Source organism: Anabrus simplex, chromosome 5 (assembly GCF_040414725.1).
Source record: "Anabrus simplex isolate iqAnaSimp1 chromosome 5, ASM4041472v1, whole genome shotgun sequence".
In the NCBI taxonomy this organism is placed as follows: Eukaryota; Metazoa; Arthropoda; class Insecta; order Orthoptera; family Tettigoniidae; genus Anabrus; species Anabrus simplex.
The window spans coordinates 293606840-293678928 of NC_090269.1; the positions used below are offsets into that span (position 1 = coordinate 293606840).

At 38.2% G+C, this 72089-nt stretch overlaps 1 protein-coding gene across 1 annotated transcript; it reads right to left on the reverse strand.

Moving 5' to 3' along the window:
- Positions 1-21845: 21845 nt before the first annotated feature.
- On the reverse strand, positions 21846-49010 carry LOC136873996 (paramyosin). The gene is made up of 3 exons (XM_067147438.2): positions 48692-49010; positions 45107-45258; positions 21846-28963 (listed from the first exon to the last, which is right to left on the reverse strand). Exon 3 carries the CDS (start codon positions 28878-28880, stop codon positions 27150-27152), a length of 1731 nt encoding a protein of 576 aa, XP_067003539.1. The 5' UTR covers positions 28881-28963; positions 45107-45258; positions 48692-49010; the 3' UTR covers positions 21846-27149.
- Positions 49011-72089: the final 23079 nt, after the last annotated feature.

Sequence of the window (72089 nt, forward strand, 5' to 3'; positions counted from 1 at the left end):
GGTAATAAATGTAAACATTGGTATTTGGAATCTCCTTTAAACATAAAGAAACACACCTTCTTTTAATTTTTTGCGGGGTGGGGGTAAATAAACTTAACGGCGGTGGGGTGTAAAAGGCGGTGAGACCAATTGATTTTACTGTTCATAATGTACTTATAAGGAGCCTCCGTTGCTCAGGCGGCAGAGCGCCGGCCTCTCACAGCTGGGTTCCGTGTTTCAAATCCCGGTCACTCCATGTGACATTCGTGCTGGACAAAATGGCGGCGGGACAGGTTTTTCTCCGGATACTCCGGCTTTCCCTGTCATCATTAATTCCAGCAACACTGTCCAATATATGATTTCATTTGTCACTCATCGATCATTGCCCCAGAGGGGAGCTTCGGCAGCCGGCACAATTCATATTGTCGCCGCTAGATGGGGCTTTATTCATTCCATCCCTGATCCTGTCGAATGATAGGAAACAGGCTGTTGACTTTCGATGTACTTATTCTGATCATAAACCGATCATTTTTAATCTTTCCTGGGTTCTTTTTCAACAGCCATCTTTTCCTTCGGAGAACGTTCTTAGATTAGAGTAGATTCTCCTGGCATATAAAAATTTAAACACATTTGAAATAAACGATAGGAATGATATTGACCGTCAAATTGTTCACCTCTATAATAAGGTCACTAATACACGGAGGTATGTCATTCGTATCGCCAGAAATCCCGCACACTTGCCTACGCGCGACAATGGTGCTGGCCACATTGTCAACAATGACAATGGCAGCAGATGTAATTTACCGCCAAGTAACGGTCTTGCATATTGCTGTGGGGTCCAGAACATATAATAATAATAATAATAATAATAATAATAATAATAATAATAATAATGTTCTGGACCGTCGTCACGTGTGCGGACCACGCTGGAAACGGGTCCTGGACGGCTAATGACTAAGAATGCAGTCCGGCCGCGGGTTCAGTAGGCTACCGCCAAGGCACCCAAGACGACACCACGACAGATCCCCTGAAGGATTTGATTCATATTTAAAATGCTTATAGGAAAAGATGGCAAAGATTTAGGGACCCAACTAACTGGGTGGAATACCTGGACCTAGCCCGGGAAGTACGAAATCGTTTGCTGGAAAGAAAGATTGAAAAATGGGAGGAAACTTGCAGTAATCTATTAGAAAACGAGTCAGATCTCGAATTTTGGCGGATTCTCGCAGAAAACTGGTCAGATCGCGAATTTCGGCGGATTATATATCTAAAACAATAAGCATTCAATTATAAATTTCAGTATAATACCGTTGCGAAGCACGGGTATCTTGCTAGTCTATATATATAAAGTAGCTTGTCCTGACTGACTGACTGACTGACTGACTGACTGACTGATTCATCATCGCCGAGCCAAAACTACTGGACATAAAGAAATGAAATTTTGGAGATATATTCATATTAAGATGTAGGTGCTCGCTAAGAGAGGATTTTTGGATATTCCGTCGCTAAGGGGGTGAAAAAGGGGGTGAAATTTTAAAATGAGTGTGTCTATATCTCAAAACTTTAAAAGTTTACAGATGTGAAAATTGGTATTTAGAATCTTTTTTAAAAATAAGGAAACACGTATTTTTTTGTTTTGAGACAATCCCAATAGGAGGGGCACAAAAGGGTGAAAAAGGGGTTGAATGCCTTTAATCGGGATACCGGTACTTATATCTCAGAAACTGAAGATATTACAGACATGAAAATTGGTACTTTTGATCTCTTTTAAAAATAAAGAAACACGTATTTTTTTGTTTGGGGGAAATCCAATTAATGGGAGGGTAAAAAGGGGGTGAATTTTTAAAATGTGTGCATCTATATCTCAAAACTCTTAAAGTTTACAGATGTAAAAATTGGTACCTAGAATCTTCATTAAAAACAAAGAAACACGTATTTTTTTGTTTTCGGAAAATCCCAATAGGAGGGGTGAAAAGGGGTGAAAACGTGGTTGAATGACTTTCATGAGGATACTTATATCTCAGAAACTGAAGATATTACAGACCTGAAAATTGGTGTTTAGGATCTCCTTTAAAAATAAAGAAATACATTTTTTGTTTTTGGAAAATCCAATTAATGGGGGGGCTGAAAAGGGGGTGAATTTTTAAAATGAGTCTATCTATATCTCAAAACTTTTAAAGTTTAAAGATGTAAAAATTGGCATTTAGAATCTCCTTTAAAAATAAAGAAACACGTATTTTTTTGTTTTCGTTAAATCCCAATTGGAAGGGTGGAAAAGGGTGAAAAAGCGGTTGAATGCCTTTAATGAGGCTACTTATATTTCAGAACCTGAAGATATTACAGACCTGAAAATTGGTATTTGGGATTTACTTTAAAAATAAAGAAACAGGTATTTTTTTGATTTTGGAAAATCCAAATAATGGAGGGTGAAAAGGGGGGTGAATTTTTAAAATGAGTGTGTCTACATCTTAAAACTTTAAAAGTTTACAGATGTAAAAAATGGTATTTAGAATCTTCTTTAAAAATACAAGAACACGTATTTTTTGCTTTCTTTAAATCCCAATAGGAGGGGTGTAAATGGGTGAATAATGGGATGAATGCCTTTAATGAGGATACATATATCTCAGAAACTGAAAATATTACGGAACTGAAAATTTGTATATGGGAGCTCCTTTAAAAATAAGGAAACACGTATTTTTTTGTTTTTGGAAAATCCAATTAATGGGGGTTAAACAGGAGTGACAAACTGGGGTGAATTTTTTGAAAGACTATATCTACAGAATATCTGAGAAACGTAAAATGTTATAGATGTAAAAAGTGGGTATTTGGAATCTCCTGTAAATGTAAAGAAAGATAGGTGATTTGTTTTCGGAAACTCCACGTAAGGGGAAATAAAAAGGGGTGAAATTTTAAAAAGCGAATTTCTACAGTATATCTCAAAAACTTAACATGTTACAGAAGTGAAAAATGGTATTTTTATCTCTATTAAAAATAAAGAAACGTGTATTTTCAGCTTTCGGAAATACCACTTGGGTGGAAGGGGGGGGGGGTAAAAGTGACTGAAAATGGTGTTGAATTCTTTTAATTAGGCTACTGATATCTCAAAAATGAAGATATTACAGACGTGAAATCTGCTTTGGAATCTGCTTTAAAAGTAAAGAAACACGTATTCTCGGAAAATCCAATGAAGGGGGGGGGGTGAAAGAATTGAAAAATTAATTGAATTAATTGTATGAGAATACATACATCTAATAGAAACTAAAGTTGTTACGGACATGAAAATTGGTATTTGAATCTCCTTAAACAAAGAAAAACGCGTTTGGGGGGCGGGAGTGAAAAGGAGTTGAATTCCTTTCATGAAGACACATAAATCAAAAACTGAAGAAGTTAGAGTCGTGATAATTACTATTTAGAAGATCCTTTACTATTAAGGAAACAAGTATATTTTGCCGGAAAATTCACTTACGGGATGGGGGGGAGGGGAGTGTGAAAGGAAGTGAAAATAAAGTGAATTATTTTTATGGGGATACTTATATCTCAAAACTGAATGTAACAGATGTGAACATTGGTGTTTGGAATATCTTTTAAACATAAAGAAACACGTCTTCTATTTTTTTTTTGGGGGGGGGGGTATAAATAAACTTAACGGCGGTGGGGTGTAAAAGGAGGTGAGATCAATTGATTTTACTGTTCATAATGTACTTACGGAGCCTCCGTTGCTCAGGCGGGAGCGCTCCGGCCTTCCGCAGCTGGGTTCCGTGGTTCAAATCCCGGTCACTCCATGTGACATTCGTGCTGGACAAAACGGAGGCGGGACAGGTTTTTCTCCGGATACTTCGATTTTCTCTCTCATCATTCATTCCAGCAACACTGTCCAATATTTCATTTCATTTGTCATTCAACGATCATTGCCCCAGAGGTGTGCTTCGGCAGCCGGCACAATTCCTATTGTCGCTGCTAGATGGGGCTTTATTCATTCCATTCCTGACCCTGTCGAATGACTGGAAACAGGCTATATAGTTTCGATGTACTTATTCTGATCATAAACCGATCATTTTTAATCTTTCCTGGGCTGGTTTTCAACAGCCATCTTTTCCTTCGGAGAACGTTCTTAGATTACAGTAGATCCTCCTGGCATGTAAATAAAAATTTAAACACATTTGAAATAAACGATAGGATTGAAATGGACCGTCAAATTGTTCACAACTATAATAAGGTCAACAATGCACGGAAGTATGTCATTGGTATCGCCAGAAATCCCGCACACTTGCCTACGCGCGACGATGGTGCTGGTCACATTGTAACAATGACACTGGCAGCAGATGTAATTTACCGCCAAGTAGCGATCTTGCAGCTTGCTGTGGGGTTCAGAACATCTTTTAATAATAATAATAATAATAATAATAATAATAATAATAATAATAATAATAATAATAATAATAATAATGATGATGTTCTGGACCGTTGTCAAATGTGCGGACCCCCCTGGAAAATGGTCCTGGACGGGTAATGACTAAGAATGCAGTCCGGCCGCGGGTTCAGTACCGCCAAGGCACCTAAGACGACACCACGCCGGATCTCCTGAAGGATTTGATCCATATTAAAAACGCTTATAGGAAAAGATGGCAAAGATTTAGGGACCCAACTGACGGGGTGGAATATCTGGACCTAGCCCGGGAAGTACGAAATCGATTGCTGGAAAGAAAGATTGAAAAATGTGAGGAAACATACCGTAATCTATTAGAAAACGAGTCAGATCGCGAATTTTGGCGGATTCTCGCAGAAAACGAGTCAGATCGCGAATTTCGGCGGATTATATATCTAAAACAATTAGCATTCAATTATAAATTTCAGTATAATACCGTAGCGAAGCACGGGTATCTTGCTAGTAATCTATATATATAAAGTAGCTTGTCCTGACTGACTGACTGACTGACTGACTGATTCATCATCGCCGAGCCAAAACTACTGGACATAAAGAAATGAAATTTGGGGGATATATTCATATTATAATGTAGGTGCTCGCTAAGAGAGGATTTTTGGATATTTCGTCCCTAAGGGGGTGAAAAGGGGGGTGAAATTTTAAAATGAGTGTGTCTATATCTCAAAACTTTAAAAGTTTACAGATGTGAAAATTGGTATTTAGAATCTTCTTTAAAAATAAGGAAACACGTATTTTTTTGTTTTCAGACAATCCCAATAGGAGGGGTGAAAAAGGGTGAAAAAGGGGTTGAATGCCTTTAATCAGGATACCGCTACTTATATCTCAGAAACTGAAGATATCACAGACCTCAATTTTGGTACTTTTGATCGCTGTCAAAAATTAAGAAACACATATTTTTTTGTTTTTGTAAAATCCAATTAATACGAGGGTGATAGGGGGGTGAATTTTTAAAATGAGTGCATCTATATCTCAAAAGTTTTAAAGTTTAGAGATGTAAAAATTGGTATTTAGAATCTTCATTAAAAATAAAGGAACACGTATTTTTTTGTTTTCGGAAAATCCCAATAAGAGGGTTAAAAAGGGGTGAAAAATGGGTTGAATGCCTTTAAGGAGATTACTTATATCTCAGAAACTGAAGATATTACAGACCTCAAAATTGGTACTTTTGATCGCTTTCAAAAATAAAGTATCACATATTATTTTGTTTTTGGAAAATCCAATTAATGCGAGGGTGAAAAGGGGGGTGAATTTTTAGAATGAGTGCCTCTATATCTCAAAAGTTTTAAATTTTATAGATGTAAAAATCGGTATTTAGAATCTTCATTATAAATCAAGGAATACATAGTTTTTGTTTTCGGAAAATCCCAATAGGAGGGGTGAAAAGGGGGTGAAAATTGGGTTGAATGCCTTTAAAGAGAATACATATATCTTAGAAACTGAATATATTACAGACCTGAAAATTGGTATTTGGGATCTACTTTAAAAATAAAGAAACAGGTATTTTTCATTTTGGAAAAATCCAAATAATGGGGGGTGAAATTTTTAAAATGAGTGTATCTATATCTCAAAACTTTTAAAGTTTATAGATGTAAAATTTGGTATTTAGAATCTCCTTTAAAAATAAAGAAACACATATTTTTTGTTTTCGGATAATCCAAATAGGAAGGGTGGAAAAGGGTGAAAAAGAGGTTGAATGCCTTTAATGAGGCTACTTATATTTCAGAACCAGAAGATATTACAGACCTGAAAATTGGTATTTGGGATCCACTTTAAAAGTAAAGAAACAGGTATTTTTTCGTTTTTGGAAAATCCAAATAATGGGGGGTGAAAAGGGGGGTGAATTTTTAAAATGAGTGTGTCTACATCTTAAAACTTTAAACGTTTACGGATGTAAAAATTGGTGTTTAGAATCTCCCTTAAAAATAAAGGAACACGTATTTCTTTGTTTTCTCTAAATCCCAATAGGAGGGGTGTAAAAGGGTAAATAATTGGTTGAATGCCTTTAATGAGGATACATATATCTCAGAAACTGAAGATATTACAGAACTGAAAATTTGTAAATGGGATCTCCTTTAAAAATAAAGAAACACGTATATTTTTGGTTTTGGAAAATTCAATTAATGGCGGTTAAACAGGAGTGGCAAATTGGGGTGAATTTTTTGAAAGACTATATCTACAGAATATCTGAGAAGCGTAAAATGTTACAGACGTAAAAAGTGGGTATTTGGAATCTCCTGTAAGTGAAAAGAAACATAGGTGATTTGTCTTTGGAAACTCCACTTAAGGGGAACTAAAAAGGGGTGAATTTTTAAAATGAGAATTTCTACAGTATAACTTAAAAAACTTAACATGTTACAGAAGTGAAAAATGGTAATTTTTTAATTCTATTAAAAATAAAGAAACGTGTTTTTAGTTTTCGGAAATACCACTTGGGAAGTGGGGGGGGGGTAAAAGTGACTGAAAATGGTGTTGAATTCTTTTAATTAGGCTACTGATATCTCAAAAATGAAGATGTTACGCACGTGAAATTTGATTTTTGGAATCTGCTTTAAACGTAAACAAACACGTATTCTCGGAAAATCCAATGAAGGGCGTTTGGGGGGTTAAAGGATTGAAAAAATTAATTGACTTAATTGTATGAGAATACATACATCTAATAAAAACTAAAGTTGTTACAGACGTGAAAATTGGTATTTTGATCTCTTTTAAAAACAAAGAAAAGCGCGTTTTGGGGGGGGGGGGGGAAAATAACCTTGGGGGGGAGTGAAAAGGAGCTGAATTCCTTTCATGAGGACACATAAATCAAAAACTAAAGAGGTTAGAGTGGTGATAATTGGTATTTAGAAGATCCTTTACTATTAAAGGAACAAGTATTTTTTGTCTTAATATCAATTTGTGAGGGGGGGGAGTGTGAAAGGAAGTTAAAATAAGTGAATTATTTTTAAGGGGATACTTATATCTCAAAACTGAAGGTAATAAATGTAAACATTGGTATTTGGAATCTCCTTTAAACATAAAGAAACACACCTTCTTTTAATTTTTTGCGGGGTGGGGGTAAATAAACTTAACGGCGGTGGGGTGTAAAAGGCGGTGAGACCAATTGATTTTACTGTTCATAATGTACTTATAAGGAGCCTCCGTTGCTCAGGCGGCAGAGCGCCGGCCTCTCACAGCTGGGTTCCGTGTTTCAAATCCCGGTCACTCCATGTGACATTCGTGCTGGACAAAATGGCGGCGGGACAGGTTTTTCTCCGGATACTCCGGCTTTCCCTGTCATCATTAATTCCAGCAACACTGTCCAATATATGATTTCATTTGTCACTCATCGATCATTGCCCCAGAGGGGAGCTTCGGCAGCCGGCACAATTCATATTGTCGCCGCTAGATGGGGCTTTATTCATTCCATCCCTGATCCTGTCGAATGATAGGAAACAGGCTGTTGACTTTCGATGTACTTATTCTGATCATAAACCGATCATTTTTAATCTTTCCTGGGTTCTTTTTCAACAGCCATCTTTTCCTTCGGAGAACGTTCTTAGATTAGAGTAGATTCTCCTGGCATATAAAAATTTAAACACATTTGAAATAAACGATAGGAATGATATTGACCGTCAAATTGTTCACCTCTATAATAAGGTCACTAATACACGGAGGTATGTCATTCGTATCGCCAGAAATCCCGCACACTTGCCTACGCGCGACAATGTTGCTGGCCACATTGTCAACAATGACAATGGCAGCAGATGTAATTTACCGCCAAGTAACGGTCTTGCATATTGCTGTGGGGTCCAGAACATATAATAATAATAATAATAATAATAATAATAATAATAATAATAATAATAATGTTCTGGACCGTCGTCACATGTGCGGACCACGCTGGAAACGGGTCCTGGACGGCTAATGACTAAGAATGCAGTCCGGCCGCGGGTTCAGTAGGCTACCGCCAAGGCACCCAAGACGACACCACGACAGATCCCCTGAAGGATTTGATTCATATTTAAAATGCTTATAGGAAAAGATGGCAAAGATTTAGGGACCCAACTAACTGGGTGGAATACCTGGACCTAGCCCGGGAAGTACGAAATCGTTTGCTGGAAAGAAAGATTGAAAAATGGGAGGAAACTTGCAGTAATCTATTAGAAAACGAGTCAGATCTCGAATTTTGGCGGATTCTCGCAGAAAACTGGTCAGATCGCGAATTTCGGCGGATTATATATCTAAAACAATAAGCATTCAATTATAAATTTCAGTATAATACCGTTGCGAAGCACGGGTATCTTGCTAGTAGAGAAATAAAGAGACTAAGAAGGAGGTGCAGACTGGAAAGAAATAGAGTTAGAAATGGCTGTGGATGTAAGGAGAAATTGAAGGAACTTACTAGAAAATTGAATCTAAAAAAGAAGGCAGCTAAGGATAACATGATGGCAAGCATAATTGGCAGTCATACAAATTTTAGTGAAAAATGGAAGTGTATGTATAGGTATTTTAAGGCAGAAACAGGTTCCAAGAAGGACATTCCGGAAATAATTAACGAACAAGGGGAGTGTGTATGTGAGGATCTTCAAAAGGCAGAAGTATTCAGTCAGCAGTATGTAAAGATTGTTGGTTATAAGGATGATGTCGAGATAGAGGAGGAGACTAAGGCCAAAGAAGTAATAAAATTTACATATGATAACAATGACATTTACAATAAGATACAAAAGTTGAAAACTAGAAAAGCAGCTGGAATTGATAAGATTTCTGGGGATATACTAAAGACAACGGGTTGGGATATAGTACCATATCTGAAGTACTTATTTGATTATTGTTTGGTCAGAGGAGCTATACCAGATGAATGGAGAGTTGCTATAGTAGCCCCTGTGTATAAAGGAAAGGGTGATAGACATAAAGCTGAAAATTACAGGCCAGTAAGTTTGACATGCATTGTATGTAAGCTTTGCGAAGGCATTCTTTCTGATTATATTAGACATGTTTGTGAAATTAATAACTGGTTCGATAGAAGGCAATTCGGTTTTAGGAAAGGTTATTCCACTCAGCTTGTAGGATTCCAGCAAGATATAGCAGATATCTTGGATTCTGGAGGTCAAATGGACTGTATCGCGATTGACCTGTCTAAAGCATTTGATAGGGTGGATCATGGGAGACTACTGGCAAAAATGAGCGCAATTGGACTAGACAAAAGAGTGACTGAATGGGTTGCTATATTTCTAGAAAATAGATCTCAGAGAATTAGAGTAGGTGAAGCTTTATCTGACCCTGTAATAATTAAGAGGGGAATTCCTCAAGGCAGTATTATCGGACCTTTATGTTTTCTTATATATATAAATGATATGAGTAAAGGAGTGGAATCGGAGGTAAGGCGTTTTGCGGATGATGTTATTCTCTATAGAGTGATAAATAAGTTACAAGATTGAGAGCAACTGCAACGTGACCTGATATAAGGAAAGATCTTAATTGGGGTAATCACATAAATGGGATTGTAAATAAAGGGTACCGATCTCTGCACATGGTTATGAGGATGTTTAGGGGTTGTAGTAAGGATGTAAAGGAGAGTGCATATAAGTCTCTGGTAAGACCCCAATTAGAGTATGGTACCAGTGTATGGGACCCTCACCAGGATTACCTGATTCAAGAACCGGAAAAAATCCAAAGAAAAGCAGCTCGATTTGTTCTGGGTGATTTCCGACAAAAGAGTAGCGTTACAAAATGTTGCAATGTTTGGGTTGGGAAGAATTGAGAGAAAGAAGAAGAGCTGCTCGCCTAAGTGGTATGTTCCGAGCTGTCAGCAGAGAGATGGCGTGGAATGACATTAGTTAACGAATAAGTTTGAATGGCGTTTATAAAAGTAGGAAAGATCACAATATGAAGATGAAGTTTGAATTCAAGAGGACAAAGTGGGGCAAATATTCATTTATAGGAAGGGGAGTTAGGGATTGGAATAACTTACCAAGGGAGATGTTCAATAAATTTCCAGTTTCTTTGAAATCATTTAGGAAAAGGCTAGGAAAGCAACAGATAGGGAATCTGCCAGCTGGGCGACTGCCCTAAATGCAGTTCAGTATTGATTGATTGATTCATCTTAGGTCTGACACTAGACTCTTTAGAGTGGGATGTGTCAGACCCTACCCACTGACGCTGGGGTGTATGCAGGTGAACTTATCAGAAGCCTATTTAAGAGGCACAGTCTGATAACTGCATACAGGAGATAAAACTCCACAATGAAATTTCCATTCGGAATTGCTAGGCGGGCTGGGGTCTGACACATCCCACTTTGATGAGTCTATTGGCAGACCTAAGACAAAACGCTGGTTAATAGAGCAAACGCCTGAAAAGCCATACATCTTATTTTGATCTAAGTGGTATGTTACGAGCTGTCAGCGGAGAGATGGCATGGAATGACATTAGTAGACGAATAAGTTTGAGTGGTGTTTATTAAAGTAGGAAAGATCATAATATGAAGATAAAGTTGGAATTCAAAAGGACAAACTGGGGCAAATATTCATTCATAGGAAGGGGAGTTAGGGATTGGAATAACTTACCAAGGGAGATGTTCCATAACTTTCCAATTTCTTTGAAATCATTTAGGAAAAGGCTAGGAAAACAACAGATAGGGAATCTGCCACCTGGGCGACTGCCCTAAATGCAGATCAGTATTGATCGATTGATTGATTAATTGTACCTGATGTTTCATTGTTATGAAAAATTTTTAAGTTTGAAGTTCTAAAGGAAATATAACCTTTGTTAAAGTTTTAAATCAATCCTTGATATCGTAGTTAGACCCATTCAAGCCTGCACCTTCTTTAACTTCTTTCTGCTCCACGGGTATCCCCGTAACAATTATAATAGATGTGCTAACAGTCACAAAATGAAATGGAAGGTTGCTGGAGGACTGGAGGAAAGCTCTGGAGGATAGTGGTATGAGGGGTAGCAAAAGTAAAACAGAGTTTATGATCAGTGTGAGCCATGAACCTTGTAAGGAGTGAGCATAACAATGGTGAATAAAGAGAGAGAGAGATATATTAGGTGAAGAGGAATTGAGCATAAAAGTTAGGGAAGAAATACTGAGGTGGTTTGGCTGTGTTAAGAAGATGGAAGATTATATAGAAAGGAGGGTAATGAAGATGGCTGTGCCTGGCTAGAGGAGAAAGGGAAGACTGAAAAGAGGAGAGTTGGATTGTATAAGGGAAGATATAAAAGCGCTGATCCTACAGGAAAATCCTGGTCAAAGATAGGAACAATTGGAGGAAGTTAATTTACACCAGCGAGCCCTCTTTGTGTGGGAATAATAGGGCTGAGGAAGAATTAAGGATGTGAAGCAGAGGGCATATAAATTACTGGTATGACCTCAATTAGAGTCCAGTACATGGGTCTCTCAACAGAATTACTTAATCACACATTATAAATTTCATATCTAATCCACATTTATAAAAATTCACACTATTTCAAGATTAGGACAGGGTCCACCTATTCAATACAAGTACAAAGCCATGGCAGAATTTTACATTTTGATGATGCTGACGATGATGCTTGTTGTTTTAAGGGGCTTAACATCGAAGGTCATCGGCCCCTACTTTTACACTTTAATATTCATCGGTACTAGTTTCAATCTGCCAAGAGATCATCTTCAGCCATTAATAAAGAAAAAATAGATAATTTGACAAGATTCAAATCAGTAAAAAAACAATACTCAAGGAATAACATAATGTAAAAAGAAATGCTGCACTATATTCAAAGTTATGATAATAAAACTGTTGAGATACTCTTACAAAGATTGTGTGTCGATTTATATCTGAATAAAAACGAAACCATGGGTTTATAAAGTCCATTAAGTCTATAGAAATATCCATATGAAAATTACTTATAATGGGATCCTTATGATATAACTAACCACTGGGATGACTAAAAATACATTCACAAGTATGTAGATAAACACAAGTAGAAAAGTTGAACAGTAATGATGTAATCTACATTAGATAACATCAATCAACTACAATCATTTAACTTGACTTATTTAAAGCATAAGCTCATTCCTTATTATAACAACTTTTGAACTTGTGTTTATCTACAAACTTGCGAATGTATTTCTAGTCATCCCAGTAGTTACATCATACGGTTATTTTCATATAGATATTCCTCAGGACTTAATGGACTTTAAAACCCATGGTTTAGTTTTAATTCACATACAAATCAACTCACAATCTTTGCAATATTATCTCAACATTTTTTCATAAGTTTTAATATTGTGAAACCATTTTTATATTATGTTATTCATTGAGTGTTGTTTTTACTGATTTTAATCTTATCAAATTATCTGTTTTACTTTGTTAATGGCCAAAGATGATCTCTTGGCAGGTTGAAACTAGTACCGATAACTATTAAAATTAAAATTCTACCATGGGCTTTGTACTTGTATTGAACAGGTGGACCCTATCTTAATCTTGAAGCAGTGAGAATAAGTTTATTCAAGAATTGGAAAAGATCCAAAGGAAAGCAACATGATTTGTTCTGGGGTATTTCTGACAAAAGAGTAATGTTACATGAAATAAATTTCATGGTTGAAAGCGTGTACTGACGGTGATTAATTTACCACGTAGAGTAGTGTTATGAAAATGTTCCAAACTTTGCACTGGGAAGACTTGGTAATAAGGAGACTTAACTGCTCAACTAAGCGATATGTTTCAAGCTGTTAGTGAAATGATTGTGTGAAGTGACATTAGAAGACAAATAAGCTTGAATGGAGTTTTTAAAAGAAAGAAAGATCATAATATGAAAATGAAGTTAGAATTCAAGTGGACAAATTGGGGCAAATATTCATTTATAAGGGAATAAAGGATAGGAGGTTAATTTCCAATCCTATTCACACCCCTAATCACGAAGTTGATGTAGTGGCAATAAGCGTACCTAAAATTAAAGTTGTAGTAAACAAAGACTTAGCAGGAGTGGTGAAGATTAAAAAGGAGGACAATCCTATTTACAGGGTATGAACCCATTAGCTTATATTTAGCTTACCTTTTTGTTGAATAGGAACTGGAATAATTCACTATGAGAAATGTTTGATAAATTCCAACTTGTTTGAAATCATTCAAGAAAAGACTATGCATATTTTTTTGCATTTGGCTTTACGTCGCACCAACACAGATAGGTCTTATGGTGACAATGGGATAGGAAAGGTCTAGGAGTGGGAAGGAAGTGGCTGTGGCCTTTGTACCGGGAGGTACACCTCAATGCGACGCATTCAAACTAAGCGCCTTAATTAACTCCTCTATCGAACAAAAGTGGAAACTACTACAACAGGAACTTAGAACTTCAATCAGAAGATGTCACCACTGACAAATTAAGTAATTGTTTTGTTGTGAAGTTTCCTAAACTGAGTGAATTTCTGCTTGTTTGTTTGCCATTCATCAAGAAGTTTGGACATTCTTCCACAGATTACACTACCAAAAAACTATGAACATGCACCCTGGTGCAAGGTGTAAGAACTTATAACTTAAAGAAGTTTTGTATTCCTAGGGTTTCCATAACTGATCTATGTTCATTTATTTTTGGGTTGGCAATACTTCCTTTTCTTTCCGCCAGTTTTGAATCTAGCCAATCAGGAATTTTTGTAATTAATTTTCAACCAATCCCGCATTTTTTGTTCACTTTGCATTAGCCAATAAAATTTAAGAGGGTGTGTCCTGATTAGTCTTGAATGATCTCGAACCTTCCCTGAGGGTATATAAACTGCGGCTTTTCATGTTTCCTGGCCAATTGATCGTCATCTATCTGAGTGTGTGTGTTTAAGCAAGAGGCTTCGTCGGCAGCCAGAACATATATAAGGTAATGGCCACATAATTCCATCTTTCTTGCTGTAGCCACAAATTATTCCGATAGGGTCTGATGACCTTCGATGTTAGGCCCCTTTAAACAACAAGCACCATGATCAAATTATTCCGAGGGGAAGGTCCGAATCTTTACTACGTAACCTTTTCTAAAATGTAACTTTTCTTTTGGCTAATGTAAAAACTTCATAACATTTTAAACTGTAAATCAGGGACAGAGGGTGAGTTACCCTCTCGAGCTCCCCTTCATCTTGGTTTGAGGCGACTACGTTTTGTAACTGTTTTTCCTTCTGTAACGTGTTAAGGCAATTTCCATGCGAGCCACCTCAGTAGTTTGGGAATAGTCCATTTCATCGGCTGAGAGCCCTGTAGGGTTTTATATTTCATTATCTGGAGTGCAGGATACGCCTCCATTCAGTTTGTGTTTTGGGCTGTTTACTTAACCTGTTCTTTTCTGCAAAGGCCCTATAGGTTGGGTACGAGATGCCCCTGTTTCAATTTGTAAGTTGGGCCATGGAAGGGCAGAGTGTAAGATTTTTGATGTTGCCTCGAGTAGGCTGGAAGAAACGGAGAGCCTGTTAGCTCTTTTCAAATTTTGTAATTGTGAAGGGTGCCTCTGGAAAGCTTGACATTTGTAATTGAGGGAGCAAGTGCTCTTGATTTCGGGGATTTCTGCCATTGACTTAATGGTTCCCAATTTTTAACTTAAATTGTGTAAACTGGATCCGGTATCTCTGGAATTGTAAAATTAGGGGCTTGAAGCCCAGAATCTGTTAATATAAATAATCTTGGATTTTCCCAGTCTTGTTTAAGGATTGCTATTTTTACCTGTAATGTTGTTATGAAGAAGATTGTTAAGTTTGTTTTCGGAAAAGAAATATAACCTTTTAAAGTTTTAACTCAATTTATGATATTGTAGATAGACCCATTCACCCCAGCACCTTCTTTAATCTCTTTTCTGCTCCACGGGTACCCCCGGAACAGCCTTAATTAAGGTACAGCCCCAGCATTTGCCTGGTGTGAAAATGGGAAACCACGGAAAACCAAATTCAGGGCTCTCGTCAGTGGGGTTCAAACATACTATCGAATGAAAGCTCACAGCTGCGCGGCCCTAACAAACAGGAATCTGTCCTGAGCGACAGCCCTAAATGCAGATTAATAGTGACTGATTGATGTTTGATTAAACAAGTCTTGCTCATTTTGACTTTACTCTTTTCATTTTACAATGTTTAAAAAGTTTTATTTACTCTCTTATTGACATGATTGCAAGTTACTATTATAACAGAATGTTCACCTCTCCCCCTACAGTCTAAATAATTGCCAAACACTCAAATTTCAGCTGTTGGAGAACTCAGTTTTCCATACTTCAAAAGGATATGCAAAGTAAACATTTTTTTTTTTGCTACTGGCTTTACGTCGCACCGACAGATATGTCTTATGGCGACGATGGGACAGGAAAGAGCTAGGACTAGGAAGGAAGCGGCCGTAGCCTTACTTAAGGTACAGCCCCAGTATTTGCCTGGTGTGAAAATGGGAAACCACGGAAAACCATCTTCAGGGCTGCTGACAGTGAGATTCGAACCTACTATCTCCTGAATACTGGATACTGGCCACATTTAAGCGACTGCAGATAACGAGCTCAGTGCAGAGTAAACAAACTACAGCTCTTGCAACTGTGCTAAGCACAGTGGTGATATAAAAGAAATCTAAGCTTTGCAGAATCCTAGGGTAGTATTGCTAACAAAAACAATGAAAGGTACACTATCTTCATAGAAAGTTATTAACCCATTAATGTCCACTGGGTCAAAAACGACCCAGTAACTTTAAAATTATATTAGTAACTGTATATCCATTGTTGACGTTTGTGACCCGGTCTGCTGCACACTCTATAATGAACTTCGCACATTGTCACTCTTGGTACACTGTAAGCAATTTTCATTCTTGAGCTAGATGTGCAAGTGTGTTGGTGAGTCAAAAAGTCTTCTCCAGCCAGCATGTTGAGCTTCAGAAAAACGTAAGTACAGCTGAACTTGTTTCAGTCTTATATAATTGAATAATATATTTTGCATTTATATACTACTGAGATTATTTAGCACATATAAAATCTATTGCACATCTCATGGTTTAATGGCTATAACTGGCCGAATTATGGATGGGTCAAAAACGACCCAGTGGGCAGGATGTAAAAGTAACATTTTTGTTGAAGTTGGAGAGTTATGAATATCATGCACTCTTATCATGCCATATCATCATTACACAATTGCAGCATTTATGTAAGATTAGAACAAATATTTTAGAAATATGAATTCTATGATCACTGCTGTATTTAGGAATTCATAGTAAAAACTATCAGTCATCTGAATCTCTCATCTGTTACATGCGGTATTTACTGACCTAATTCCAATTCATTTCTTTTCCTGTTTATAGTGGCCTATCGACTCATGAAATAATAGCATTGCTAGAAGAGGAATGTATTCCAGGTGATATCGATATCTACATCTTGCCTCCAGATGATGAGGGAGTCTACACAGATGGTGACTCCGGAGAAGATGAATGCAACGACCCAGATCGTTTGAGTCGTGGGTTGTTGGAAGCCTCTGCAGAAATTGTTATCAGTGGTGTGAATGAAACTGTTGAAAATATTCTTCCATGCTTTGCAGCTCCTTCAGCAGACGAAGAGACTGTCTTTACAGGTACACGAGGATCCAAAGGGGGACCAATGCATCAGCATCCAAAAAAGGCAAGAACAAATAGGATATGGAAATTAGGGGATTCTATAACTGCTCTCCATAAAAACTTTCTACCATGCTGTGTACCACCGCTTACTGTGAGTGGAAAAAGTCACCCAGTTGATTTTTTAAATCTATACTTACATGACAAACTTATCTTGATATAGTGAAGCACACGGTTACGTATGCAGTTTCTAAGATTAATCCAACTTTTGCAGTGTCTCTTGCGGATATGCATACATTCATTAGTATATTGTTATTAAGTGGTTACGCAGTACTGCCCAGACGACGAATGTATTTGGGAGACACAGAATGATGTACATAATGATTTAGTGTCAAATGCAATGTGACCTAACAGTTTTGAAGAAATTTTCCGATATCTTCATGTAGCAGACAACAGTAACCTTCCTGCAGGAGACAAGATGGGTAAAGTCCGACCAATGCTAAATTCTTTGAATGAGTCCTTTTTAAAAAACTTTCTCATCCAGAAAGATCTCTCAGCTGATGAATGCATGATACCCTATTTTGGAAGGCACGGCTGCAAGCAGTTTATACGAGGCAAGCCAGTGCGCTTTGGATACAAAGCATGGGTTTTAGCAAATCCTAATGGATATGGTGTTCAAATGGATATTTATCAGGGTCGAAAGACTGGAGACGCGACAACACATACCACTTAGGTGAGTCTGTTGTTTTTGGATTTTGTGATGTTCTACAAGCCAATTACCCTAACGCAACATTCTCCTTATATTTTGATAACTTCTTCACTTCCGTTAGGCTCCTTACCGAGCTTGGCAAGAGGGGATTGCATGGAACCGGGACCGTTAGAGAAAACAGAACTGAGAAATGTCCTTTGACAGACGCCAAGACATTAGGAAAAGAAGCAAGAGGCACATATGATTCTCGTGTGGATGAAGACAATGCAATAATTGCAGTGAGTGGAAAGACAATAACGTTGTGACTATGCTCTCTAATGAACATGGGGTACTACCACGTCAGCGAGCAAAGAGATATTCCTACACTGAAAGGAAGAAGATCGAAGTGAGTCAACCCTTTTTGTTTTCTAAATGTAACAAGGGAATGGGCGGTGTTGACCAGCTGGGTAACAATTTTTCAAATTACAGGATTTCCATGAGAGGAAAATAATGGTACATTCCAATTATTTTGTGGTTGCTGGATGTGTCAATGAACAACGCCTGGCTTCTGAGTAAAAGGGTAGGGTTGTCCCTGGATGCTCTAGGATTTCGAAGAGCTGTAGTCCGAGTTAACAATGAATGGTAAACCATGCCTGAGTCCCGGACCTCAACAACATTTGCAGTGTAGAAGGAGAGTTGAAGATCCAATCCGGACCAATGCAGCTCAACATATTATTCTCACTGATCAGCCGTGTAGAAGATGTGCCCAGTGCTCCAACAAAACAGTGAAAGCCTGTAAGAAGTGCTCTGTTCCACTGCATGACAAGTGTTTTTCAGCTTTCCATCATATGTAATTCCTGTGTATTGTGAAACCTCAAAACGTTTAAACAGTGAATGTGAAACCATTTTTAAAACTAATTCAGAACAAGTGAACTCTGAGTAACATGTGTTATTTGTAACTTTATTAGATAAGAACATACTTATTTTGTTCAAGATTATTCCTGCATTTAAAATAATTAACCATAAAATCTTGATCACAACTACATATGAGGTCATGCCCACTGGGTCGTTTTCGACCCATGCTATTTTCACCATACAGAATACGCAATAACGTAAAATTTGTACTACTGTCGGATTTTTTATTATGGACACTCGAGTTTAGGCTTTAATTACAAACGAACTAATTAATAGGCCTATTGCAATGCGAATTATACCAATATTTTCCTTGTTTAATTCTACATTAGAGTATATAAGCCACATTGTTTTCGACGTTCATTAAACATTTTTTTTTTATGGTTGGCATAAATATTGCGCGTATTTTTGGCTTCTTCTCTAGGAAGCGCTCACTTAGGAGTATATACAAGGAAAACTACTTGTCTGATGGTAATGAAATTTTAATGTGTTATAACTACATGTATTTGTAGTGTAATACTCAAGTTACAATTTTTTTCAACCACCCCGAAAAACGTTATTATTTTTCTAAAGCAACTCTTTCTCAGCTCAGGATAAATGTACAGCAGCAAACTTTGGCTTGATTTGAAGCACTCAGTCATGGTTATCAGGAACTACAACAACAACTGTAACCGTACAGTGTGGTACCGAATTTATGAAGAGTAATATTGTAAGGAGGTTTTGTGTACGCCGGACCGTGCGATTAACAGCAGGCCGGGTGGTGAAAACGGGTGCAGTGTTGCCGCGTTCAGTAGTAATCACGCGCGTAACGAACACAGCTTTTCGTTTACTTTCAACCTTTAATTTTATTTCCTCTTATGAATTCCACTTCCCATCACCTTTCCTCATAAGGGCTCTGGACCTTCAAATGCAGGTTTAAAAATGGTTGACTTCCTAATTTAGAAATATCACATTGTACAATTTTTTACATGAGTTATTTGCATTATTATTTACATATATTTACAATATTTAATTATATCAATTTTCTTCGTCTGACAAATCACTGTTTTCCGATGAATCGGTGCTGCTGTCATTCATGTTGATTATGACTGGCTCGAAATAAGGGACATTTTCAGACAGTCCATCTTTTTCCCAGTTAGTGGTCTTCAATTTTCTTAGCGTGTTTAACAAATTGTTTCCAGAGTTCAGGGGTCACGGTACGTAAGGCTTCTCGGCATAAAGCGTAAATTGCTTCCATACCTCTACCATTTTCTAATGTGTTAGCCATATTTGTTTTTGCTATTTTCCCTTTTGCGTAAGCCCAAATGAGCTCAGTTGGATTAAGCTCGCAATGGGTCACTGGTAACCAAACGAGCTATACATCTGGTCGAAGTCGTTTAGTTAGTTGTTCCAGCTTCTTTACCGGTGTTTAAAAATAAGGCTTGGCAAGGACAATCAGCTCTGGTTTAGTTAATTTGTTATAATCGTCAACTCCAGGTGGTAGTGAAATATTCTTTTATTTTATCCAAGATATAATTTCAGGTTTCAGCCATGACATGTTCGGGTATTTAGATGAAGGACCGACCATCATATGATATGGAGCTCCGTGAACCATTCTTCAAAATGAGTCGAGTTAATCTCAATATGGTAATCACCACGTCCTTTCTTGCCAATAAAACAAAGTTCTGCACTGTCAAGAAATTCTTCTTCACTTCCGATGTGTAAAATTATGTTGCGTTTCCCAGCTCCAGGCGGTATTTTGAACCTTCCACGCCATCCATAAATTTGCTGAATGTACCCTCTGTACAGATTATAGTTGTCAAAGTTGTTTTCTAAAGCTTTAACCACGTTTTCTTGGCACCCATATTTCATAGTATGGTTCTGTCCGCACCGGGTTTTGTCTGTAAAGTCCGGCTCCATGGCTAAATGGTTAGCGTGCTGGCCTTTGGTCACAGGGGTCCCAGGTTCGATTCCCGGCAGGGTTGGGAATTTTAACCATCATTGGTTAATTTCTCTGGCATGGTGGCTAGGTGTATGTGTCGTCTTTATCATCATTTCACCCTCATCGTGACGCGCAGGTCGCCTAAGGGAGTCAAATAGAAAGACCTGCACCTGGCGAGCCGAACATGTCTTCGGACACTCCCGGGACTAAAATCCATACGCCATTTCATTTCATTTCGTCTGTAAAGAAGATCTTGTAGCCCTGTGCTCTTAAGTCTCTAATTCGTCTACGGTAGGTATGTCGGGATGCAGCAACTGTGGAATTTATAAGAGGAAATAAAATTAAAGGTTGAAAGTAAATGAAAAGCTGTGTTCATTGCGCGCGTGATTACTACTGAACGTGGCAACACTGCGCCCGATTTCACCACCCAGCCTGCTGTTAATCGCACGGTCCGGCGTACACAAAACCTCCTTTCAATATTACTCTTCATAAATTCGGTACCACACTGTACGGTTACAGTTGTTGTAGTTTCTGATAAGCATGAGTGAGTGCTTCAAAACAAGCCAAAGTTTGTTGTTGTACGTTTATCCTGGGCTGAGAAAGAGTTGCTTTAGAAAAATGATAAGAACACATTTTTCGGGGTGGTTGAAAAAAATTGTAACTTGAGTATTACACTAAAAATACATGTAGTTATAACACATTAAAATTTCATTACCATCAGGCAAGTAGTTTTCCTTGTATATACTCCTAAGTGAGCGCTTCCTAGAGAAGAAGCCAAAAACCCGTGCAATATTTATTACAACCACAAATAAAAAATGTTTAATGAACGTCGAAAACAATGTGTCTTATATACGCTAATGTAGAATTAAACAAGGAAAATATTGGTATAACTCGCATTGCAATAGGCATATTAGTTCGTATGCAATTAAAGCCTAAACTCGAGTGTCCATAATAAAAAATCCGACAGTAATTGTTATGTTTGAGTCTCATATACAAAATATAAGCATAAATGATCAAAATTAGCGAAAAAAAAAGTTATGGGCATAAATGGGTTAATCTTATAATGCATACATTCATGAAATACTTTTGTCAAAAATTTCTATATTCACTAATGGCAGCTTCTGAACTTTTACACTATCACTTTTTTTTAATTACTGATTGTGCTATCAGAACAAGAAATTAAGCAGGTTAAAAATCCTTCATCAATCTGTTATTATCATTACCATTTGAAATCATTATTCATTCATTCAAATATTTATCTCTGACCCAGAATCGTCCAGTACCCATTTGGAAACTAAAATTACCTGAATACAACTGAACTGAGTATCAGTATATAAAACAAGGACATAAAAGGTTACACCTCAAAGGAAAAAAATCAAAAGAAATACACACAAAAGCAAATCGTAATTCTCAATTGTATTTTTAATGACAGGAACCTAGAAACACAGTGACAGTCTAATTTTTCAATTGTACTTGCAAACTTCTGAAGACAAACATTTTTCTTTAGAGAATTCCATGTATAGACTTATTGTTTATGCCTCATTTAAAAACTAGTCCCTTCTTACTAGAAATTTTCAAGTAGTGAAGTATTTAAAACAGTGAAGTCAATAACTATATTTCATTGAAATAACAAAACACAAGCAAGGATACAAAATATCATACATAGACAGAAACATGTATTTGAGTATATGATGACAGATCGGCACTAGAGGAAGGTGCAATAGATTTGAGACAAGGACAATATCTGCATCTTCATACAAATAAATGGGCTCTCTCCTCATCAACCCCAATTCTTCTACATCCATTTCTTCTCAGGCCCTGACGACTTTCGTTTCTGCTTCCCAGCTTTATCAGGAAGGCAAACTTGACAGATCTTCAGTCTTGATGGAAAGTGTGAGATAAGATGAAATCCAAATAAATAAATAAGGGAAAAGACAAATGATAAACATGAATACAGGTAGTAAAAGACTAAGAAAACAGAATAAACACAAAAGGAGAATAGAAGTCTAGCAGGTCAAAAATGCTGAAACTGATATGAGATGGAGACCTTCCAAGAGAGAGAATTAAAGAGAGATCTACTACTTTACTTACAAGCCCAAGGATAAAGGAAAATTCTTTTGACACAACTGAAAATCAAATACTCAATAACGTGACTCACATCCCATCTTTGATAATACTCTCAGTATTACCACGTTTTACTAGAAACTGTAAAAACTGTCTACAGTTCAACAGCCCCATTAAATGATACTTTTAAAGCAGTTTAACAAAAAAAATATTATAGCACTTTTAGTTGTCCTTAATGAAGTATAAACCCACTTGAGATTCCTAATAAAGATTTTAATTATTTTTCTTGATAACTGCACTCCAATGATTTACGTTAACCTAGTCATTCCTCATATTTTTAGACTGTGGAGCAGGAATGTTAAAGGTTAAAAAATGTCTCAACCTTTCTCCATTCTTGCAAAATTTCTTCTAGTCTTGTTTATCTTCACTACTGTAAATGATATTTAAGTTTTTCAGTCTTGCAAGCACAAGATACAAATTTATCCAAGTGTTTCTGTAGTTCTTCAGATATGTACCACTGCTTTATGAATTTGTATCTTGTAGTCAACAGAGTGAAAAACCAAAACCTTTACTACTGTCACACAAATACACCAAATGCTGCATTAGCTGCATAATTAGATTGTTAAAGGTAATTTAACTTGTATTGCCTAAATGTACTTAAACGGGACACACTTAACTTTCAATGCTTTGAACTGCATGTTAACAAATTTAGAAAATAGATTGTTTGTCACAAAAACAGGGGTCTAATTTTTCCATGCAAAATGCAGCAGTTGCCTGCTAGCACCATGAGATGGTGGCATGTTGTATCTGCACTGACAAGTATAGCTGTAGTACCATTGTGTCTCTTGAAGAGTGTTTGGTTGTGGGTTACAATGTGAACTGTGTACATTGACACCATGAGCAGAATGAATCCCATTAGTTCACTACTAGCATCTGCAAATGTCACTAGAAGCATCTCTAAAATGGTTGGCCTGGGCAATTTCAAAGCTTTGATTATTTTTATCGACAATCTTAAGGCTGGATATGGCATTTCATTCAGGAATATTACTACATTCACCACATTAAAAGACACAAAAGATGATAATAGGCATAAAAGTTTGTGGAGGAACTGAACAGATTTACAACAGAGGAAGTGTGGACAAAGGACATGTTTGGAACAGTAAACATAGTCATTATCATTATGAAATTTCTCCAATCTCAAAACTATTTCACAGAGATAAAATACAGCTTGTGTTTTGCAGTCAATCTATATCTCTATACTAAGCTATAGGACTGATGGAGCTTTATCAATGAGTAGCAGATTAGCTAACAAGCTGTATATCTATTTTAAAACACAAGGCACTTTAAGTATAAATGATTCAAAGAAACCTGAAGCAACATGTCCACAAAAAATTAATAATAATATTTGTTTTATGTCCCGCTATTCTTTTTAGGTTTACGGAAACGCTGAGGTGCCGGAATTTTGTCCTGCAAGGGTTCTTTTACGTGCCAGTATATCTACTGATGTGAGGCCAACGTATTTGAGCAGCTTCAATTACCAACAGACTGAGCCAGGATCAAACCTGCCAAGTTGGGCTCAGAAGGCCAGTGCTCTACCATCCAAGCTACTCAGCCACAAAACATTCACGTGGTGGAAAGCAAAACGGAAAAATGACAAAACAGCATAGTTAAAGTTTTCTAACTTCAGTCCTTGGCGAACATGTAAGTAAAAAGAGCCTATTGCTGTGTGGTTCCTGCTCAGATCACATACATTGTACCCTTTTACATGTAAGTTTTCCAAACAAGGATGTTAGATACTGCCACTGAAAACAACAAAATATTGCCAACCTCCTGATATGTTCTTCTTTCGGCAATATAGGCTTTATATGGCAAGGATCGCAAATTTTATAAGACTACAATGTGAAAAGTTAGACAATCAGAATTTCATCATAAGAATTTACTGCACCACAGTGCAAACCTACGTTGCAATATGCTTGGCAAAAGGCAGGTTAAAACAATGACATACCCATATCATAGTTTGAAAATTTAATAAGTGTGGCTTTTGATATTGGACAGCTTGAATGCAAAAGTAATGTTGAATGTAAAAATGTGGCTTTTGTGAGATGTGCATATTATTCTTTCCCACTTTGCTTCAACCACTTCACTGAAATCTTATATTTGTACTTTGAAGACTAATACCAGCACTATCAGGTCAGTAGAACAAATACATTTTATGTATCATTATTACTTCAAGTAGGTGGTTTGTGATACTGTTTATGGAAAATGCAGCAATATATTCATGGCATTGAATAATGTGTATTTTTTCCTCGTACAGTCAAACCTGCCCTAATGGACACCTTCAGCAGACACCTCCCTATACGGACATCTTACCACTAAAACCAATTTTATTTTACATAAGATACAGGTTAAATAAGCCTCATTTAAGTGAACACCTCAAATTCCGAACATCGCCATTAGTCTCATCTACTTATCTTAAGCGGACACTTTACACGTTCTGCGACATTTTCTTTACACAAGGCTGTTATTCTTTTCTTAAAATGTTCTGCAGACACGCGGGATTTCCTTTTGAATGTTTGTACTATTTCGTGTCCAAGGAAAACAGAAACGTACATAGGACTGCTGAAGTAGCCGTGGCGTTACTTCTGTACATGACTCTTTCCAAACCTTTTGTTAGGGTCATCTTGTGTTCTAATTAGTGTACTTTCTGATAATTCTAGTTGCTGGGAATGCTGCCAGTGATTGTTTACTCACAAGTTACCAAGGGATTTTCCAGCATTATCATGCATCATTCTATTCATAAGCTAGATTGTCGCAGATAAGGTCGAAGTCAGGTAGTTCAGTTAAACTTCACAAGGAAGAGACTTCCATGAGCTGATTGTTGAGGCAGAAATAATCTACCATAGCATTTCAATCGCCCAGTAAACACGAGTAGGAGGGACGAGCGTGTTTAGATCCTGAGACAAGAAAAACGTACTGCAAAAGGATTTTCAGGGAGAAAAGCTCCCTGAAAATTAAAGTGTGGGAAAACACAATTGTGAAGAATAAAAATGTGAATTTGAGTGGGAGGAAAATAGGAATTGAGGAATGAAAATAAAGTGGGAGTCAGTTTTTGCAGAAGTGAACACTGCAGTATATGAGTGGTCAAATCCGTTTGAGCTAAGAAACTGTGAGTGGGCCAATGTTACAAAAAAACCTGAAAGTTGAGGTTAATTCAGTAAAGAATTTGTGTGTCATGCCAGGTCATTATTCCCTTTGTCCGACTCGTTGGTTGAATGGTCAGCGTACTGGCCTTCGGTTCAGAGGGTCCCAGGTTCGATTCCCATCTGGGTCGGGGATTTTAACCTTCATTGGTTAATTCCAAAGCTCGAGGGCTGGGTGTTTGTGCTGTCCTCTGCATCTCTGCAACTCACACACAACACATAACACTATCCTTCACTACAATAACACGCAGTTACCTACACATGGCAGATGTCGCCTACCCTCATCGGAGGGTCTGCCTTACAAGGGCTGCACTCGGCTAGAAATAGCCACACAAAATTAAAAATTAAATTATTCCCTTTGTGAGAAAGATAAATGTGCTAAATTTGTACACCGCACAGAATGATTACTTCCTGAAGCTGTAATGAATGCAAGTGCTGTAAAATCACTTGATCGGGCGAGTTGGCCGTGTGCGTAGAGGCGCGCGGCTGTGAGCTTGCATCCGGGAGATAGTAGGTTCGAATCCCACTATCGGCAGCCCTGAAGATGGTTTTCCGTGGTTTCCCATTTTCACACCAGGCAAATGCTGGGGCTGTACCTTAAATAAGGCCACGGCCGCTTCCTTCTAACTCCTAGGCCTTTCCTATCCCATCGTCGCTATAAGACCTATCTGTGTCAGTGCGACGTAAAGCCCCTAAAAAATCACTTGAAATATCTCCTAGGCAAATACCTAGTTAGAAATTGTTTAGAATAATCAAAATAAAGATGTATGCTTATATTTAAGGTGGATGTTCTTTGCAATTAAAGTGTTGATTAATTTTTACAACTTTGTTTCAGTGGATTCCTCTCGTAATGGACATTTTTTCACGGAACCGATGGTGTCCATAGAAGAGAGAGACAGTATTATATTGATATTATGTTTCCTATTTTTCCATTACACAATATGAGTTGGCATTAAATATGCTTTGTCTTTTAGGCAACTTCTAAATTGTGGCAGTGTTACTATGTAATCAAAATATATGGATAGTTTTGTATGGGAACGATTTAGACCATTGTTGTTGCAATGAACGATCTATATTCTAAGCATGTTTTTGTATGTTCCAGAGTGTTCGAGATCAAGGGTGCCCCTTGTTATTTCTGCTATACAGCCTAAATGCTGAAAGGCATATTGTTCAATAAAGAAATGTCTGCTGAAGATTCTCACCAATTCAAATAGGCGATATCATTGAGCGTGAAGGTTTTATAATAATTCTGACTTACAAAACTCAATATCTGAACAACACGATATGCAGTGAGGAAATGATTTTCCTAATTTTTATCAATTACAAGTTGGTTACATTTATCACAGGAATACTAAACAAAACCCACACACTTCACAGAAAAAGAAATCCATCTTACATACACTGTTTTTTGTAAAAATTACATATGGACACCAAACAACAACAATTAATCACTGCTTACAGACATAGAATCACTAAAAGCACTGGCCTGCTTTGGCTGTCCTTCTAAAGTAGAATTCTTGTCCTTTTCTGCTTTTAGTTGAACTTTCAGGTCTCTTACTTTCGATACAAGCTGTAACATTTCTTCATTATGTTTACAATGCCTCATATCTTCATACTTGTTCATATCTTCAATGAGTTTTCTTGTTTCTTCTTTCTCGTCCAATAATTGAATTTTCAAATTTTCACAAACTTCTTGATTAACTTCCAACAATTTGCTTAGATTATCTACCTGTAAATTACTTTGATCATGCATTTGAGTTAATACACGAGACATTTCTTCATTCTGACTGCATGTCTCAACAAGTTGCTGCGAATCTAACAAAAGTTTTCTTAGTTCCATGTTAGTTTTTGATTCATTTGCTATCTGCACTTTAAGCCTGGTACACTCAATTTCTTTGCTCTCAAGAAGCTCTCGTAAACTCTGCATTTCAGCATTTTGTTCTTTTACTTTGATTTCCAATTTACAAATTTTAGATTCTAAATCCTCTATAACTCTGTCTTTTGATGATTCTGACCTCTTTGAGAGCTCAACTAGTTCTTGATTAGCTTTAAATAACTGTTCATTTTTCAGCAAGAGATTCCTCACAATTTTTTCCTGCAAAATTCTTTCAGTGTTAAATGTTTTTCGGAATGCATCTTCTTGCTGAATTAATGTAGTCTGAAGTGCTTCCACCTGCAACTGAATCCTGTGTTGTTCAGCCTGACTCTGACTAGTCAAACCTTGAATGGCATTACTGAGAGCATGAAGTTCAGTCTGATATGCACTTATGTCCATCTCAAGTTTCATCTTTTCCCTTTTCAGCTGTTCATTGAAATTTGTTCTATCTTTTAGACGAGTTTCAAGAAGTTGTTTTTCACCTTGTAAAGCAGTGATGATAACTCTTTGCTCCATGAGTGTTTTTTGAAGTTCAGTTTCAACACAAGCCAGCTGATGGGCAAATGTCCTCTTCTCTAAAGACAATTGTTCAACTTCATCTGACAAACACTGAACGTGTAACTGAAGAGATGTTTTCTCTTTTGATATAGTAAGAGTTTTACTCAGTTCTGTCTGTAGCTCATCATTTTTCTTCTCTACTGCATTCTGAGCTGCTTTCTTGATTTGTTCTACTTTTGTGTTTAGATGCTCTGCAGCTCCTTTCATGTATGCAGCAGATTCTTGCTTAGCCAAATTAATTTCATGTTCCCGCATATAAAATTGATGGGCATGTTGGTTAGCAGCAAATATCACACCAGCCAATTGTGATTCCAAGTCTTTTATTTGCATCCAAAGTTGCTGTTCAAGGAATTTCCACTTATCTTCTGACTCCCTAATATGCAGTTTATAAGTTTCGGCTTTCATAGCATACTTCTCTTCAACGGATTTCGTATCAAATCTGGCTTTTGAAAGGAGGTTTTCATATACCTGCTTGATATTTTCACAGTCTCTGCATAAAGTTTCAATCTGGCTTATAAGTTTCACATTTTCAGTTTCTAATTTAGAGTATTCATTCTTCAGAGATTCAATGTTTACCTCATACTGAGCACTGCGTTGCTTCTCAACATCAAGGAGAGACTCCAATTCTATGTTCCTGCCATGTGCTGTGGATGTGTTGCTAACTTGATCATGGAAGATGTTATTTTTCTCACCAGCATATTTGCTCCAGATGTTATACACCCTATCTTCCACAGGTTCCATTGTGCTATGTTTTTATGTTTTCAGCTTTTAGGTAGCCCAAACAATCATGATCTTCCTTGCCAAGTAGGTGCTCTTTCATAAACCTGTAACAGAACCATATGTATGAGTAAGTACTAGCTTTAGAAATCTGAGTGTTAACATTTTTGTATTTCTGATGCAATAATAAAAGGGCTACTTCAAGGTTTTGATTAATTAACTAGAGAGGATGAAGGGTGAAAGTCCAGTGTCCAGTCAACACTCCAAGCCATACGACATTGGCATGTAAAAAATCTCAGCGACACATTTGGTATTTACTCAAGAAAATTAATTAAAACCCAGCCAAAGATCGCCTAACAGAGTTGTGGTTCCTCTGCTACTGGCAGAGTAAACTGAATGTCAAAACTTTATTTATTGTTAATAGTTTTACACCCCACTAACTAAATTTTTATGGTCTTTACAGACACTGAAGTGCTGGAATTTTGTCCCACAGGAGTTCTTTTAGAGCCCATAAATCTACCGACAACAGGCTGACGTAGCGACCTACTGCGTGAGCTATTTAGCCCAGCTGGGTATCTAAATGGCATCAAATTATGAAGGTCCAAGAAGGTACAGTACTCATACTTCCTCCTGGGGAACCAGTAAGTGTCATTGGCGACGTTAGTCTAGAGAGGGCTCTTGGCCGAGAAGTTCTCCCAAACCAGGGCTCGGGAAAACATCTCCAAGCCATCCTACCAATGCCTGGCAAAAGAAGGAGAAGGGGAAGCTCCGCTAACTGTCAGATAACATCTGTTTATACCAACCATGCTACTAGGAATGGACTTCCTCAAACAAGTTTCACTCTCTCCAACTTTCTTCAACACGACTGTGGATCACAGCATCCCCAAAGAGTGAGAGGCCCAGATATTATCTTGGTCACTCCCTTTCTAGGAATTCTAGTTCTCCCAGGAAGAAGCTTCACCATTCTAAATCAGCAAGCTCACTATCTGCAGGATGTTCAACATCTATGTCTCCCTTGGCTGAGGAGAACATAGAGGCCAAGCTAATCATCTGCGTAAATTGGTGACTACTACGACAATAATACCTGGCAGCAAGTTGGATGACAGAAGAACAAGCAATTGTCTACTTTTGCTGTGCTTTTGACCCACACAATGGCACTATCGCAGTGGAACTGCAATAGTTATCAGTGTTGCCTAGCAGAGTTGCATCAGCCGATATACTATAGTCTGTCCACAGGAATCTTGTTTGAGACTTGGACATGATGCCTCTAAGAGAGGATAACATCTTTATTCCAAGGACCGACCAGCTGTGGATGGCTACGAGGCTGAGGATGTTTGTACTCTAGTCTGTCCTGACATCTTCAGTGAAGAAGTGTCGCTATGTACTCAGCTGGAGGCAGCAGCATTTTGCACTCCGTTGTCAATAATAATGGTATGCAAAGTCTACATTCCAGTGGATTACCATGTTCACATACATGAGCTACACGATCCAGTTGCTCAGTTGCCTCCTTTCCTCTTTTTGGGACATGTGAATGCCAGTAACACCTGTGGGGCTCTCCACCTTCCTGCACTAGGGGGAAGGATTATTGAGCGATTGATCAACTGGTTCGACGTCTGTGTGTTCAACACAGAGGAACCTATTCGCTTCAGTAGCACACAGGGACATTCTCACATTTGGATGTTACCTTGTGTAGCCACGCACTAGTTCCTCTGATATGGTGGGAAGTACACAATGATCTTTGTGACAGTGACCATTTCCCTATAGTTCTCATGCTCTTGAATAAAAAAAACAGAGCAAACTGCCAAAGCATTGGCAGCTTCATCGGGTGAATTGGTCAGTTTCCAAAATGCACACTGATTGCTGACGAAGTGCCAGAATCTGTTGATGATCATGTTTATTCCATTGCTACTGGAATAGTGGCAGCTGCAGAGGAAACAATTCCTTGTCTCCTCTGGTGTCACTTGCTGGAAATAGGTCCCAGGGTGGCCCGATGATATTGCAACAGCCATATGTGACTGCCAGCGGGTTTTTAAACATTACTATTGGCAACCTATCATGGTCAACCGTATTACCTTTAAGTGCCCGTGTGCTAAAGCCCTTTTTTTAATATTTGAGAGAATAAGAAAGCTATTTGGGAAAAGTATGTGCCTTCAATGACGGCACATACCGAGTCATTTCAAGTGTGGACTAAACCTCGCCATATTGTCCGAGTATGTAACTCATCGACAGTACCTGGAATCTTCATTAATGGAGATATAGTTACAATTCCTCCCATTGATGCAGATCTCATCGCATCATATTTTGCAGATATGTATGACTCTCGGAGGTCTGCCAAAAAAGTGCAAGACAAACGCTCACCATCTCCCTTTTGCCACTAGTGCTTCATACACATTTTGTGGAGTGGTAATTATTACGGAGTGCACTCACAGTGTGCTTCTGGGCTAGAAAAAATTCATAATCAAATGCTTGAACATATGAGTGACCTATGTCTCAGTGATATCCTCACTTTACTCAATAGAACATGGAGTGAGGGAGAGTTTTCATCTCATAATAATGTAATTTGCTTTACATCCAATTAACTACTTTTACAAATTTTTTTTTTTTGAGACGCTGAGGTGCAGAATTTAGTTTCACAGGAGTTCTTTTATGTGCTGGTAAATCTACCAACACAAGGCTGACGTATTCGAGCACCTTCAAATACCACCGGACTCAGCCAGGATTGAACCTGGCAAGTTGGGGTCAGAAGGCCAGCGCCTCAACTGTCTGAGCCACTCAGCCCAGCAGGATGATGAACCGACGACCTATGTGAGCCATGGAGGAGAGAGGTGCCCTGACTTATCACTAGTGTGGTTTTTGCTCACATCGGTCTGCCATTCATTGATCATCTGGTTAAACTGGAGGCCTTTCTTTGGAAGGAACACTTGATCACTGCGTTCTTCGACCTCGAAAAGGCTTACGATTCTACCTAGGGTATGATATCTCCACCCTACACCAGTGGATATTCTCGGGGAATTTGCCCACGTTTACTGAGAACTTCATGTGCCTCTGCGTATTTCTAGTCTGAGTACAGAGTGCATATTCTCAATGTTATGTTCAAGAAAATGTACACTCTTTGTAATCACCTTCAGCAGCAAAGTTACCACTGCTGGGCCTGCAGTTGTTCCCTCATGGTATGTAGCAGATTTAGCTCAGGAAGAACAGTGGTTGCTGAGAGACAGCTGCAAGCAAGCCATTAACCAAGTTGATAGATGAGTCCTACAACAAGGTTTTCAAATACAGCAACAGATACTTCAACTGCTCACTTCTATAGATGTCGGGCTGTGTATCCTCACCTGGAGTTCCACTTTTGAATCAGCATGCTACCCGCTGGACACCTGCAGGTTGGTAAGAGACTGACAAGGCAACCAAAGGTTATCTGCATGAAGAGACTTAACATGCGTAAATTTCTCAGCAGCACTTCATGGGGATCTGACCCTGTGGTCCTGCTGCATTTTTCCACAGTTACGATCCTTTCCTGTATCAAGGAATGGAATGAATTAGCTGGAAATTTATTACGTCCAATAACGGACCAACTATATTGGTATTATAAATGTACACATTCGGAACAAATATTTCAGGTTCCCTATGGGAATCAACATCTGTATCATCTGATGGCCAGGCAGGCATCAATTTTTGAAAATGAGACAAAGACTTTTAGAAAGTTTAGAAGTTTATCTTGCTCAAAAAACCACTTTGAATCAAATTTCAATGAAATAATTACAGATGAGAACCCATTGTATAAACCATCATCTAATCATTTAAGCATACCTGCCAACTTTCCAAATGACATATTAGTAAAATCCCTGTATGTCAACATACGCGGGAACCCAATGCACCAAAATGCGGTAAAACACGACAAAATTCAAACATTTTCTTCACTTCAATTACGAGTTCAACAGCATTAATACAAAACACTACATGGAACCGACGACATTATAAGGAACAAAATATTTCACCTCAGATAAACACAAATATCTTTAAAATGCATGAATGAAATCTACTTACACAATGTAATTTGTTTTTGCAGACTAATTAAAACTCTGAAGTAAAGAGTATGTTGCTGCACATAATTATATGCACCCAAGTTATTTACATTATTTACATCATCACATGTACATCTTCATTCTGATCTAACACAATGAGTTCCAAGTGACCCCATTTGGGTTTGTGAGGGTAGTCAAGCTTTTGAACTTTACGTCCCCATACGGGGTCATACATTCATTCGAATTCGAGAACTATGCAAACCCATTTGGGTCCGCAGTAAGTGTGTGTTTCAAAACTGTATAAATCTTCTTTCTGCCATCTGTTGGCCATCTATTTCAGTACGTGCATAGTCCACCTTTCATTCGTCAATTCCTGTTATGGCGCAAACCTTTATGTGTACGTCAGGAGTGCTTTGTAGGGTGACAAAGTCATTGTCTATCTTGCTCATGGATTGTTCATGAAAGTGTGTAGTGCTGTGAGTTTCCTTTTCCTTTTAAGCCATTATGAGTAAACTGCGCAGTGAAAGACTTAGTAAAGATAGTCTGGACGATTTATTGAACAAGTTGGACAATGATGATGTAGACGAAGTAGCCTATGTAGTTACAGTGATTTTGAACCCAGTACAGAGCTAATAGCAATCTTGCATATTCATCTACATTGATGAATTACAATCTTCAGCATATACTTCCAGACTGTACTCTGGGTTTCCAAGCCACCTGCTGCAACACTTTTAACTGACTTCAATGATATAATCACTGTTTTCCACGTTGCACAATCATCACTGCTAGGCTATGTGTACAGACTGTTACCCGAATTAAAAGTTATAAAACCATAATGATATACATATTCAATCCTCCCTAACTAAAATTTCTCCGTATAATATTATGCTCATAAGTTATGAATTTCATTATGGTCCATATTGACAACTGATCACTATCAAAGGGTAGAGAAGGGTCCACCTATTCAATACCATTAGTTTGTATATTGTCTTATAAAACTGGGACTAGTTTCAACACCATATATATTGGGTCATCTTCAGCCACGCTCCAATTGGAAGACATAAGCACACATATAACCAATAATAATTTAAACACTCTGGTATGTTACAATTTAGTCTTAATTTAAAACATTGATGAAGCCTGAGCAACATATCCAAACTTGAAACTAAATGACACAACAAAACTGCTGTGGTTGATGCCGCACTATTTCATCGCTTCTACAGCAGCCGAATGTCCTTGAGTTGATCTGGGAGTTGGTATCCTTACCTGTGTAGATGAGCAACTTGATTTATAATTTGTTTGTTTAATTCTAATACGGGTAATGACTTATGTACTATAAGGGGAACATTCGTAATTTGAATAAGTATTCCTTTTCATATGTAGTGATCTAATGTTTTATTTTGTTTTGAAGTGAATGTCTGAAAAGAAAATAATTTGAAGTAAATTATTCAGAAAAGAAGGGAAGCTAGAAGATCGAGGTAGTATATATATATATATATACAGCTATACGAGACTCACACCTATGTTCTTCGTAAGTTGCGTGCACCTGGTATGGATACCAACACCAAACTGATTGTTGAGAGGGAGCAGAAGTATAGCTTATGATGGCAGGGGTTGGAGGAGGGATGTGTGGGGGTCGGATAGGTAGGTTTGTACTGATTGGTTGACTTAACGTGTCCTTTTTCCATATATACTTTGTGTATACAGGAATGATTATATCGAACAGAATATTAGATTTTCTTAATTTCATTAATATTATGGGTAGGGTTAAAGTACTGTTCTAAATAAATGTAACAGTTCTCCAATATGTTGAGCATGGTGCCCTTCTTATCCACTTTTAATATGCTTAGACCTTGGTCAGTTGATGTAAATGTATGTTTTAAGTCTGTCATGTGTTGTGCCATGGCAGAGAAACATTTTGACATGTTCCATGTATCTTATTAAAAAATTACGTCCTGTTTGTCCTATATATGTACTTTCACAGTTATTGCACAGCAGTTTTTAGATGCCTGACTGAGAAAACTTGTTAGTTTGATTGATAGTATGTGTATTAAAGAAATTGGAAAAACTGTTATTTGTTTTAAAAGCTATTTGTTGGTTAGTTTCTTGAAAATATAATTTGGTAAATGTTTATACAGTATTATCAAACGTGAAAAGGAATATGTTTTTTGTCTACTGTCTACTGATTCTCTGTTTAAAGTAGAAATTTGAAGTCTTTTGTTTGTATAGATGATTTTATTGATAAATTGTGCATTATACCCATTTGATTTAGCTATTGATCGTATAACATTTAGTTCATTTTGAAGGTCTCTTTTAGATAAGAGGATGGTGAATGCTCTATTTACCATACTATTGTATGTTGCCTTTTTTTATGGGATTGGGAATGGAGAGTCATTTTGGATTGTACTAACTGTTTGAGTTGGTTTTCTAACGATACAATAAGATAGAAGGTGGGGATGTCTAGTAATATTTAAATATAAATAATTTAGATTCTGTTGGGATTCAGTAACAGAATCAGAACCAGCAATTTCCAAACTTTCTAGGGATCAACAAGAATGAGGTTAGGTTCGAAGTTAGGAAGAAATGAAATAATAATATTGAACTACATAATACCAATTCTCAAACAAATCAGGCCAACATCATTAATTCAGTTTTGAAAGTTAAAAAGAAAATTAAAAAACAATTATAAAGAAAACCGGCAAAGGTTAAATAAAGAGGAATTCTTTAATAAACCAACTTTTTTTTCCCTGCCAAACTTTCACCATTATCAAGAAAGATCCTATAACTAAAATTCAAAAGAACTTAAAACATATAGACATGATGTAGGCTTTTGGGCTTATGCCGTATCAAGAAAATAAGGTCAAATTCTTTACGTTTCGCAGAGAACTGCGCTCTGCGTCATCAGAAGAAAATCTCGACTGTCCACGAGAAAGGCTTCTTAAACAATTACTTTTTGAAATTTAGACGTTATAATAGAAGTGGAAATGGTACATTCATTCGTCACCAGATGGCTTCCCGGACGTGGCACAGCACTAGCCTTGAAGCAGAAGCTGACCGAACCATCAGAATCAGTCTAAGAGGGTCACATAACATGTGTGCATAACATATGACATTGACAGGCGTACGACACTGACACAAGCCTGGAATGAAACATCTGGCGATGAGGAATGTACGAATTTGGAAAACACTGAGACAAAACAACAACAGTGAAGGGATCCTTAATCCTTAATGGCTGGCACCCAGGTATTAATTGATAGCCAGTGTCGCTGTATGAATTGCTAGGATTTCTACATATTTCCAAAGCTTCCTGTATAATCCTGGACCTGTAGTGTCTAGCATGCGTAAGAGCTTGAGCATCTGGGAACAGACATCATGAAATGAAAACTTAAAACAATTGCTTAAAGATCTATCTTTCCTCTTAAATGGCTAAGAAGCCACTGAACTAATCAATATGAACCCGGGACTCCCCACAGCTAGAGCACAACTCAAGATCCACAAAGATGACGTCCCCATGAGGCCTATCATTAATTATAGACCGAGCCCTTTGTATAAAACCTCACAGCACATACAACAGATTTTTTTTAAAATTACAGGTTTCTAGCCAATGAATCCATTAAAAACACAATACAATTAGTCTAAAAAAATTTCAAGTTCAACCTAACCACACAATCCACTCTTTTTTATATTAAAAAAATTGCATCCAAGTATCCCTATAAAAGAAACCATAGATATAATATACAATAATTTAACCCATTTATTCCCGCTGTTCCGAAAGAGGGACATTTCTTAAAAGCTGATGTGTAGGTGTATTGCATAATTATGAGAGAATATTTTACTTCACATCATTTGAGTTAGCAAGACTGTGTTGCATACAGCGATGATCAAATTTAGTCGATAACATACTGCTCATGTAACGGACCTTAAAAATATTGTGTATGTTTAATATGGCTGATGATGACCCAAAGTAGGGTTGAAACTAGTCCCATGTAATGTAAATAAAATTGTAAATACAACTTATTATTGAATAGGTGGAAAACTCTCCTGTGTATAATTTATATGTTATCTCAGTTCAATATGGACCAACAACATGAAGTTCATAACCCTTGATAAAATGTACTTGCTCAATTTGTGTGATCTGTGTGATTTAGGCTGATGATGACATTTGTATATGTCAAAACCAATACCACTATTAAATACATGTTGTAGATAACACCTTATACAACTTGTAATTTGTATTGAAAAGGTTGAACCTTACTAAAACTTATCTCTGTAATCTCAGTTCAGTACGAAAAAACAATGAAGTTTTATGCTTCTATCATGCTCAGAAGAAGCAAATGTCGAAAATACCTTTCATGTTCAAGTAGATTAACAGTGTACATCCGGCCAATGACTCTCTCACCACCTCATTTTCTTTCAGTTCATCCTGTTTTTCTATTAAAAACTAATCATGAATTCAGGCAAGTGCACTGCTAATCGAATGATGGCGTATGACAGATTGTTCACTGGCTTGGCAAATATTCTCCAAGCAGCTTGTGGTGCACCAACATGCCTGGAATCAATTCACCTCATCATGTTCTGCTATTTCTACATTAGCACAGTTGTGGTCTTTGTAAATATAATCAAATACGTGCTTTACACTCCGAACAATAGCACAAACTCCAGCATTTATGTAACAGTTTCATTTAAGCACCAAGAATGGGCTGTACAGGATTACCCAGCGGTAGTGAACCTCATTATTATGAATTACAACAGTTTTGCCACCATCACGTCTGTGGTAATGTCGGTAGCCATCAAGATTAAAAAACTGTTTTGGCCACAAAATGTTTAGGGAAATCTTTTGTACACCATCTTTCATGCATGGAGATATAGAATATAAAATGCCACATGGACTGTGGACCATATGTTTCCACACAAAATGATGTAGTGGATTTTCTCTTTCTGCTGAGACTATACTGTCAATGTCTTCTTTATTTCTTGATTTGTGTCCATTTGCAAAGATAAAAAGCATGGGTGTACTTCCAAAATTCTATAGCATGGATATTTGCACTGATTTTACCAAATAAAAAACCAAATCAGGTCGATTTTCTACTTTGTGATATTTACCAAGGTTTTCCTTAATTTTTCTCTACTGTGGATTGAACGTCATTGTAATAAAGAGGTCAGGCTTACCGAACTTTTGAACAATAACCTTTACATTTTGGTAGTGCTGTTGCATATTGCGAGGACTACCAATGAAAGATGACTGTAAAATTATTGGCCTTCCTGCAGGCAAACAAAGTTCTTTTGCATTTGATTTCAAATGGTCCATCAAGCCTTGATTACTCTCAACATGTAACTGTATCTGGTATTCTCGAATCCAATGTAAATGATTTGACTCCATTTTAACATTTGAATCGACCAAATCCTGCTGAGTTAATTTTCCTGCATTTAAAATATGGTTGAATGGCTAACTGAATGAAATATTGCAAATAAGTTACTCTTTTCCTTTCTTTACCATCATACAGAGGTATGTTTGGATGCGATCCAGAATATCTGCATGGGAAAATCAGTGGATAAGTCATTGGCTCTAGCATTGGATGAAGACCACTTATTATCTGCATCTTTGGTGTTGTCTGGAGTTGTGAGGAGTCTGGTCATAAATGAATGAGAATAATTTTTTCAAATGGAAAATTGAATATTTTGAAAAATAACAGCAACCTCGTTAGCCTGTGATTCACTGTGTCACCAGACATCACTTTTATCATAACTTTTGATAGCCATAGTTACCATTGGCATTGGAAGTCCGGGTTTTCTACCGTTTTCAATCACTTTCTGTTTTACTTTGTACAGCATCTGGTAAGTTTTAGCAAGAATGTTATTTTCAAATATAAATTTACTAAGCTTTGTCGTAACAACCTCGGTGAACCCAGGGTTCGAAGCCAATCTTTACTGAGTTGTATCTTCAGGAGCTAGAATGTAAAGTTGGGCATACTTTCTGGAATCTCTCTCTGCTGGATTAAACGTGCTAGCCCTGTGATGTATATATGAACATATATTGTAAAGGTGGTGGTGGTTGTTTTAAGAAAAATACAACTGGGCAACCATCTCTACCGTGTATTGTAAAGCAATATGGGGCATTAACTTTGGTATTTTCATTTTGGTCCTAAGTGAAGCAAAGGAAAGAGAGCTGTTGTATGATCAGAAATTTTCCATGAACGTTTTAGAATCAGCGTCAACACCTGTTACCAGGTCTTTCAGAATAGTCGGATAAAGGTGTGAATGCAAACTTGAAAGATTCACTTTTCCTTTTTGACAGCATGCAGTAAATTCTTTGTCTGTTGGCCGTTTTGCAAGAAAGTTTCTGGAAACACAGTTTTCATACAGAACATACATTAAATCAAGATAGTGCTCTATAACATTTTCCATGTTTAAATTATTTCCAGCTTTCTTGGTCACCTGATGGTTTTCACACCTTTTTTTTGCACAAATCAAGATAATGTTCTATAACATTTTCCAAGTTTAAATTATTTGCAACTTTCTTGGTCTCCTGATGGTTTTCAGACCTTTGCACTTTCTTACTCTGTCTTGTTCTAACCAAGCTCACTGACTTCTTGGCTTACGTTTTCTACGTCTGTAATATCGCAGTCAAGTGTACTTTGAGTCATTAGTCTCTCTCTCTCTTCTGTGGCTTAACTTCACTCAGTTTCTTTCCCTCCAAACGTATCGTTTTAGCTCAGTAGCTTCCCTCTGTAACTACATATTTTTCCTGTCACTTTTAACTTTGTTTATCCGTTTTGGACTTCCTCGTGGAGTTTTTGTACAATGGGTGGTTGGCTTGTTTACAATTTGTAGATTTAACACGGGAAATTCATACAACCTGCCATGATCAAAGATTTTTTAAAATGAGACCTCATCTCTTCATGGTTATAATTTTCTTCTGATGGATTTGCCTGAAGATGACAGATGTGGCAAAAATAATGCCGTAAACTCCACAACTGATCATGCTTGGCTGACGATCTAAATCACGATGAATGGTGAATACATATCCAGTGCGTAACATCAATGATTTTGATATTTTCACTACCTGTATGCATGGAGGTGTAGCCAGTTGAACAAAGTCCAGAGCTCCAATAAATAATAAAGCATTCTGTGACCTAAAATTTGTTTCTCAGGACACAATATTGTGAAACAAATTAATATGATCTCCCGATAAATAATCTCCATATTCTAACTCTCTCATAAAATCTGTCATTCTATTAGAAATAAATAGAGAGGAAGTCTACCACACAGCCACTTAAACACAAGGAATGATTGTCTTTTATTAATATTGCTATCTGTATGTGAACATTTCAAAGCAGGAAGTAGGATTTGGTTCAGTCTTATGCCAGTCAAGACATTAATATTTCTACTTGCTCCAAAATGACATTGTTTTTGGATTGTTTGCCTGGTGTAAAAAAGGGAAAACATGGAAAACCATCTTCAGGGCTGCCAAACGTGGGGTTCGAACCCACTATCTCTCAAATGGAAGTTGACAGCTACACGATCCAAACCGCGCAGCACTTGCTTGATTGTCAGTAACTTGGCAAGATAGATAAATACAACAGGTTTGAGAGCTCTGAAACTCTTTGTTTCATGTAATATATATAACTAGCATCTATCCACGGCTTTGCTCGCATTTATTAATTCAACTGTTTTATATAATAAAAAATTATTTTTCCTTATAGAGCTTTTGCCTTTCCAACTCTTGAACAAACCATGTAAAGTTGACAATGGGAGAAGCAGCCTTTTCAAAGATGGAGTCCTACAACTTTAAGAGATTGTTTTTGTGCCTTGTTGATGTTCATAGCAAAACTGAAACAAACAGGGAACTGCAGGCATCTAAACTTAAACTGTATATCCAAAGAAATTATTTGAATCCAAGGAATGAATATTACTTCGTTCGCGGCATGCCCAATCCATGAGAATGGCTTCAATAATATTAGTCATCAGTTTCAGAGTCATGTTCATTGCAGAGGGCAGGATTCTTATTCTTAAGAAGGATAATCGGTGCCACAATCGTCTGTCCCCTTTCTCTACGCGGTTTGGGTATGAAGTGAGATGAATCTTCATAGCGAGTTTTTACAACCGGATATCTTTCATCATGTCAACCTAACCAGATGAGTTAATGAGATGAAATGAATGACATGATATATGATAGTAAGAATGAAGAGAATCAAACCCGGCGGTGGCACATAGCCCACTCCACTCGTATAACTCAAGACTTTACCTCTCCATCCGACGGATGAATCACCATCAACAGTGTCATGTGCCAAAAACGGCTTCTTATGCCATAGAAGTAAAATGGCTCCTTGAATTGTATTCTCTACCCACCTTATGCACGTTGCCTAGCGACAATGACTCTATGCATATAATCTTGGTGACAGCACATTGGATTGTCATATCCCAATACATGTTTTCCAATGGTTTTTCGTTCATAACTCACCAAGAAAAGCAAAAATGAAAATTCAAGCTTCGAGGTGCATTCGGACCCCCTTCATCTACCTATGTTCAAAATTTCAGATCTCTGAATGCTGTAGATTTTGCTGGGCATTGCGCACAGACTCACAGACAGACAAACACTTCCTTTTATTATTATACATTTAACTCTGCTTTTGAGAACTTATCTGTCGAATGAATGATATGTTGCGAAAGAATAAAGCAAGCAAGCTTGTAGTTTTATGTGCCTGTTTATATAGTAATTATAGCAATAGAACATCCAGTTTTATGTGGAATCTGAAGCACAGGGATGCAACAATTAATTTTTAAAATTCCACGTAAATTGGCCGAGATTCCAACAGTGACCACCTTGGTGAGAAGTTGGTGATTATGTCACTCCTCTTGAGAAAGAAAAACATAATATACTTAGCGCTCAGGTATAAATTGAGTCAATTCCAGGATTATGTCATATTTATGTAGTTAGTAGTTATGTAGAGCTTTTTAAACACATCGCAGTGTTTAAAAGGTCTGGTGATACAGAATCAATCATAAACTGAAAACTACTGAAAAAAGGACTCGGGAAACTTTCAAGATGATGAATTCTTAAACTCATGAGATTATAATGCTGGACTTGTACTTTTAACTTTGTGTGTTCTGAGGCTTTAAGCTCATGCATAGCGGGCGTGACTTGCTTTCATAAAAGGAAACTCCTGTGTTAAATTCTGTGTATGTGTCGTAGCCATTAATGAAGGTGTGACGAATCTCGGAGCTGATACCAATTGGATTACTTCAAGATTTGTAGCAGTTGGACGAGCCTAGCCAGAATGCACTGTCGCAGACGAGGATCGAAGGCTGATAATCTTGTTTACAGCACCGAGAGATGAACGAGTAGAACTGCAGTATGGGTTTCCCATGGAAGAAAAAATGACCACAAAATAGATGAGTAGATGTTGAGTTTGTACTTAGCATGCACTCAGCAACCGGAGTCAATGAGTTAGGGTTTTCTTTTTAATGACATAAACATTGTAAATAATGCATGCCCTAATATTGAATTTAATTTTTCTTTTGTCATGTTAACGTAAAATTAAGAGAGCTGAATTTTCCAGAAGAAACCACTTTATTCTTTCTGATAAGTATTTCGTGAGGAGTATTTTTGTCGTTAGTGATTTGTAATATGCTAGTGCGTATGGCAGACAAGGGTATAAGAGCATTTTCTTTTGACCTTCCTTAGATGGGAGGGAAACAGCAGTGAGCGATGAGTGAAGATTACTCTGTCTCAGAGTTCTTTTACATGCAAGTAAATCTACCGACATGAGGCTGATGTATTTGAGAACCTTCAAATACCACTGGACTGAGCCAGGATCGAACCTGCCAAGCTGGAGTCAGAAGGTCAGCGTTTCAACCGTCTGAGCCACTCAGCTCGGTGATCCCATTACATACGGTAATTCTTGTCATTTCTAGTAGTGCTAAGCAGTATCCAGTAAATATTTGAACCCAAAAATCCTACTTTCACATTAGATAAGACTCCATCTTAAATATTTTTCTCATATAATTATTTCCTTCTTTTTCCCTCGAACGTCACCACCCCCATTGTGCTTGAGCAATGCAGAGGTTCACCTGGAAAATAGGAGGAGGGTGGTTCAAAGCCCATGTTGGCGGCTTAGGCCGCTCTTCATTATAGTCTCAACCATGGTTAATCAGGTTACACAGGTGGATTATTATGCTTGGGTCTCCTAGTCATGCCCAGTAAGGGTACAGTGGGAAGGAAGCGGTTGTGGCCTTAATTAAGGAATAGCCCCAACATTTGCCTGGTGTGAAAATGGGAAACCGTGGAAAACCATCTTCAAGGCCTGCCGACAGTTGGGTTCGAACCGACTATCTCCCGAATGCAAGCTCACAGCTGTGCGCCACTAACTGCACGGCTAACTCGCTTGGCCATCTTCATTTATAAACAACACTACGCTATCACCACAGAAACACGTGATAGTGAATACATCCCTTCACTCAGGACTGACATCAGCAAAGACATCTGACCGTAACACTGGGCTTAATCCACATGTAGTGCCAATCCCAAGTAATTGAAAAAAGAACCAACCAAGAAGAAATTAAACATTTTTCAAATTATATAAATGCAAGGACTAGTTTTCAGAATTGATTTCAAACTCATTGTTTCCTGTACTTCTACTTTCCAATCTTATCTGTTAGCTAGGCAATGGAGATGTGCGTTATGGAGTAATGACAATTTACTATATCAAGTAATGACTTCACTACAGTTCTTTTGGTAACCATGTTGCGTTCTTGGAAGTACTTTCACCTGATCATATTCAGTCATCAGCAGCAAATGACACCCAGGTCAGGAAAACTTGATTTCATGTGCGTTACCAAAATTACAGTAGAAAGATTTGATATGAAGCAGCAAAACAAACGGCACCATAATTATTGCTCATCTGTTATCCACATTTCTCTAGCAACTAAGTATTTATTTATAGTATGTAACAGTCTGACATATTCTGAATTCAGTGTTGTGTTGATTTCTGCAATGACGATTCTCACAAGAGAGGTGGTGTTTATCGTAGAATTCTATTTCTGGTTATAAGAAGTGGGGCATCAGAAAAGGCCAAGTTTGCTTCACATTAAGGAACAGTACAAGGAACAATTTATTAAGGAGGCACTAAATAACGAAACAAGATTACTTTTTGTTAAGAAGGAATCCATACTTTTCAGTGTTGGCTCAGTTAATGTAACTTTAAAGCTTTTTAGTCTGTCGAAAACACTAATTATAACACATATAACACTATAACATGCCTGTAATAATACACACACACACACACACACACACACACACACTATTAACCAAAGAATGACATGTTTTGTCTACAAGAACATCTTCAGATTCTATCAAATCACATGCATATATGTACAATAATGTTTACATTGTGTAAACTTGTGTCAATGATTGTTAACTGATGATGTTATGAACAAGTGAGACAAATTATGATTGTATTAGTCTTCTACTGTCACCTTAGTAACTCTGAGAAAGATTTCTGTACTTATCTAAACTTCTAATTATCCGTTACCTTCAGTGACTACATTTGGATTGAAGCCAGTTCCCTTGCTCTGGTCACTGTTACTATGTACGGGGTTTTAACTCTGTTTACTGGAGAGGGGAGGGGAGGTAGTGGGGTGAGGGGAATGCTATAGGCATTAACTGTGTTCAATGGTGAAGGTAGAGGAAGTGCTGCTTCATCATCATATAATGTATTTTTGTGTAAATGCAAGTTAATGATTTTGATGAAAAAGTATCGAATAGAATTAAATCTTGTAAGATTTTTAGTGATAAATAATAACATACTAAATCGTCTCAAGTGGCGAGAGCACTGCCTAAATTCAGAGATTACTCTGTACTAAATTCATTATCTGAATTCATTCTGTACTAAATCATTCTCTGAATGTAGGTGGTGCACTCACCAATCAAAAGTTTTAGTAGGTCAGCATATCTATGTCCTATGTCAAATAAATGGTTAATACATGCAGATTCCGTTTCATGTTAAAGTGCTCCAATATGTTCTGTGAACCAGTCAGTCCAATGAAGACGGACAAATGTAGTTGGTTGAAAGTTTTCCAACATGGTAACTTGTAAACCATAAAAACTGTAGTGTTGTTACTTTTCATTATAAGCTCAGATAATTAACCCAAATAATTATAAGGCAGCAGAAATCATGCCAAATAATTTAGTAAAATGTGCTCAAAATTATCGTAAAACAAACTTCATACCTAGGATTGAAATTTGTAGTTTCCCCCAAACGAACATCAATCAGTTGCTGAATATTTCCTAGTCATTTTTATGAAGGAATCTCTAGAGCTGTCAAGTCAGAATATTCTTCAATGGGAAATCTGATTCAAACCAGGATCGCAACACATGGTATCTACAAAGAAAAACAGGTATTAACTACTACAGACTTCTAGTACAAGAGCACAAATAGTATTATACATCTTTGAGATTCAAACTAGAAAACTGCTGATGGTACATTGATTAATTGAAAACAAACTTTGGACATATTTACATCTGGTGATGTATTTGCTACTATGTTATTATCAACAGATACATCGCAATTTGGAAATATCTCAGTGGCAATGATTACTTACAGCAGTATGATAATGAAGTGAACTTAAAACTAGGAAAGGTAATTTAATTGGGACAGAACAGGCCATCACGAACTCAACATTGTTACACACTCGTATTAATACCAAACTAACAGTGATAGGCATAACAAGATTTATACCAGTGTTCAGGACAGGAGGCTAGAAAAGGATAAACACAGTCACTGACTACTGTGGGAAAAGGGAACAACAGAAAGGTGAGAAATGACAAGTATCAAAACATAACAAGTACAATAATTAACTCCAAACTTCACACACACACACACACACACACACACATACACATACACAGTCCTCTTCGTCGACAGGAATCTCATCATAAAGCCTAGTTCTTCTAGACCTTTCCTTTCAGCTCCTGATGAGCCCATTTCTGCTTCCCAGCTGCATTACTGGTGTAGGTACTCACAAATGTAGTGGGGACAGATTCTTGAGAACACTTGCATAAATAATTTTCTTTTGCCTTTGCCTCTCCCTTGCTGTGGTGAACTTGGTTACTAACCTAACTGTTTTGTTTTTACTCCATGTAGAGAATGGATGTCATGTTGCTGAAGTCTGTAGGCACTATTGTTTTGTGAATAACATGAGTGAAGCACAGTCTGTGACAAGTTATCTGTGATCTATAATTAGTGTGGGTGTCATCAAGTCTTTGAGAATAACGTTCATAGAAAAATATTTGGCCCAGGGTTCGATCCTATCTCCCAAAGCTGGCAGAAAAGATCTAATTATGAGATTTACACCCCCTCTCAACAACACACTATAATGGGTGTGATAGAATCCAACAGACTGCACTGGGCTGGACATGTACTGAGGATGCAGGATAACAGAGCACCAGTAGATCTATACAAGTGATCTCGTAATGGGAAAAGACCTTTAGAAAGACCCCAAAGCACCTGGAAGGAGGAGATCAACAAGGTATGCCGGACCCTCCAAATTGATAACTGGGAAGAACGGGCTCAAAATCGAAAAGGATGGAAGAGGATTGTGAGCTCGGTACAGGAACTTCACGTCCCTCAGAAGCCTACGGAGTATCATCAACTGGGTAGCTTGAGAGTGTTTCCCAAATTGTAGTGATCCCGACATGATGAGTTGTTCAAATACGACTCAACTTCTGGTGTGATAGCGGCAACAGCGGGAAGTACGGTAACTGAAACACTTCATGGCTTCCACATCGCAATCCAGGTGAGCCCTATCATACTATTTGGCACGATGGACATAATTATAAGAAAAAGAAGAGCAAACAGAGCATCTTATAACATTCTGAATCAACTAATGAGTGAAAGTGATCCGGATGAAGAAAGTGTTACGGTTAAATTCAACACACTGACCACACTTTTGAAAAATTTGCCAGCTTGAGTGTGTGGTACTCGTTAATCAGGAGAACAGAATGCATGAACACTTGGATAAAGAATATGCCTGAGTTAGAAGAGTATGAAGAAAAGTTTGATGAAACTGAAGTGAGGTATAATGCTTCTATCAACAAGGTTATGTGCAACGCACCCTGTGAAAATGCCGTTTCGTGTTCTTCTCCAATCTCTCATAGGAAGTTCAGGCTACATAAATAGAACTCAAACAGTTTAGTGGGGATATTAAGGACTGGCTAGGCTTTCGGAGTCAGTTTAGTAGGATACATGGTAAGGAAATACCCGATGAGGATAAATTTCGGTGCTTGCTACAGGCTACTGTGGAGGGGTCTAGGGCAAGTGAAATACCTGAGAGTTTTCCACCAACTATTGGTAACTATTCAAAGGCTATTGACAGCCTGTAAAGCAGAATTTGGTAGAAATAAATTACTTGCAGAGTATTATGTAGATAATAATAATAATAATAATAATAATAATAATAATAATAATAATAATAATAATAATGTTATTTGCTTTACGTCCCACTAACTACTCTTTTATGGTTTTTGGAGACGCCGAGGTGCCAGAATTTAGTCCCGCAGGAGTTCTTTCACGTGCCAGTAAATCTACCGACACGAGGCTGTCGTATTTGAGCACCTTCAAATACCACCGGACTGAGCCAGGATCGAACCTGCCAAGTTGGGGTCAGAAGGCCAGCGCCTTAACCGTCTGAGCCACTCAGCCCGGAGTATTATGTAGAGAGAGCTGTTAAGAATTTCACTTCAAGTAAGAACAACTTGACCACACCTTAGCTGTATGATAAACTTCAGTCATATTTGAGGACAGCAGAATCCATAGGCATGACTTCATACAAGTATGCAGTGATGCCGTTCCCTGTAATGGAATCATGCATTCCAGAAGAGACTTTAGAGGGTTTGGTTGCGAAATTGGTCAGATGCCGATAGACATGTAGGCCTATAGCGACAAGCTGACTCTACTCTTATCTTTCCTCAGATCTGAAGTAGGAGAAGAGATAACAAATATGGCAAAGGCAGCTACCAAGTTTCAACCAAATCACAGAAGTCTGAAGAATTATGAAGAGGAGGAAGAGGTACCTATTAAGCTTAATGTTCTAACTGGGAGAATCAAAAGAGGATATTAAACTGCCTGTTCTATGACAAAACACATGAAAGCAAGGAGTGTTTCCAAGTACAAAGAATGTCTCTGCAAGGCGGAGATTTTAAGGAAGACAAGTTGCTCTCTATGTTTGAGACAAGGGCACAGGTCCCATGACTGTAAAACTAAAACTAAATGTGTGGCAAGAAGTATAGTTCAATCGTGTGTCCGGATTTACCAGGAATGATATTAGTAGACGAATAAGTTTGAGTGGGGTTTTTAAGAGTAGGAAAGATCACAATATGAAGATAAAGTTGGATCTCAAAAGAGTGCAAACTGGGGCAAAGGAAGAGGAGTTAAGAACTGGGACACCTAATTTACCAAGTGAAACGTTCGATAAATTTCCAAATTCTCTGAAACTACAGACAAGATACTGTAAGCAACAGTTAGGGAATATGACAACTGGGTGACCGGCGTAAATGCAGATCTGTGAGGATTGACTGAAACTCAATATTTATCACAAAATGGAAGAATCTGTGGTCACATAAATTAATATATCTTTAAGAGGAATTCTCATTCACCAAGGGGACTTTTATATGAACTACGGAAAAAGCCAATGATTCGGATATCAAGCGTATATGAAATTAGGTTAACTTACAATATGTACAGTTAAATAAATTTCAAAACATGGATAAATCGTGCAATGATATAATAAGCACAACAAAGATAATATCAAACTTACATTCGTTCTAGGTATTTACAACCAGTAAATTATACTTTACGGCGTCTTAGTGGTTATGGTTACCCCATGAGTTGTAGCGTATTTTCAATTTAATTTCAGAAATTATGCGTAGCTCTCAACGTATCCACCGAAAATTCTATGTATATTTCATTTTTCTTGGCTAAAAATCCATGGGGGAAACATTTAACGGCTATTTAGAACTTTTCAAACTGCCCACTTCATGTCAAAATATGTCGATGCGACTCTGTGAAGTTAGCACCAAAACATGAAAACGAAAACAAAACCCTGTCATTGACATACGTTGTGGTGCGTTGTGGCATTGGCCAAAGAGCAAAGTGCAAAGGGAATGGCAAAGTGTATGGCTGTCAGGGTCGCCATCGGGAAAAATATTTTCGTACTAAATATTCCCCTAAAAGGTACTAGATTATGGTAAAAGATACTCAATATTTATTAACAATGGAATAGGGTTATTCATAAAGGCAGTAAGTTATAGAAATCAAAGTATACTTATCAAATATACATATTTATTAAATGAGAACAGGACTTACCGGTTTTCATCTTCATATTTTACTCTTCTCTTAACCCTTGGAAAACAATGCCAAAGCAATAAACTGTTTTGAAATGTGAAAATTACGTATGTTTAGTTTCTCATTTGTCAGAAGGAGACCGTTCATCATACAGGATTGGAGTTTGTTTCTCAACTTGGTCTTATTGGTATTATAGTAAGAGCAGAAAAAAAAAAAAAAAAAAAAACCGTTCTGTCTCAGCAGAAGAATGTAGTAAACAAAACACTGCCTTCACAAAATTCGTTACATTTGGAAAGGTGTAGTCGCCTATAGGATTTTTAATTTAAAAAACTGGGTGAGTTGGCTGTGAGGTTAGAGGCGCGCACCTGTGAGCTTGCATCCGGAAGATAGTGGGTACGAACCCCATTGTCGGTAACCCTGAGGATGGTTTTCCGTGGTTTCCCATTTTCACACCAGGCTGAAAATCTTTTAAGTTTCTGTGGACTTCGCTTACCACTATTTCCCATCTAATTTCATTAACACTTTCTGTAATTACAGCCGGGGAATATATAGCTAATGCGATTATACTGATGAAACTGCCACCTCATTAGTAATTTTCCAGGTTCGCCATGGACAGAGTTCTTAAAATAGGATCACGAAAATCCACCGTCCAAGAAGTCTATTTACAAATTTCAACATGGCTCTGAAGCTTCTTATCAATTTCTTTCTTGTTCTTTTGCTGCACTAGAAGAGTTTATACTCTACCCCCGTAAAAGGTACAAGATTTCCATAAAAAGAACTAACGTACTAAAAATGATCATGAAGTACTAGATCTAGTACTAAAGTACTAGAGGTGGCAACCCTGAGGCTGTGAGAAAAACCGTGGCAGATTTGATATACGCTGCGCGCCTTATGCTAGTGCGGCGCATCAAGAAGGCCGTGCTAAAGCAGAAATGAAGACGAAATAGTACTATAATTTACCATAAGATCGGGCTAGCATACATTTCATACTGATTTCCAAAAGGGAATAAGTTTAGTACGAAAGTGATGGCCACGTCAGGGTGCAGCGCTGAAGTGGTAACTTGCGGAACTTGCAACAAAAGAGTAAGAGAGGAAGACATATCTATACAGTGTGACGGGATTTGCGAAAGATGGCATCACAAGGAGTGCACATTAATGACCTCAGGTGAATTTGAAATGTTGAAACGCAAAAACTGCAAATTATTATGGATGTGTGGAAAGTGCAAGCATGAGATAATTAACAAAAGGCAAGTGGCAGGGGACAAAATTGAGAGCCTGGCTCAGAGACTGGACTTGATTCCGAGCAAATCGGAAATTAAAGATGAAATAGCAGATGTTAAAACTTCTATTGACGACCTAAGTAAGACATTACTAACGAAACTAGCACAAATATTTGAGGTACAAGTAAAACAATCTGAAACTCTAGCAGACCATCTCAAAAACACCGAAAGTGCGAGTTGGCCCTCACTGCCAAACAAGAGAAAACAGAAAGAAATCAGAAACCCTGCAACTTCAAAAACAGACGAAAATTCTGCACACACTCGGGATCAACTACAATACTGTTGTCAAGATGAAGCACAACTCTCACAAAGCAGCACGGACCAACAAGCCAAATCTCCCATTTCCCAAGTACCAAGCACCATAACGCACGGGAAACCACGTTTACAGGTACCAGGTGATAACATGATAATCGAAGACCACTCTCATAATCATACACGAGATACTCAGGAAGAATGTAACAAGATTTCCCTTGACAACTGCACCGAAAATATGACAGAAAATATTAATGTGGCAGAAAAAACAAACGATGATGCCAATCAGGGCTATACTGGACCTTGGATTACCCATCAAAGAAGAAGACCAACAACATTGCGGAATAGAAATGGGCATGCAAAAGGGGACACAATAATCGGAACAAAACCAGATATTGAGCAGCTACAGGCAGCTACCAAGAAAGCGTGGATGTATATGGGGAGGCTCCACAAAGAAACAGAGTCGGAATCTATAATAAACTTCCTCCGAACAAATGGTATCCTTGGAGATATCGAATGCGAGTCATTACAAACAAAAGGATCAAACAAGGCATTCAAAATAGGAGTGGATTTGAGATACCTTGATTCATTACAGGACAAAAACTTCTGGCCTCAGGGAATCTTAGTGCGGCCTTTTCGTTTCTCAAGAGGAAGAACCGGTGTACAGTTGCACGCGTAAAATAAGATCACACGACAAGACTAAGGCACTAAATTTGGACATTGTTCTTTGGAATGTGGAAGGTTTAAAATCTCTTTGTTCTTCCCTTCCTGATAATTTCTGGCAACAGTTTGATATAGCCATACTTACTGAGACTTTTCTACTGGAAGACATAAGTTTTCCACAGCTTTACAGCAGACACGCTCTTGCCACACCAAAGGAGCGAGGAAGGCCCGAAGGAGGAGTTAGTATACTGTATGGAGAAGGCATCGGCTCACCAAGGGAAGTTCATAAAGACGAAAATATGCTAATAATTGAGACGGACAAAATAACCATAATTGGTATCTACATTAGCCCAGCTAGAACAGCAGACGATGCAATGGAACATATAGTTAAGGCAATAACAGCGGTAAAAGATAACAGAAATGTGATTCTGGGGGGCGACATTAACTGTCGTTTAGACAAACCTGATCATAAAACTAACATTATTCTTGATTACTTACAATATGAAGGCTATAAACTGATAAATAAAGCAGAAGAAGTAACCTATATGGCTCCAAATGGTAAAAGTACTGTTGATCTTTTTTTTGTCAAAGGACGTTGCCTAACAATTCTTGATCGAGAGGTCATGGCCTCACATCCGACAGCAGTTCTTAGGAAGCATATACCTGTCGCCATTAAAGTTGAGCTAGGAAATCAAAATCCAGTAACCAAGAAGAGTCCTAATCTATGCATTACAAGGAAAGTGTGTATGCCTGTCATAGAGGGTGGAAAAGAAGACTTGAAAAGAGTACCACAGATGATAAATGAAGGAATGATTGACGCTGCACTGGATAGTGTTCTGAACCTCATAAAGAAAGCACAAATCAGGAAGACTCCGAGGATCGCCAAACCATGGTTCGACAAGGAGTGCTACACGGCCAGACAAGATACTCTGAACCTTTTACACAAGGCACGGAAAACAGGTGGGGAATCCACATATGCTGAGTATGCAGTGAAAAGGAAAACATATAAGGAACTACTCAAACAAAAGAAGGCGCACTACCTAGAAGAAAAGGCTAAATTGCAAGCTCAAGATGCTATGAAAGACCCTTACATTGCTCTCAAACAACGAGCTACGTGCCCTTCTCCAGAATTTCCAATAGCTACATGGGAGAAACATTTCTCGGAGATCCTTAATCAGCAAAATCTCGACATAGCCCTCCCACTTCGAGAAAATCTACATTGTACAACAAGACCTATTGATCAGGAGGAAGTCAAAACTGCTATCCAGTCCATGAAAAATAAGAAGGCAGTTGGCCCAGATGGAGTTTTCAATGAAAATCTGAAAGATACCTGTGACATTCTGCTTCATACATGGACCACTCTGTTCAACGCGTGTTTGACGACAGGGAAAATACCCGAAGGTTGGAGACAGTCGCATATCAAAATGCTCTTCAAAGGCAAAGGAGACAGGGATGACCCTGATTCGTATAGAGGCATTGCCCTCGAAAACAACATTTATAAGACCTATGTCAAGATCCTAGAGAACAGACTAATTGCAGAAACAGGAGCTATGATCCCCGAACTCCAATTTGGTTTCATGAAAGGAAGAGGGTCATTACATGCAGTCAAGAATCTCTTGGACAATATACGTGAATCAATGAGGTGGTCAAAGGGGAAATTTTATGTAATCTTTGTAGACTTTAAAAAGGCTTTTGACCTCTTAAACAGAGAAATACTCCTTAGAAAACTAGCGAATATGATTGGAGCAGACAACCCACTAACCATAGCCATAAACAACATCCTTGCTTACAACAGGGTCACGATACAAGATGGCAAAGCGTCCTCAGCAGCCATTATACAAAGCAACGGGGTACTTCAAGGGGACCCCCTTAGTCCGATACTATTTAACATAGCCTTAGCAGATATCTCAAATATCATCCACAAAACATCGGTTGTGATGTACCAGTATGCAGATGACATAGCAATAGGATCGAACAACAGAGATGACCTACAAGCTGTAATGGATAAACTCGATAAGTATGCCGACATGAATAGTCTCATAATCAACAGAAATAAAACAGTGCAAATGGTTTTCCGGAAAGGAGGGAGAATAGCAGCAAATGACAAGATAACAAGCAGTGAAACAGCCCTGGAAGTTGTGAATTCATTCAAATACTTGGGAATTACGCTCCAGCCCTCTTCTACTTCTTTCAGAATTCATATAAGAGAAAGGTCATTGGCAGCCATAAGAAATATGTATGATTTGAAGGAACCCACTAAACTGTCTCTAAATACAGCCATGACGCTGTTCTATGCAAAGGTTCTACCTGCCCTGACATACGGTTTGGAGCTAATTTGGGAACATCTAACTCTATCTGACCTTAGAGTTATTGAGAATGTCAAGGCTAGATTCTTGAAAAGAATTTTGGGTATTTCCAAAATGTCACAGTCAAGACTTGCTTATGAGCTAGCCAGAGAAACCTTCCTTATGGAAGACATAAGAATGAGACTACAATTACCCTCCACACGACAAGAACAGGAACTACTTCATATTAGACTAAGAAAACGAGCGGAAATTGACTTGGAATTCTACGGGACGGACGCAATGATTAATCGAAGCTGGACTGGGCCGAACAACGAACTGAGGAGTGCTCTGAATAGACTGGCCATACATGGTTTCCATCACAAACTGTGCGTACGACCGGGTTTTCATGACCCATCTGTGCAGTGCGTGTGCGTGTTATGTAACAAACGATGTGAACGATACCATTTTAGTGTATGCAGCAAAAGAACAGCTTCCTTATTGGATTACTCTAAAATGTAATGCACATTTGTGCGCTATTTCTTCTTATTAAAAGGGAATAAGTTACAAAATGTGCCGCAAGGTTATGCTTCAATCGAACTGCACTTGGTGAAACGTGTATAGGAAGAGGAGTTAGGGATTGGAATAACTTACCAAGGGAGATGTTCAATAAATGCCCAATTTCTTTGAAATAGGGAATCTGCCACCTGGGCGACTGCCCTAAATGAAGATCAGTAGTGATTGATTGATTGATTGATTGATTGATTGATTGATTCAGAACTTTTAAAGTACAAATGTACAATGGAATTTTGTACATTCGTACATTTTATACATTCCTATCACGGCATGTACTTTTGATTCAAACCCAGGGATGATGAAATAATTTCTTGGCAATACCTCTAAGGTAACTGGCAGAGCTGACACTAAATTTCTTTCTGTCTTGTCTATCAGTGTTTCTACACTTAACATTATATACAGGACTACAGACTGAATAGGCCTACATTAGTTTCACTTGTAGTGGATTTAATTTCATGCATTTCAAGAAAATGGACGGAACTCTTGCACTGAACAATAAAGATAACTTTGAGATCCTTGCTAAGTTCTTTGAAGACCTTCTTAACTGTGAATCGCCACGGGAAAAATTGGAGATTGAGAAGGACACAATCCAGAACCCAGTTTCCGAACCACCATTCGGGGAAGAAGTAAGGGAAGTAATAAACTCCCTGAAGAACAACAAAACATCTGGTGAAGCTGGAGTCCGGTAATAGCAGAACTGTGGAAGATAGCCAATGACGCCTTTATCACTGAAGCGACAGAATTGTTCCGGAATATTTGGAGAGATGAAAAAATACCAGAAGACTGGCTAGTGGCATTAATACACCCGCTACATAAAAAGGGACCGAAAACAGACGTCAACAACCACCGAGGAATATCACTCTTATCTGTCACGTATAAGATTTTTTTCTAAACTCCTATTGAACAGACTGACACTGAAATTGACCACAAGGTGGGAGAGTATCAGTGTGGCTTCAGGAGAGGGCGCTCTTGTCAGGATCATATCTCGATTCTAAAAATGATAATCAAATATACAATGCGCGACCAAAGAACATCTTCATCTCTTTCGTTGACTTTCAAAAAGCATACGATTCAATAGACAGAGACACATTGATGGAAATTTTGAGAGAATATGGCATCTATCTTAACACACTCAACTTACTTAGGTTAACACTAACAAACACCATATCCAAAGTGAAATTTCTAGGAGAGATCAGCAAACCCTTCCAGATAAAAACAGGCCTGAGACAGGGTGACAGCTTATCCGCTACACTCTTCAACGTGGTTCTAGATAAGGTCATGGAAATACTGTGGAAACATAATGACTCAGGTGCTATAATAGGTAGTAAAAATAAACATGTCAACCCCAAGTATTTGGCCTTTGCTGATGATTTGGCACTCTTCGCTGAGACAGAACAGGAAGCAATAACGCAGAAAAATGAACTACAGGAGATAGCCGATAAAACAGGTTTAAAAATCTCCTTCACAAAACCAGAGATGATGAGCACGTACATGAATTATGTGAAGAGAACAATGAAAACGAAATATGGCGAAGTGAAGGTCACAAAGCAGTTTCAATACCTGGGAGAGATTATCAGCAGCAACGGGATGGATAAAGAGGCAATGGAAAATAGGAGACTTAAGTTGGAAAGACTAAATACTGCCACCAAAGACATTTACAACAAAAAGAATCTTTCCATTAATGCCAAACTAAGACATTATGACGCTGTGGTTAAAACCAGTGATTCTGTATGGGGTGGAAACGAACCTGGAAAAACTAATAAAGATTGAAAGGAGAATATTAAGGGGGATTTACGGCTCAAGGATGGTAGAGGAAAACTACAGATTACGATCAAATAAGGAGATATACAAAAGAACAGAAGACCTGGAAACAACTATAAGGAAAAGACGGCTGCAATTATATGGATACATGGCCAGAATAGATCAAGCAAGGTTAAATAAACAAATTTTAAAATAAAATATACTACTTGAAGAGCCAGAGGGGGATATGCCAAGCAGATGAAGGAAGAACTCAAGAGGTTAGGAATTGCAGATGAAGAATGTCGTGATAGAGACCAATTCAGGAAAAGACTTTCCAACATAACAGTTCTTGTTGAAGAAAAGAAAGCGCAGAGGGGGAAGATGGACTGAAGAGAGAAGAGTGCAACATTCTGAAAGAATGAAGGCACTGTGGAGAAAGTGGAAGGAAGAAGGGATGATAAGAAGGAAGTGAAGTGGTATTGGCGTGGTCCTAAGTTTGACCGGTTCGCAAGGAATAATAATAATAATAATAATAATAATAATAATAATAATAATAATAATAATAATAATGAGTACAATTTGTGCATAAAGTTCAAACTCTATAAATTAGTGCAAAAGGCAAGTACTGGTGTCTCCCGTTGCGTACACTCGACAACAGTGTTCGTCACATACAGTAGTTCACAGACACCGTTGGATTCGGGCTTGTCGAAAAATATCGACTTGCAGTGCCAAAGATTTGAAGAAATATTGCAGATCCTGGTTCGCAACTGTCCATGCTTTAGTCATCATGACTTCTGTCGTGTAAAACTCAGGCTAGACTTCCTTTCTTTTCATTTTTCTTTCTTCGAATAGCTTCTTCCATTTCTCCATAACTATGTCGTCAGTTTCGTACCGATATTTACCAATTTTGCACCTTCTCTTATTGCGCGAGCTATTAAAGGCCACATTAAACAGTATAGGACTGATGGGATCAGCCTGTAGTACACCACTGGTCTGCACGATTTCTTTTGAGACTTTTGCATTGCCTGATATTATGAATGTGTTGCTCCTCAGCATGTTATGTGCCAGGACACAAGGACACCAGGACCGGTACTTGATTGTCCTCCAAGAACAACTCTTGTTTTGAGGAAATTATACTTCTATGAAGTCGGTCGACGGCTTATGAAAAATCTAGGAATACTGCATGGAACTTCACCTGGGGCAATCTGAGAGCCTTTTCTATGTCATCCACTAGATATCGTATCGCTTGTGTCACGTACTTTTTCCCTTGCGGAAGCCAAATTGTTCTTCCGCTGGTTTCTGATCAATTTCTGTAGCAAGTCTTTTGATTACCAACTTTGCGAATAGCTTCAGCAGACTGTTCTAGAGGACAATCCCTTTGTACGAATTCGGGTCATACGGATTATCCTTTTTTCGTAGAGTAACTCAATTTATTGTGGATATTTTCGGTGTGCTTGGAATGTCATCTATTTGCAGGCAGAGGTTCATGAGCTTTGTAATGACTGGTAGGAGTATGCCAGCTGATGTCTTTAGATGTTCGCTGAAAATCCCATCTGGTCCGGATGTTCTTCTTTCTTTCAAACTTGAAAGTGAGCTGTAGACCTCTGCGGTTTTGTCAGAGTGATACTACTGCCGGCAATAATCTCAGCTGGGTATGTTGATGCGGATCTCTTCTGGTTCAGGATGCTGGTGAAATGTTCTTCCCAGATTGTCATTTACATTTTCCAAACTGTCAATGTTTTCTGCTATATTAATACTACTGTATGTCCTTCCTTGCCTCTACTACTCTGCTATTTGTTCCTGTTTATTCCTTTCGGATCTTCTGTAGTAGATCTTTTAGATATATTTTCTCATAAGGAGGCTGTAGTTAGTTAGATCGTCTACGGCGTTGGTTGTTCTTTCCACCCGAAGAACTTGTATAACCCGTTTTATCTCTAGATAGCAAGCTTGACAGAACCACTTTTGCGATCGTTTTGTTGCAGTGATAGTTGCGGATTTGATTATGTTATCCAGTATCCAGGAGAGGTGTACAAGATGGCGTCACCGAAGGATGTAAGTGAAGATAGCTCCCAGTTCTCTTGCGAAATAATCGGGAAAAGTGTGGTGTAAATAAGAAGCGAGTGACGAATGGTATCCAGTGTGAAAAGTGTTTAATTTGGTACAATTTTGAGTGCATATGTACTGCTGGTTTCGCTAAAAATGAAGATACTTGGACCTGTGTGAGCTGTGGCGAGAGCAATTTGAATAGCGGTGACAAACCTAGGCTTACAACGGTCAACGAATCGCTGGCGTCTCATTCCTTGGAGGATGGAGGTAATGATAATGTACTTGTAATTCTTTCTTTATTGCAACAGGATTTACAAGCATTAAAAGCGGAGAATGAGATTTTAAAGGAGAAGGTACGTTTACTGGAATCGAAAGTACCGGTACCAGTAAACACTCAGAACACAGGTGCCTCCGTGAATTCTAGCGCGTGGTGTCAAGTTGCTTCCGATTCTAGGAGGAAAAGTGTACAGTTAAATAAGGACAACTTTGTAATTGACACCAAAAATAGATTTTCAGCCCTGAGGGAAGTAAGCGATACGCAAGGACTTGTCCGTATGGGCAGCAGTCAAACGTATAGCGCAAAATCCGCAACGAGAAGCGGCAAAGTTAGGCCTAAAATCCCACACAGTGCACTGGCAAAAGTGTCGAACATTCTTATATTTGGTGATAGCCAAGCGAGGGGAATTGCGGAGAAAATGAACAATGAAGATATTGCAGCATCAGCCGTCATCTATCCTGGAGCCCCAATCAAGAAGGTATTGGAAAACACCGAACAGGCAGCAAGAAATCTCGGAAGTCGTGATGCAGTAGTGATCATTGGCAGGACGAACGACGTAGCTCACAACGACGCTAAGAACGTCATTTCTCAACTTAAATGTACACTAGGTAAGCTGACTCACACTAACATCTTTGTAGTGAACGTGCCCCACAGGCATGATTTGATTAGAGACTCGTGTGTGGACACTGAAGTGGACAAAGTTAATACAGAAATGGTTAAAATTTGTAAACATTTTCGTAATACACAGGTAATTGATAGCAGCAGTTTCGAGAGACACTGTTACACAAAGCATGGCCTTCATCTAAACAATTCAGGTAAACGAAAGATAGCAAATATTGTTCTAGATTTTATTAATCTTAAGATATGTACTGTAAAAAGGCAACTCCCTTGAGTCATAATACTGACCAGGAAAACTAGTAGAAAAAGCCAGCGGTACTTCAAGCTGGCTCAGTCAACTAGAAAATGAAACTCAGAAAAGTAAGGAATTTCAAGTTAACCCAATTGCAACAGTCAAGTTTTAGGGAGGAAGGGGGTCTGAGATTGCTCTTGGTAAACTGTCAGAGTGTAGTAAATAAACAATTAAAATTCAGTACATTGATGGAATCTTATGAGACTGATGTGCTGATAGGAGTGGAATCGTGGTTGAGAGAAGGGGTGGGTAATAGAGAAGTATTTCCAGAAGGGTACAGAGTCTATTGTAGAGACCGAGGAGCTAAAAAGGGAGGGGGGTGTTTATTCTGGTGAAGGAAACTTATAGTTCACATGAATGGTTTACCGATGAAAGAGATGAAATATTAGGGATAAAATTAGTTTGTCATAATATGAAGGAGGTGGGAATTATAGGAACATACAGGCCTGGAAGAGAGGAAAAATACATGGACATATTTGAGAAAATAATAGATTATACTCATAAAACAATAATAATGATATGGTAATAATTGGGGGAGATCTAAACTTGCCTGAAGTTGAATGGAATGGAGCTGCAAGTGAAGCCCATGAACAGAAACTGGCAAATAAGTTAATTTGGGAGGGAGGACTTACACAGGTAGTAAAAGAACCGACTCGTCTCAATAACTTACTAGATGTATTCTTGGTTAAACCACGGGAAATTGTTGATAAAACTGAGGTAATTGAAGGAATAGGTGACCATAAGGCTGTAATAATGGATGTAGGACTGGTACCAAAAGGCTTAATAAGAGGGTCACACAAGACAAGAAATTGTACAGAAAAACTAAAGTTGATGAATTTGGGACTTTCCTTAAATCACAATTCAGTTGTTGGATAAGTGGAGGGAGTAATGTGGATACACTTTGGGCTAAATTTAAAGGAATCAATTGGGAAGGAGAGAAGAGATTTGTACCTGTTAAGGAGGGTAAAATGACCTCAGACCCTGTTTATTATACAAGGGAAATAAGAAAATTAAAAAGAAAATGTAGAATAGTAAACAGGAAAATCAAAGAGGATAGGGAGAGTAGAGAAACTAGAAAACAGCCAATGAGGGAATTGAATAGAGTGAAAAAGGAAGCAAAAGAGAATTATATGAATGGCATACTTCAAGAGGGTAATGACCACAAAGGGAAATGGAAAAAGCTGTATTCATATATCAGGAATCAAAAAGGAAAAGGAATCCAAATTCCTACAATGGTGGGAGAAGGGTGTGAACACTACTTAACGGATACTGAGAAAGCAAACCTATTTAGTAGGGAATTCAGTGATTCAGTAGATGATTGTCAGGAGTTGGAAACCGAAACAGAAGATAGAAAGGGAGAGGTGTTAAAGACAATGGGGTCTTACATAGTGCCTTATTTAAAATTTCTCTTTGACTATGTCATAAATAATAGTGTAATACCAAAGGAATGGAAGGAATCCATAATAATACCAATTTATAAAGGAAGGGGTGATAAAAGGAAACCAGGGAACTACAGACCAATCAGCCTGACCAGTATAATTTGTAAAATACTGGAGAGTTTAATATCAAAGTACATCAGAGGAATATGTGATGATAAAAATTGGTTCATGAGGAGCCAGCATGGATTTAGAAAGAAATTTTCTTGTGAGGCACAACTGGTGGGATTTCAGCAGGACATATCAGATCAATTGGGCCAGTTAGATTGCATACCCATAGATCTTTCCACAGCCTTTGATAGAGTGGAACATGGAATATTATTAAAGAAATTGGAGGGAATAGGATTGGACGTAAGGGTTACACGTTGGATAAAATCATTTCTAAATTCAAGGGTTCAGAAAGTCAAAGTAGGAAATAATGTATCGCAGGAAGAGAAAGTTTGTAAGGGAATTGCACAGGGTAGTATAATCGGTCCGTTACTTTTCTTAATATACGTAAATGATTTAGGGAATAATATAACATGAAAAATAAGATTGTATGCAGATGACATAATTATTTATAGGGAAATAAATAACATTGACGATTGTTCAGAATTACAAAGGGACCTTGAGAGTATCCAACAATGGGTTGAAGAGAATAATATGAAGGTTAATGGAGGCAAATGAACTGTTACAACATTTACAAACAGGAGATTTAAAACTGAATTTGAATATACTTTGAATGGGGTAGTTATCCCAAAAGATGGCAAGTGCAAATACTTAGGTGTGAGATTTGAAAGTAATTTGCACTGGAAGGGTCATGTGGATGACATTATTGGGAAAGCATACAGATCGTTACATGTCATAATGAGGCTACTTAAAGGATGCAACAAAAAATTAAAAGAGAAAAGTCACTTAAGTATGGTTCGTCCATTATTGGAATATGCAAACAGTGTTTGGGATCCTCACCAAGAGTACCTAATAAAAGAAATAGATAGTGTGCAGAGGAAAGCAGCAAGATTTGTAACAGAGGATTTCAGGAGAAAGAGTAGTGTATCAAAAATGTTAAAGGAACTTGGGTGAGAAACTTTAAGTAAGAGAAGGGAGAAAACTAGACTTATAGGATTATATAGAGCCTATACAGGAGAAGCATGGGGAGATATCCGTGAGAGGCTTCAGTTGGAAAATAATTATATCGGCAGGACTGACCACAAATATAAAATTAGAAGGAATTTTAGCAGAAGCAATTGGGGTAAATTTTCATTCATTGGGAAGGGTATGAAGGAGCCATCCCCTGGTCTAAGGAGTTTGGACAGCCAAAGTAGGGGACTGCCTGTAGGGGTGAAGTACAGTCGGGACTTCGAGGGCCCTGGGACCGCTACGGTAGCTGTGAAGGCCCTTCAGTAACTCTGAAAAGTGGTGGCAAAAGGGGCTCTGGTTAAGACGAAGCAGGTCGTTATGCTACTTAGGTTCCAGAATATGTAAAAAAGTAAATAAATGCAATGTAAATTTTAATCTTATACCAGTTGTATAGTATAATTTGAAGTAATTCCACATACTGTATATCAGTTGACTATATTTGTAAGTAGTACAGGAGATATTATAAGTAGAATTTTGTAAACAATATAAATTTATTAAGGATGAACTGTGTGTTTAATAGAAGAAATTGTTAGCGTAAATTGTATAATATTGTATTATAGGAAAATTTTCTTCATGTTAATTTAATATTTAGTGCTTGACTATAATGTATTTTAGTGTACTATTTGCCACCGAGGTAGACACCTCATTTGCAAATAAAGAGATTTTGATTTTGATTTGAACTACTGCAGATTCCAGTTCATTTCCTTGTATTTTATTGTTTAGATCAAGTATTATGTACGCGCTTTGCTTTAGGAGGTTATCATTGAGCTTCCGAAGTTTGGGGATCATCTCCGATTTTGTGTGCACATGGTATGTTAAGGCAAAACTCGCCAAAACCAGGCAGCGCTTCTTTAGTGGTGATTCAGCTGTTGAGTAACATATTTTATGATCTACTTATTTAAGTGGATATCAGATAGATTGTGCTACTTCCATTATGTGTGAACTACGTCTTATCGTACTTCCTGTTAATAAGGGTGTATCCTTCTTCATTAATTACTTGAAATAGCTCTTCGCCTCTGTAAGAATTACTGTTAAGAGGATTTTGATTTCTATTCTGTTATGTGTTTGTAGTGGTTGGTATCATTACAGCCCTCCCTGAAGTTTTGTTTCAAAAGAGATGACAGTCGTGAAGTGCGCAAGGCGTGTATTTTTTGTTCTATTGGAAGTTTTTTCAATAATGGTGTTAGGAAATATTCCTGTGCAATAAATTACTTCGTTATAGATTAAGCCCCAAATTTATTATTACGGAACATTTTCTGGCGACCGTGGCAGGGCAAGTTAAGATGGGGGAGCTTAAACAGTATAATAAGATCACAAATACGCAGACTATTTACGAGAGCACATGGCGAGTTTCAAACAAAAATATCTGAAACAGTCGTAGATGCGGAAGAAATGTTGACATACTTCCGTATTTTAGAAGATAAGGTAATGCGGATGTTATGTTTGGATGAAAAGGTTCAAGCACTTAGGGGTGTCGAAGAAACGACAGAAGAAGACGACGCCAAGGAATTCGACACGGCAGAAACGTACTGGGAGAAGTGGCTACAAGCTAAGGTTAGGTTCGAAAATAATTTTCAAGCGAATTTATATCTGTTGGTGCAGGTGAGGCCTTAGCGAGTGAGATCGAGACGACGAAGAAAAGGAATTTTAGTTTACCCAAGCTACAGCTTAAACAGTTCGATGGAGATATAAAAACTGGATTGGTTTTTGGGGACAGTTTAAGAAAATAAACGACGATAGTGATATCGACTCGAAAGACAAATTTCAATATCTTCTACAGGCTACTGTTCCAGGTTCCGTAGCCAGGGAGCTAGTTGAGAGTTTCCCTCCGTCCGGAGCTAACTATCAAAAGGCAATAGATCACCTGAAATCCAGGTATGCCAGGGAAGAATTACTAATAGAAATATATGTCCGAGAACTTCTAAGTTAAATCTTGTTCTGCTTCAAGCTACCGAAGGTAGTAGCCTTAGTATTGGAAGCCTCTATGATAAATTATAAACACAACTGAGAGCTTTGGAATCTTTAGGAGTCACTAGTGATAAGTATGCAGCAATGCTGTATCCTCTGGCGGAGTCTGCATTACCACAAGAGGTTATGAAGGCATGGGAGAGAGCCCGTGTATCTCATGTATCAGAAAATGATCACGGTCATCACCTAAAAAGTTGTTACTGTTTATAAAACAAGAAGTGGAGAGCGAATAACGTTTGTCACTTGTTCGCTCTAGTTTTATTGTGAAAAGGGAGGACATGTTATGAAAGCCAGGTAAACAAGAGAGACTTCCACTGCTGCTGCTTTGTACTCAGGTGACGGCAGAAAACCGAAACTGGTTGTATCTGGTGTGACAAGAGTTCCCATAGATCTGCTGATTGTTTTAAAGTGAGGAATCTCCAGAATGGAGAGAAGGATATTTTGAAGAAAAGGGGTGCTTGCTTTCGTTGTTTAAGGAAGGAGCATAACTCAAGCAAGTGTAAAGCATTTGTGAAGTGTACGATTTGCTTAAAAAGGGATCATTGTGCTATCTTATGTCCTGATTTAGTTACTAAGAAAGAGGAGAGGGAAATTTCAAAGGAAAAGGATAATCAAAATAATCAAAACACTGAGACTTTAACTGCCCATCAAAATGCAGAGACGCTATTACAAACTCTTGTTGTGTAGGTTTCTGCTAGTGAAGGACCTGCCAAGCTTGCACGAATTTTATTAGATTCTGGGTCACAAATGTCTTACATAACCAAAGAAAGCGCTAGGAAGTTAGGACTACAAAAACTGGGAAAGGAAGTGATATCTCATTGTTTGTTTGGGGGTGTAGAAACTAGCAAAGAGACCCATAATGTTTATGATGTAACACTACAAGCACTAAAAGGGAATTTCAAATGCACAGTCTCGGTGCTTGATAAGAAGAAAATATGTGGTTATGTTCCAAGGTTAGAAACTCAACATGTTTACCCTGTTCTTGCAACTAGAAACATTCAATTAACAGATGTTCCAGTCCGTTCGTGTGTCTCGTACGGTGCGGATCGTTCTTTGGTTGCAGTCTGGTGTTTGCCTGCGGTGACAAGTAGTGTGTGACCGTTTGGCGAGTGTGTGTCTGTGTACGCTTTGGTGATGGATACTGATAGTGGAGGAGATGAGGCACCGGATCCCTCATCTAATGCCAATGTTGGTCGTGAAGAAACTGTGCCGATGCAAACCGATTTGATTAATCTTACTTCAAATATGAATTCATTACAGCAGCCTTTACAACCTCAACAGTCTAATGCCGCTCAGCCGCCTCCTCCACCTCCCCCACCTCCTGAAGAGTTGGAGGTTTATCAACAGGCTCATTTTGGTCCATTTATTGTATTTGTTGAATCAACTAAGTCGAAAAATATTGGTGGGCTACATCCCATGGCGCTTGGGCGCTTGTTTTACGATAATGATATTTTTGTGAAAGGTATAACGCCCAAAGGACGAAATAGATTATTGGTGGAATTTAGTTCCGCGATCCAAGCTAATTCCTTTCTACGTCATTCAATACTTGCAACTCACTCATTGAAAGCATATATTCCCAGTTCCAATATCTTTCGTGTTGGACTTATACGTGGTGTGGAAAAGAATGTGTCTGATTCTGACATTCTTAAATACCTTAAATCTGATGTTCGGGTCAAATCGGTCAAGCGGCTTAACCGTAAGGTTGTGGAGCCCAGTGGAGTGACCTACGTTCCAACTGGAACAGTTAAGATTGTTTTTCGCTCTCAAACTCTCTCTTTGTCTCTTTGTCTCTTTGTTTCAAGTGCATTTAGAGGTTTCCCCTTTCATATTTTCCCCGATTATCTGTTCAAAATGTCAGCGATATGGACACACGATTAAAAACTGTCAAGCTAAGTCACCACGATGTGGGCATTGTGCGTTACATCACCTTACATCAGAGTGTCAGGAAAATATTCGCCGCTGTGTTCACTGTCATCAGGCACATTATACTGGTTCATCAAACTGCCCTACTCATCAACAGCAAACTGCCCTTAAAAAGCTTATGTGTACAGAAAATCTATCCTTTTCCGAGGCGTCTGCTAGAATACCCTCGACCCAATTTGACACGTCCAATAATACCCATCTTTTTCCACCTCTTCCTTCTACTAGTTCCACTTCACCTGTGGAAACCCCGAGGAAACGTAAATTTACTCAGGTGGTTATGAACGAGCCCCGTCCCATTCCAACACCTGGTTTTGATAAGTCTGGGTATCTTAATCTCATCCGACCCCCTCCAGTGTCTTCACATACCTCGGTCTTTCCATCCACTTCATCTTCATCCTCCCCGTCCCCGATTCTGTCTACGTCCCGTAATTCTCAGTGTTTACCTTCAGCTCCTTCTCAATCATCTAGTTCCCCTGTACTACGCCAAAAGGCGTATCTCCAAAGTGGTATTCATCAACTATTTCTGCAACTTATTCAATTATTAGGGGACCAGCCACATGTCGCACACACACTTTATAAGCTTCGTGACTGTGTGCACACTATGTTCTCTTTAGATGCTACGTATCCTGCAGTGGAATGCTAGGAGTATTACTTCTAAACGGTATGAGTTACAATTTTTGATAAATGAAATTTCCCCATTCATTATAGCATTACAGGAGACTTGGTTTTCCCCATCCTCTGAGTTTTATTTAAATGGCTTTAATGTTGAACGCTGTGATGGTGTTGGTTACGGTGGTGTTGCTTTATTTATTCACCATAGTTTATCCTATCAACGTCTTGATATCTCGTATTGTCTACCCCATACCTTTGTTCTTGGTATCTCATATAATCGCCTATCCATTATTAACCTTTATTGCCCTCCAGATCTTTCTATTTCTCACATTCAATGGTGTCGATTCTTGCAGCAATTTTCTTCTCATAACGAGCTTCTCCTCTTAGGGGACTTTAATCTTCATCATTCTATGTGGGGAAGCAGTAGTGATACTTCCCTGGGTTCTTATTTCCTCACTGCCTCCCAATCGCATGACTTTGTCATTTTAAACGATGGTTCTCCCACGCGCCTCACTCCCCCCGGCTCTCCTCCCAGTGCTGTGGATTTATCATTATGTCGTCCTGCAATGGCTTCGATTGTAACTTGGCACCGTCTTACTGATACACATTCTAGCGACCATTTCCCTATTATTCTTACGTATGGTCTTGGTAGGTTTTCTAGTTCTTCTTCCGCCCCTACATGTACCAGTAATGTTCGCTCCCTCCGTCACTTTGATAGAGTATCTTTTATTACTTATGTTACCCATCGTATTGAGCTTATTTCGGATAATATTTTGCCCTTTTCTACTCTCTTTCAATTTATACAAGATTATCTCGATCTTTATCATCCCTATAAACCTATTTCTTCCCACTCTGCTCGCCCCTCTTCCTTTTTACGATGGTGGGACTCAGAGTGCCATAATCTGGTTCTTAAATGACGCCGTTTATTCCGGATATATCGGAAAACATTAGCCCCTCACCATTATTTCCGTCTTAAACAACATATTGCTTATACTAGACGAATTTTTCTTTCTAAACGCCGTGCTGCATGGCGATCCTTTATTTCCTCCCTAAACGCTCATACTTCGTCTTCTCACTTATGGAGTGCAATTCGTTCCCTTACCCGAGCTTCTCAATACATTCCACCCTCTGTCACCCCTCCACAGATTTTATCTATCTTTCTCAACTCCCTCACTCCTGATTATGTCGTGCCTGACTTTACTATCCCCCTGTCTCCATGCTCTTCTCGCTTTTCTGTATTACTCCAACCTATACACCTTTCTGAACTTGAGGCCACCTTGTGTAATGCAAAGAGTTCGTCTCCGGGCCCTGATTATATATCATACGATATGCTCCGGATTCTCCCTCTCCGTGCTAAACAAGCTTTATTAGCTCTCTATAATAATATACTTCTCACTACTTCTGTTCCTACCTCTTGGAATGATTTTTTTTAGTACCTATCCCCAAACCTGGTCAACTTCAAACTGACGCTAATGGCTTTCGAGGGATTGTCCTTGGTTCGTGTATCCGCAAGACGTTTTTAAAAATTCTCCTTCAACGACTCCTGTGGTCTCTTGAATATTATAATTTGGTTCCCAAATATCAATTCGCCTACTTTAAAGGTCGTTGTGCTCAAGATGCTATTAACATTTTACTTATCGATATTTTATTAGCGCAAATTCGTAAGGATTGTCTTATTGCTATTTTTTTGGACATACGAGGAGCTTTTGACTCCATACCACTGCATCTTCTCTGGACTAATCTTGCACAGAAAGGTTTTCCTGCTCATTTTCTCCACATCTTGCGTAATTTGTTTACGTATCGGAAACTTTCTCTTAAATCCGCTTATTCTTCTCTTCCTTGTCGTCTGTCATCTGTCGGTGTTCCTCAGGGAGACATTTTAAGTGGTCTGCTTTTCGCCCTGTATATGAGTAATCTTGAAGAATTGGTTACCCAAAAAGCTCGCATTCTTTTTTATGCTGATGATATAGTTCTTTATTACTCTCATAGTAATGTCGATGTGTGTCGTCACCATATATATCAGCTAATGGAACAAGTCATTACATGGCTTACTTTCCATGGCCTTCAACTTTCTATCTCCAAATGCTGTGCAATGTTTTTTACCTCTAAGCGTAGGTTTAACTCTGAGCCACTTGTTTTCGATTCTCATGTCATTCCTTTTTGTTCCTCCCATAAAAACCTTGGTGTTATGCTAGATCGCTCGTTATCTTGGAAACATCATATTACTCAGTTACGTAATTCTTCTGATATGTATATTAAAATTCTCCAAGTGGTAACTAGACGATCATGGGGTGCTGACCCTGGCACAGCTCAGTTGTTATATTCCGCTACTATTCGCTCTAGACTCGACTACTGTGCGCATGTTATAGATACTGCGTCGGATTCTGTTCTTAACCACTTAAATACTTTACAATTTAAAGCTCTGAGAACTTGTGTTGGAGCATTGTTGTCTACCCCTACTAATGCTCTCCTTGTCGAGACCGGTGAGTTCCCTCTTCCCATTCGCCGTAAAATGATAACGTCTAAATATTTACTTAAAAGATTTGCTCTGGCTCAACACCCATTGCTTCCTAAATTGCAGTTATTAGATGAATATTCTCTTCTTTCACAGGCCCGCCGTCGTAAGATGCCTGCTTTGTTGTATGCATATCAATTTCTTCTTTCCTATAAAAACACTATTTTACGCACTGATTCTTCCCCCGTTAATTCAGTAAATTTTGATTGTTTATTTTTTGTCCCTTCTATCATTATCTCCCCTACATCTTCTTTTTCTTCTTCTATTCCTGGTTCTTCGTTGACTGGCCCACCTTTTAAGAAGCTACGTTTTGCTCTAAGTGATTCTGGCGTCCAGATATATACAGATGGCTCAAAAAACTCTTCTGGCGTTGGAGCAGCGTTCTATATTGTCAATACCAATGTTGCTGAACTCTATCGTTTACCCAGTGACTTTTCTATCTACACTGCGGAAATTTTTGCTATTCGTCAAGCTCTTATGTACATTAAGCATCATTCTATACCTAACGCAGCTATTTATACGGATTCCCTCAGTGCCGTTCAGTCGCTCAAGTCATCTCATCTTTCTTTTAACTGGTATTTGTATCATGTTAAAAGTCTTATTTATACTTTGCATCAATCTGGGGTGGTTCTCACTTTTGTCTGGGTCCCTAGTCATATAGGTATCTATGGGAATGAACAGGCGGATTTATTCGCGAAGCGAGCTGTTCGTGATGGCAAATCCCTACTTAACCTTGCAGTTCCTCTACCCGATTTTTATCCAGTTCTTAAACATTATGCTTATGGTCAGTGGCAAGAAGATTGGACTAGATCAGCTTCTTATAAAGGTCGCTGTTATTACAATATTCAGCCTTGTATTCCTCCCTATCCTTGGTATTTGAAGGGTAACTATTCTCGCCGTCACATTACCAACATTATTCGTCTTCGCTTTAACCATGCTCTTACTCCTCTGTATAAACATCGTTTTAACCTCTCCCCCCACTCCTCCTGTATATGTGGTACTCTGAGTGCTGATGTAAATCATTTATTATTCCAATGCCCTGTGTATGATTCTTTTCGTTCGGCTTTTATTTCTCGTCTTCTCAGTCTTCAGAAAGCTCTCCCCACCAATGTCTCCTGCTTGTTTACCGATATGTCTCCTGCTTTAATACATGCTATCAATCAATATTTGGATGACTCTCATCTTCATTTGTAAATTACTGTCTGTTTATTGTTCGCACTGTTATATACTCCTGCTTCCACTGTTTTTTGCTTCTACGCACTTCCTTTGTTATGTTTCGCGTTACTTAAGGTGTGTACATAGACCCGATGCTCAACTGTTCTTGAGACCTTCGTAGTGAAATTCATTGCGTGTGACCTTCGTAGTGGACTAATTGCGTGTGATTTCGCATTATAAGTGTAATATCACGATAATAAGTGTAGTGGCTGGGTGAAATAATAGAGCCCATAACCTCTCCGACAACAACAACAACAACAGATGTTGGGGTCAATGTTCCAGAGGTACATCTGTTGCTTGGTGCAGATGTTTTGGGGAAGCTGCTTACAGGAGTTCTGATTAAGCTGGATTAAAATATGTATGCACTGGAAACCAGGTTAGGTTGGACAGTGATGGGTCAGCGAGATCTGGCTAAGGGCAATCAGTCACTACTCAGTCTCACCTGTAAAAAGCAATGGATATATCAGACTTGTGGAAGTTAGAAACCATTGGCATAAAGGACCCTGAAGAGTCTCAGTCAAAGAAAGAGATGGAAGAGGAAGTCGTGAAACACTTCAATGAGATACGAGGTTCGTCTTCCCTGGAACGATGGCCATTCAGAATTGTTGGATAACAGGAAGTTAGCTGAGAAGTGGTTGGAAGCAGTTACTAGAAGATTGATAAACTTGGACAAGCTTAAAGATTATAATGATATGATTCAGGAGTGGATAGAATGTGGAATCGTGTAGACTGTAAATGAGAATGACGAGATGTCAGGCCACTATTTACCACACAGAGCAGTAATTAAGGAATCAAGTTTAACTACTAAAATTAGGCCTATGTTTGATGCCTTGGCAAAGGACAGACATGGCAATTCGCTGAATAAATGCTTGGAGAAGGGACCAAATTTAATCGAGATTATTCCCAAACTTTTTTTGCAGTTTCGAAAGTATGCCATAGGGGTCACAGCTGATATTATAAAGGCGTTCCTGCAGGTAAGCCTCCATGAGGATGACAGGGATTTTCTAAGATTTCTCTGGTGGAAAGATTATTCCAAATGCGAGATCATCACATTGCGGCATTGCAGAGTAGTGTTTGGGGTTACGTGCAGCCCATTCCTATTAGGAGCAACGATAGCGCATCACCTGAGTAAAGTTTTAGCTGAAGATCTGAAAATGGCCAAGAAGCTGCAGAATTCTTTCTATGTGGACAATTGTGTCACTAGCTGTGAAACCAAAGAAGAGCTGAGCGAGTTCAGTACAAAATCTACTAAAATGATGAGTTCAGCATATTTTGAATTAAGAGGGTGGATAAGCAGTTCACCAGAAAAATCAGAGTCAGAGAACATTGTTTCAATACTGTGTCTTATGTGGGATGCTCGGTCAGATGAGATGTTCTGTATTATTAATACAGTTGAGCTAACCACACTTTCAACTTCTAAGAGAAGCTTACTGTCAATTGTACAACGTATTTTCGATCCACTTGGTTTTTTGTGTCCAGTAAGATTAATCCCTATATTATTGATGCAGGTAGCCTGGAGAGAAAATGTTAATGGGACGAGGAATTACCACAACAAATAACAAACAAATTCCATTCTTGGGTGAAACACTTACCTTTGTTGAAATAATGCGGGATTCCAAAAGGGCTTGTACCATGGGAATTTGATAGCAGGGGATTAATTATTCATGTGTTTGCTGATGCCAGCAAGTTGTCGTACGCTACGTGTATATTCCTAAGGGCAGAGAAGGACTCTATTGTGTCATAACAGTTGGTCCAAGCTAAAGCTAGGGTTGCACCTTTAGGACCGAGTGCTATACCCGCCTACAATTGTTACCTGCGGTCATAGCCACTCGGTTATGCACACAAGTGAAAAGGGCATTAAACCTCCAAGACTGTAAAACATACTTTTGGAGTGACTCTACAGTGGTGCTCACCTGGATCAAGACGAAAGGAAATGGGAGTGTATTCGTAGGAAATCGTTGTGAGGAAATACACAAGTTCAGTAACCCGAAGGATTGGCATCATGTTCCAGGGTTTTTAAACCCTGCTGACCTACTATTCAGAGGCATGAGCGCAAA

Bases quoted from the DNA above. Each gene is read 5' to 3' on its own strand.
- LOC136873996 (XM_067147438.2), bottom strand. From the start codon at position 28,880: ATGGAACCTGTGGAAGATAGGGTGTATAACATCTGGAGCAAATATGCT.